The following is a 72,089-nucleotide window of genomic DNA, read 5'->3' on the forward strand; positions in this document are numbered from 1 at the left end:
TGATATTGTAGTGTATTAGGGGGGCATCCGGGACGCGAACCCGTATCTCTCGCACCGCGGGCGACAACGTTAACCCGTCGACTAAAGGGTCCGACCCGTTAGCCAAGGGCTAACGTGTCTACTTATACGTTACACTATATATATGTGCGTGTGTGTGTGTGTGTGTGTGTAATATTCAATAATAAACATTAAAAAGTCTAACATTATTACAATAATGTTTAATAAACATTAAAAAAAATTTAACTCAACACATCTGGGCTGTCACGGTATTAGATTTTCACTACACAATTATCGTGGCCAAAAGAATTCACAATAATGATATTATTGTGGCAGGATGAGGAAGAACTCAGGAGACGAAGGCGAGTCTGAACTTTATTCCTCAACTCCAAAACCAAACTGAAACAGGAACAACCTTGCACCAGAGCCCGGGAACGTAAACCACGCCTCCAGCTCACAACCCTGCTGTGTGGCGTTATTATGAAACCCATTGCTTTTCTGGGCAAGACACGCCCTGTGTAGCATTCAAGCACTAGGAGTGGCCAGGCGTCCAAGCGCTAGGATTGGCCAGGCGTCCATGCTTGCGCTAGGCACGCCCACGAGCCTACTCGCTATTAACATGAATTGAGGATTTGAGGTCTTTGACCACCTCCGACATTATAATGAGAATTTAACTGGATTATTATACGGCATCATTGGTGAGACAGTATTCATTCAATCGTGCTCTAAACATTGGAAAAGCGTGTTCAGTGAGTGTGGTTAGCTACTTACTGTGCTCGATAGATCGTAATGGCGCAAAAAAAACGATTATGTGTCTAGTCAGATTTCTTTAAGGGGGCGTTGATATACTAATGTGGCCAATCCTAGCGCTTGAATGCTGCACAGGGCGTGTCTTGCCCAGAAAAGCAGTGGGTTTCATAATAACGCTGCTGGCGTTGAGGCATAGCCCCTAGTGTCCGCCACATTATATCACAATATATAGGAAATCTGAGAAAAAAAATATTGCTATCAGACAAAGTCATCTTTAACTTATTTATTGTGCGTTTTGTCTCTTTTGTTTTTTGGGCAAAATACTTACATTCAAAATACGCGTATATAGGGAGGTGGAGAGAGAGAGTCTATAACCATAACTGTACAAAAGTGTATAAAAAGAACAATTACACTTTATGGATCGCGAAAAGACAACCAGATGAACTGATAAACAAAAAGAGCCGCAAGGCCTAACATCTGCCATCAATACAATGTCAACTGAAACAAAACCCCTTACGGGGAGCGGGGGACAGAGAGTTTGTGTGTGAGACCACCGGTTGACAACTCACCCCTCTGATATACTGTGATTTAATGTCCACTGCTCATGCCCTTACATCATTTGTTCCTCTTTCCATTTTCCATGACAGGATTTTGCTCGGCAGTAGTAGCAACACACTGTGGTAGTAGCTAGCTAGCTAGCTAGCGTAGCGGTTTGACCAAGTTTAAACCAGTCTGAGTCAGTGTCAAACCCCACAAAGGACACATGCACTCAGAATATACATGACCCCGGGTTATTTTTTACAACACAAACGAATTCATAATTAATTGCAAGGCAGGGAAATAAAATACGCGATTTAAACAAACTCAGCCACACTATCAGTCAATTTTCGAAGGTTATATTAGCAAAAGCGGGAAGAAAAAACGATCCATATAATTCAGTTCCGTTTATTAAGTAAATATACTCCACTTCGGGATTTCCCGGTTACCCAACAAACAAAACTCAAAACAAGGAAGTATTGCCAACCGCAGTTCAGTTCAGTTAACTCAAACAAAAATCCCCAAACCCCAAAAGCTTTAAGTCAAGAGGAAAAAAAGACAAAAAAACAAAACAGCCATGTCTTTTTTTTTTTTTCATGACTCACCGCCGACTCATGGTTACCTTGGTGAGTGATTATTAAACTGTTGTCAACTCTCCCGAGATGTTTAGCTGTCGGATCGTCGACGGATTCTTTGAGATGAAGGGAGGAGATGATTTTTCACGAAGACACACATGGGAATATATATAAAAACGTGGGTTTAACACGGCACAAAGGCCTGGGTAGGCTGACGAAGTGGCGGTCTAACGTCTCCCTAGAGTGCTCGCCGGCGTCAGTCGCCATGGTGATTTGTGCGACTCACCATAAAGGACCGGAAGGGAGCGGTCTTTCCGAAAGCGGGTAAATCAGGGCCATATCACTGGTCGACGGGACTGGTGGGTGTGTGGAAATGAGTGAAAACACGCTGACAGCCGGCCGGAAAATGTTTCTTATAATTTATAGCAATATTATACACAAATATACATACTACATCAATACATTAAATACATACACACATACGTAAATTTCAAGTTGTTTTATTTGTCAAATGCACAACAATACAGCATGGCAGGCATTGTTAGCAATGAAGTGCTTAGGCATCAGTTAAACCTAAAAAAAAAGCTAAAGAACATGATATAACAGTTTAAGTTCAATCCATCCATTATCTAAACTGCCTATCCTGCGCTCAGGGTCGCGGTGATGCTGGGGCCTATCCCAGCAGTCATTGGGTGGTAGGCAGGGAGTCACCCTGGACAGGCCGCCGGTCCATCACAGGGCCCACACACACACACACACACACACACACACACACACACACACACACACACACACACACACACACACACACACACAGCATTTCATACCTGTTGAAATTGTGAACAGTTTTCGATTTCTAAGTTTACACATCACAGACACCCTCACATGGTCTCTCAAAACCAATTCAAGATTCTTTATTTGTTACGTCTTAATAAGAAGGCACAGCCGAGACAGTATTTTCTGAGGCGTCTCAAGAGTTTTGATATGAGTACCGAGGAACTGTCATAAACTTCTATCGCAGTACCATGGAAAGAGTCTTGACAGGCTGTATCACAGTGTGGTTGGGCAACCTGACTGCTCACTGACTGCTCAGGACTGCAGACTGCTTCAAAGGTCTGTCAAGACAGCAGCAAAAATCATTGGCATGCATCGGCTCTGTGTCGATGCAGTTGCCCACTGGGGACTGGGGTTCGCGCCCCGGTCTCGTCAGATCCGACTATGGCCGGACTCGACGAAGCAGCGATCATTGGCAACGCTGTCTTCGGGAGGGGGGCGGAGTCGGCTTGTGTTCGTCACGTGAATGCGTCTCTGTGTGTGTCGGAAAAACAGTGGTTCGGCTTGGAGTCGCCTTGTCACGAAAGTGGCGAGGCGGTCTCCTTCGAGACTGCCGGCCGGAGAGATGCAGTTGGCGAACGCATACAGTGCGAGGGTGGGTGTTTGAATTAAAACAGGGGTCGATTGGCCACTAAATTGGGAGAAAAAAGGGAAAAATCAGAAATAAATTTATAAAAAAAAAAAAAAAAAAATCATTGGCATGGAACTACCACATAATATTTACACGATTCGCTGCAAAAGTAAAGCTCAAAACATCATTAAGAAAACATCATCAAGGATACAAGCCACCCAGCTCTCGTTCTGTTCTTGCTCCTTCCATCTAAAAAACGTTACCGGAGCATCAAATCAGACACCACCTGTCCCAGTAATAGTTTCTTTCCACAAGAAGTCAGAATGCTGAGCAGTGGACGCACCAGAGGAGGTTTCTATAAGACAACAGGTGAAGCAGTGCTTCACCAAAAAAACAAACAAAAAACATAACACATATCACATAAAACATCTCTTTTAGATGCCAACATTTCATTAGATTGACTATTTCCTCTGTGAATCAAGCAAAAGTGTTTTTGAGGAAAAAAAAGTGTTGTGGGTATTGTGCAACACAGCGCCCTCCTCATGTGACACAGGGGAGTGTTCCGCTTCACTAACCCAATGTAAGTGATTTTAAGTTGACGTAGTACCTTACACGTTGTTGATTGGACAGTTGTGGTTTATGACGCGTTTTAATGCCCACCCAGTGAAGCAGTGCTTCATCTAGTCTTTCCTCGACCTGAAAATGATTGACACCCGTCTAACCAATCAGAGAACACCAGTTCATTCTCCAATCTTCGTCACACCTTTTGGTATTCGAAGCGTAGTGAAAGATAAGATAAGAAAGATAAGAAAAAGATTAACCTAAGATAAATTAGTGACTGCTATAGTAATTTTTGGTGGTTCGTGTGTGTGTGTGTGTGTGTGTGTGTGTGTATATATATATATATATATATATATATATATATATATATATAGACTTGATTACTTGTAATGATGACGTCAGGGCGTCAGCTGGGGGCAACAGAAAGCCAGAAGCGGTAACGTTACATACGAATCACTTCCTCAGGCAAGCGTACATCATCTAACTAACGTTGGCGAACATGTCTTCATGCTGTGTTTTTGGGGGCCAGAATCGAAGAAGTAATAAACTAAACTTGAAAGTTTTATCGCATACCAGCTGCCACTCCCAGTCAAAAAGATCGGCGACAACTGTGGTTAAACGCGAGGAGACGAAAGGATTGGACTGAGGGGATCATCAACAATGCTCGGGTTTGTAGCGCACACTTCATATCCGGTAAGTAAGGTAACGTTAAACTATACTTTTGTCTGTTGTAGGTATGGATATGTGTCTAATGGTTTGTCATGCCCACCTAACATTAATGAGAAAGTGGGGACTAGGAGGACTAACGTTGGATGATTTCTCTCCCTATGAGATGTAGGTTACTTACCCAGCCATGCATGTGCAGTTCGTCGTCAAGATGTAGCTGTTTGTTCTATTCACAATACCCCAAGGCTGATACATGGTTGTCTTCTGGCCTTGCCGCTGGCTGGGCAGAGCTTCAGATCGCACAACACAAAACTCACTTGTTAAATATTTACCGTAAGCACACAGCCAAGACAACAAAGGAGTGGCTTCGGGACAAGTCTGTGAATGTCCTTGAGTGGCCCAGCCAGAGCCCAGACTTGAACTCCATTGAACATCTCTGGAAAGACCTGAAAATAGCTGTGCAGCGACGCTCCCCATCTAACCTTACAGAGCTTGAGAGGATCTGCAGAGAAGAATGGGAGAAATACCCCAAATATAGGTGTGCCAAGCTTGTAGCTTCATACCCAAGAAGACTCGAGGCTGTAATCGCTGCCAAGGGTGTCTCAACCAAGTACTGAGTAAAGGGTGTGAATACATGCAATATTTCAGTTTTTTATTTTTAATAAATTTGCAAACATTTCTACAAAACCTTTTTCGCTTTGTCCTTATGGGGTATTGTATGTAGATTTATGAGAAAAAAAGTAATTTAATCCATTTTGGAATAAGGCTGTAACATAACAAAATGTGGGGAAAGTGAAGGGGTGTAAATACTTTCCGGATGCACTGTACACTCAAATATGGTTACCAAGGCCAGATTAAAGTAACATGGGCCCCGGGGCTATGAGTTTTTCAAGTCCCCCCCCCCCCCACATCAACAATCACTTAAGACTGCAGTTTTATTTTATGACACAATGAGATTTTTGATGATGGATATACACTCACTGGCCACTTTATTCGGTACACCTTGCTAGTACCGGGTTGGACCCCCTTTTGCCTTCAGAACTGCCTTAATCCTTCGTGGCATAGATTCAACAAGGTACTGGAAACATTCCTCAGAGAGTTTGGTCCATATTGACATGATAGCATCACGCAGTTGCCGCAGATTTGTCGGCTGCACATCCATGATGCGAATCTCCCGGTCCATCACATCCCAAAGGTGCTCTATTGGATTGAGATCTGGTGACTGTGGAGGCCATTTGAGTACAGTGAACCAGTCTGAGATGATTCGAGCTTTATGACATGGCGCGTTATCCTGCTGGAAGTAGCCATCAGAAGATGGGAACACTGTGGTCATAAAGGGATGGACATGGTCAGCAACAATACTCAGGTAGGCTGTGGCGTTGACACGATGCTCAATTGGTACTAAGGGGCCCAAAGTGTGCCAAGAAAATATCTCCCACACCATTACACCACCACCACCAGCCTGAACCGTTGATACAAGGCAGGATGGATCCATGCTTTCATTTTGTTGACGGCAAATTCTGACCCTACCATCCGAATGTCGCAGTAGAAATCGAGACTTATCAGACCAGGCAACGTTTTTCCAATCTTCCATTGTCCAATTTTGGTGAGCCTGTGCGAATTGTAGCCTCAGTTTCCTGTTCTTAGCTTACAGGAGTGGCACCCGGTGTGGTCTTCTGCTGCTGTAGCCCATCTGCCTCAAGGTTCGACGTGTTGTGCATTCAGAGATGCTCTTCTGCATACCTCGGTTGTAATGAGTGGTTATTTGAGTTACTGTTGCCTTTCTGTCAGCTTGAACCAGTCTGGCCATTCTCCTCCGACCTCTGGCATCAACAAGGCATTTTCGCCCACAGAAATGCCGCTCACTGGATATTTTCTCTTTTTCGGACCATTCTCTGTAAACCCTAGAGATGGTTGTGCGTGAAAATCCCAGTAGATCAGCATTTTCTGAAATACTCAGACCAGCCCGTCTGGCACCAACAACCATGCCACGTTCAAAGTCACTTAAATAACCTTTCTTCCCCATTCTGATGCTCGGTTTGAACTGCAGCAGATCGTCTTGACCATGTCTACCTGCCTAAATGCATTGAGTTGCTGCCATGTGATTGGCTGATTAGAAATTTGCGTTAACGAGCAGTTGGACAGGTGTGCCTAATAAAGTGGCCGGTGAGTGTAATGTCTAAGTGAGTAAAGGCAAATAATAGAACAGTGTGGTAAATTCAGAAGATTACTTCACTTTACTGTAATGCAGCATTTAAAACCAGGAAAAGATAACACGTATGCCATATCACAAACTCTAAGGCAATATATCTATTCTTCCAGTACCGAGTGCTTGAACTTGAGCCAACATATAACGTTTGTCAGGGCGTCACTTGCATGTCTGGGCATCTGCACGCAGGGAACAGCGGATGGATCAGGCGACATTCAACCAATGATAAGGATGCACTGCATTGCCTAGGTGCAAGTTTCGAAAAAATAATTCATTCAATTTTAAATTGTTAGCCCACCACTAACATTTGAGTCTCGTCTCGTCAACGAAAGTAAAAATAGATTTAGTTTTTATTTTCGAAGATCAGTTTTCATGACGTCAACGTCATGGGAAAAAGGTCGTAAACGCATATTTTTTGTCAAACATTTCGTTAACGAAATTAACACTGCCATAAAGCACTTGTTGCAAATTAAACACACTGGTTTGGTGTTTGGAGATGGCGATAAAATAAACAAGTTTCCAGTGTGTGTGTAATAATGTGAGCAACATGAATTCATGATACATCCTGGCTGCATTAATCCATGCATTAAATCATCACGAGCCACGCATTAGTGAAGCCGTTTATTAAGTATATGATTATTTGTACCCTTACTATAAAGTATCACCAGCACATTAATGCTAATGCTAGGCAGCTAGGCTGGGACGGACGGTTATAAATACACTAGTTAGCCTAGCACTGGAGCTAATGTTAAGTAGCTTACAGCTCAAATTCATAACTATCTGGAATTGTGCATAATAATTGCTTTGCTAAAGTCGCTAAGACCTAGCTTGCTAGATACCTAACCTGTAGCGGCAGGTGGTGATTCCGCCTGTGTCCTGGACGTCGTTGTGGTTTCACTTGGGCAGTTTTCAGCCTCGGGTCTTGCAGCTCTGACATATCCAGTCAGTTTGGGGATTTTACTTAATAACTGTGACTCCCTCTGCTCTTTCTCTTTATTTTTTTCCTTTTTCTGAGCTTCACTTTCACATTTCTTGTTTCCAGGCATGTTTTTTTTTATCCAGACAGCAAGTTTCAAGCAGTATGCAAGTTGAGTGGTAACGTTATTGTTATATACAGTTGAAAAACAGCAGGTCATTCATTGGACAATAATGACAGCCTTGACAGGCACGTCATGCGTGTGATTGGTGGCATAATGTCACTGTCAGACCCGTCAATTAATGGGTCTGACATTGTGATTTGTCAGATATTAAGCACACACACCCCGCCCCCGAGGGCAGCCAGCGCCCCCCCCACACACACACACACATACACACATCAGTCGGGAGTACAGACACAGAAGACCCCGAGCCTCGTGGGCCCCCTCACGTCGTCGGGCCCCAGGGCTTGAGCCCCGGTAGGCCCTTGCATTAATACGGGCTTGGTACAAGTACAACTACATACTATAACCAGGTATACATGATATTCAGTGACTTTTTGGCTTTTAGCAGGTTATTGGGTTTTCTAGATTATATCTGAAATAAATCTGAATGGGCTTGTGTGGAGTAAATTGTTTGCATATTATTCTTGCAGAATTAATATCACCGTTTGAAAATTGCATTGAAAACTTTACTTCTTAGAGTTGCTCTCATGTGGCATATTATCTTACTGTTTTAAATTGTTATATTGTTTTTACCTGCTGTTCTCATCTCTTTTCAGTATTATTTGTTTTTTTTCCGTCAAAATTGTGGGTGATGGGAAGGATTGCAGATGGCAGGAAAAAAAAGGATAATCAGGGAACAGCCCCAAGGAAACAACAATCAATAAAAAGTGTTATAGTGGTGGATTTCTGGATGCAACGTTACTGATGGTAATGAGTCGTGAATGAGGACACAAGGACACACATTTTCCCTGGGGAGCTGTGAAATAGTAATGCATTAAGTGAGAGCTAATTTGTGAAAGAATCAGACAAGTAGTCACTTCACGGCTAGTGTATTTGAGTGAGTAAGTATGCCAAAATCCCGCCCCATTAAGGTCATGACCCTGAAACTGTTAGCAGAGATTAATAATATACCACTGGAAAGAAGAAAGGGCGTTGGTCAGTCCAGTAAACAGACCCCCAATTTTGAGCCTAATGGGAGCAGGTTTGGGATATATTTGACCTTTTTCACACCCATAAAATCATGAGACTGCTGGCTGAAATTGGGTCATACAGCAATGAAGAACCAGAAAAGCATAACAGTCAGAGGTTGGGAGACATTTACAAAGAAATCTGCGATTTTTCACCATTACTAATCAATGCTTGAAAAACGTTTGACTCATTTGAAATGTGATGAAGATGTGGTCATTCTGTTGAACAGACAATATTCCAGTAGAACAGTGTTGTGATGTAGTTGGATGTAGGAGGCAGAGAAAAATAGAACTACTGACACTGATTTTCTGGGACTACAAACAAGGTGTAGCAGGCATTGTGGCTGGTGTGCCATCAGCTCAGCAGTAAACAGTCCCCACCCTTATAAAAATCCCCGAACTAAAGCTAAAGCAGAAAGTCTAATGTATTGCAAACTACAACTGACTATATGGGACCACTGTTGTACAGTAATACTGATTGCCATGGCCACATCGTGATCACGTTTCAATCTTTTGAACCTGCTGGGGTTGTTTCCAACATTTATGTTTGCCGCTGCACCGAATAAAATTCATCAGTGACAGGATGTAGACAGGAAAGTGTCTCCAACCATGTTAAAGAGGCCTTTTAGTAACCTGACTCTGTGCTCCAGTTGGATAAAATCACTATTTATTAATGGAGAAAAATTGGGGATTTCGGCTGAACCGGGCAGTTTCTGTTAGGGTTTGTGGAAGACCCCAAGCACATGACACCAGACAGAGATGGGGTTAGCCGAAAACTGGCGTACTTTATTCCTTACGCGTACAAATAGCCAAACACAGGGAGGCAATGAGCAACAAGAAAAACGTAAAGTCCAAGGGGAAAAACTCGCGGGTAATCCAAAAACGGGAACACGGCAGGATACTAAATAGGATACTAAAACATAAACAAAGGGCTGGGGTGAGTTTGGAGAGAAAAGGACCGTTAGGGAAGAGTAGCTGCTACTGCGAGGAGGTTACAACACGAACTGACAACGGGCGCGTGGGAGGCCACCAAACTTAAGCCCAGCCCTGATGGCTAAGCCCGGCCCTGACGAGCCAATTGGCTGCCGGCGTGGGGTGGGCGGGCCACGGCGCGGGGTGGGCGAGCCGTAACAGTACCCCCCCTCCACGGGAGCCACCAGGCGACTTGCCCGGCTTGTCGGGATGGGAATGAAGGAACTCAGTGAGCAGCCCAGGGTCCAGGATGAGCTGGTGGGAGACCCAGCTACGTTCCTCCGGACCGTAGCCCTCCCAGTCCACCAAATACTGGAACCCCCGTCCTCGGCGCCGGACGTCCAGCAGCCAGCGGACCTTCCACTGGGGGTGCCCATCCACGATCTCAGGGGGAGGCCGAGCCGGGGTCGGAGGCATCAGAGGACTGTGGGAGACAGGCTTAACCCGAGACACATGAAACACGGGATGGGTCTTCAACGAAGCCGGAAGCTTCAGACTCACCGCCGCGGGGCTGAGAACCTTCCTGATCTCAAAGGGCCCGACAAACCGGGGGTTCAGCTTCTTTGCGGTGGACTGAAGCGGGAGATCCTTCGAGGACAGCCACACCCTTTGGCCTGGTTGGTACGTAGGTGCTGGGGACCGGCGTCGGTTGGCTCCCCAACTGGCGCGCTGAGCTGCCCGGAGCAGAGCAGCTCTGGTCACCTCCCAGACGCGACGACACCGGTTCAGATGGGCCTACACGGAGGGAACTGCCACTTCCGACTCCTGCGCAGCAAAGAGAGGTGGCTGGTAGCCCAGGGACACCTCAAAAGGTGAGAGGCCAGTGGCAGAGCTGACCAGGGAGTTGATGGCATACTCGTCCCAGGGGAGGAACCGGCTCCAGGAGCTGGGCTTCTTGGCGGCCAAGCACCGGAGGGCAGACTCCACGCTCTGGTTCATCCTCTCCGTCTGCCCGTTAGTCTGTGGGTGATAGCCAGAGGAGAGACTAACAGAGGCACCCAACCCCTTACAAAAGGCCCGCCATACCTGGGAGACGAACTGGGGCCCTCGGTCCGAGACGATGTCCAGGCGAAGGCCGTGGAGACGGAACACGTGGCTCGTCAGGAGGTCCGCTGTCTCAGAAGCCGATGGGAGTCTGGGGAGGGCCACCAGGTGCACTCCCTTACTGAAGCGGTCCACCACTGTCAGGATCACAGTGTTACCCTGGGAGGGAGGCAGTACGGAGACAAAATCCAACGCCACATGGGATCAGGGCCGGCTTGGAGTTAGGAGGGGCTGCAGCAGACCCACGGGTGCCTGGTGAGAGGCCTTGCTGCGAGCACAGACGGAGCAGGCCCTTACGAAGTCCCTGACGTCGGTCCTCATGGTGGGCCACCAGAAACGCTGAGCCAGAAAGGTGAAGGTGCGGTGGACACCAGGACGGCAAGCAAACTGACTGGCATGGCCCCACTGGAGAACCCGGGGCCGGACCGCGTCCGGGACGAATAGGCGGCGTGGAGGGACGTGGCTCGGGGTGGGATGGGAGCGCAACGCCTGCCTGACCACGGTCTCGATGCCCCAGATAACCACGCCAACCACCCTGGCCTCAGGAAGGATGGGAGTCGGCTCCTCTGTAGCTGGCTCCCTCCTCGGGTGTTGTCGGGACAGGGAGTCTGCCTTCGTGTTGCGGGACCCAGGGCGATAAGTCAGCGTGAAGTCAAACCGACTGAGGAAGCTTGCCCACCGTGCCTGCCGACCATTGAGGCGCTTGGTTGCCTGGATGAACGTCAAGTTCTTATGATCCATCCAGATGGTGAACGGCTGTTCCGCCCCCTCCAGCCAATGGCGCCACTCCTCCAGAGCAGCCACCACTGCCAGCAGCTCCCGGTTCCCGACAATGTAGTTCTCCTCGGCGAGGAGGAACCGGTGAGAGAAGAAGGCGCATGGGTGGACCTTCTGGTCAGACGCTGACCGCTGGGAGAGAACAGCCCCCAACCCGGTGTCCGAAGCGTCCACCTCTATGATGAACTGCCTCTTGGGGTCGGGGTGGAGCAGGACCGGGGCGCTGGTGAACCTCTCCTTGAGGGACTGGAACGCAGAGCGGGCAGCTGGGGACCAGATGAACGGCTGGGAGGGGGAGGTCAGCCTGGTGAGAGGTTCTGCCACGCGGCTGTAGTTCTGGATGAACCTCCGATAGAAGTTCACAAACCCGAGGAAGCTCTGTAATTCCTTCCGTGACGTGGGATAGGGCCAGTCCACTACAGCCTGGATCTTGCGGGGGTCGGCCCGGGTCTGTCCCCTCTCAACGATGAAGCCCAGGTAGTCAACGGAAAGGGAATGGAACCGGAACTTCTCTGCCTTTACGAAGAGCCGGTTCCGGAGTAGACGTTCGAGTTCCTCGAGGGTCCTGGAGAAGATGAGGATGTCATCGAGGTAGACCACCACAAACTCGTCGAGCATGTCGCGGAGAATGTCATTCATGAGAGCCTGGAATACCGCCGGGGCGTTGGTGAGGCCGAACGGCATGACCAGGTACTCATAATGACCCCGGGGCGTCTTAAAGGCTGTCTTCCACTCGTCCCCCTTCCGGATCCGGACCAGATGATAGGCACACCGGAGGTCCAGTTTAGTGAAGACTGTAGCCTGGGTGAGGGGCTCAAGGGTGGAACTCATGAGAGGAAGGGGGTACTTGTTTTTGACGGTTATCTCATTGAGTTGGCAATAATCAATGCAGGGTCGGAGGCCCCCGTCCTTCTTCTTCACGAAAAAGAATCCAGCTCCCACCTGGGAGGACGAGGGCCGAATGAGCCCCGCTGCCAAGGACTCGGAGATGTACTCGTCCATCGCAGCCTTCTCGGGGATGGTCCGACTGTACAGACGACTGCTGGGAAGGGGTGCCCCAGAGTGGAGGTTGATAGCACAGTCATAAGGCCGATGAGGAGGAAGAGATTGGGCCCGGGTCTTGCTGAAAACCTCACCTAACTCATGGTACTCAGGGGGAACAGAGGAGAAGTCGGGAGGCGGGGCACTAAGGGCACGTCGGGGGGATGGGGCGGGAGCAGCCTGGTGACATTGCGCATGACAGGAGGAGCTCCACTCCATGATGGCTCCGGTGGCCCAGGCGATGTGTGGTTCATGCTGCACGAACCAGGGGCGCCCTAGGATCACAGGGACTAACGGGGACTGGATGATGTAGAACCGAAGTCTCTCCACATGGTTACCTGCTATGGTGAGAGAGACAGGGTGGGTGCGTTGGGTGACGCTGGCCAGGCAGCGCTCGTCCAGCGCGAAGGCCTCCATGGGCTTCTCCAGCGTCTCTAGCGGGATGTTAGCCTGGGCATCAAACTCTGAGTCCAGGAAACACTCATCAGCCCCCGAGTCGAGGAGTGCACCCACCGTGAGCCGCTGGTCAGCCCAGGCCAGGGTAACGCTAACTAGATGGTTCTGTGGGGCAGGACGGCGGGAACAGGAAAGGCGGCTCACTAGGATCTCCCGGGGCCCCAGTGAGCCTAGTCTTTTGGCCGAGTGGGGCAGCCGCTGATCGGATGTCCCTTCTAGCCACAGTAGCAGCATTGACCGGCCTTGAACCGGGCCTCCCGCTCGGCCGGACTAAGGCGCGTGCGCCCCAGCTGCATAGGTTCCTCCCCCGTCGTGGTCTGGGGCGCGGGGGGAGAAACGGCCACAAGGAAAGTGGGGCGAGCAGGAGTAGGGGTCCTGTTAGGAGTGCTGGATGACTGGGGAATGGACGGGGATCCACGCAGGGCTAGCTCGCGCCTCCTCTCCCGGAGGCGTCCGTCAATGCGGATGGCGAGCTTGATCAGGTCCTCGAGGGAGGTGGGCTCCTCCCGGGTGGCTAGCTGGTCCTTGACAGCCTCGCTGAGACCTCTCTGGAAGGTGACCTGAAGTGACTGGTCGTTCCAGCCGCTCTCAGCTGCGGCCAGCCTGAACTCCACCGAGTAGTCTGTGACACTGCCACTGCCGTGCTGGATACTGCTCAGCCGAGCACCAGGGTCCTGGCCACCGACTGGATGGTGGAAAACCTTCCGTAGTTCCGCCTCAAAGGCCTCGTAGGTGAGGCAGAAACTGGCCTTCATGGACCAGGAAGCAGTGGCCCACTGAGCTGCTCGGCCTGTGAGCAGGTTGGTCACGTAAGCGACCCGGGCAGCATCAGACGTGAACATGCTGGGTTGGTGCAGGAAGACCAGCTCACACTGCATGATGAATGTGGCACAGGTCTCAAAGTCGCCATCAAATGGTCGTGGGCTGGAGAGGCAGGGCTCCCGGGGAACTGGGTTGAGCCCCACAGGGTTAACCAGGGCCGCGGGCCCAGGGGGCGGGTTACCCACGACTCCAGGGGCAGGCTGGCCCGGCGGCTGGATGGTGAGAGCCGCCGTGATGGTTTGCAACTGCCGCAGGATCTCTGCTTGTTGGCTCGCCAACGCCGCCTGCTGGCTCGTTAGGTTACCCACACAGGCCTGGAGGGGCTGGACCCGAGTCTGAAGATCTCTCACTGCGGCGGAGGCCGCCTCTAGCTGCTGGGTGTGGGAGTTAGTCAGTTGGATCTGTCCGATGAGAGCCGCTCGAAGCGGACTGGCCGGTACGCTCTCTGTGTCGGCTGGGGTCGTCATGGTCAGTTCGTACTGTTAGGGTTTGTGGAAGACCCCAAGCGCACGACACCAGACAGAGATGGGGTTAGCCGAAAACTGGCGTACTTTATTCCTTACGCGTACAAATAGTCAAACACAGGGAGGCAATGAGCGACAAGAAAAACGGAAAGTCCAAGGGGAAAAACTCGCGGGTAATCCAAAAACGGGAACACGGCATGATACTAAATAGGATACTAAAACATAAACCAAGGGCTGGGGTGAGTTCGGAGAGAAAGGGACCGTTAGGGAAGAGTAGCTGCTACTGCGAGGAGGTTACAACACGAACTGACAACGAGCGCGTGGGAGGCCACCAAACTTAAGCTCAGCCCTGATGGCTAAGCCCGGCCCTGACGAGCTGATTGGCTGCCGGCGTGGGGTGGGTGGGCCACGGCGCGGGGTGGGCGAGCCGTAACAGTTTCAGGCTTTTCTTGCCATGTTCAGCAACTTTTTGAGTATTTTTTGCAAATGAACAGTGACGATTTTTAAAATAAGGAATTTCCACCTGAAATGTAGATAAATTGAAGCATGGACGGATTAATGCATGGGCCGATGGGGCCCGGGCCCCAGGGCCCCGCCCTTCTGGGGCCCCCCAAGATTAGCGAAATTACGTCCTCTGAAATCCGCCCAAGGATTACCCCTTCTATAAATAATCATTACAGGAGGTAATGTCGATTACCAGGGTTTATATAAGACATGATTTCACTAGAATTCTCAATCATGGTGGCAAAATATTTTTTTCCAATTGTATGCCAAAAATATTCCTGTATTATTTCAAATATGGATTCATTAGCACCAATGTACAATTAAATGTTATAGGCTACACATACAAACGAAAACAAAAATCATTAAAAAATTAAAATAAATTGCATCATGGGCCAATAGATTTGCTCTTGACGATCATGATCCAAGTTCAAGTACGTAGCTACGTCATTGTAGGCTATACAAAAAACAAAAATGGAGAAGAGGCGTTATGCTAGTGGGTTCCTTAAAAGAAAAACAAAACAGGAAAAAGTTGAAAGACAGGCGTCCGAGTTGCAAAAGATCCCAAAATTGGATAGTTTTTTTTAAAAAGAAAGAAACTCAAACTCCGGATAAGGATGAACAAGAAGTGCTACTACCGCCAAGCGTTAGCAACTGTGATGAAGCTAGCAACATTAGGCCTACTGAAGATGAGCTAACGTTAACAGCAACCGCCATGAATGGACAGCAGCAGTAGCAGCAGCAGTAGCAGCAGCAGCAGCAGCAGCAGCAGCAGCAGCAGCAGCAGCAGCAGCAGCAGCAGCAGCAGCAGCAGCAGCAGCAGCAGCAGCAGCAGCAGCAGCAGCAGCAGCAGCAGCAGCAGCAGCAGCAGCAGCATTTGGATAAAAGTGGCTGCTCATCAGCAGGCGAGCTAACTGTCGCCACGTTCGGGGGGTTACTGCAGCAAGAGCAACCGCCAAGCCCAACCGTGGAGAAAAACGGTGATGAGCAGCATGACGACAATCACAAACAATATATCAGCGATCCTGGGGAGTGGGGTGAGAAGATTAGTGAACATTTAATGTGTTGTTTGCTTCAGAAGGGTCCAACAGCTTGTCAGAATAGAAGCAAGACATATCCTGCATCTGCTCGGGAAATCAATGGAAAGTTAAGATCACTTTCTAATGAACTGTTTTTATGTCGTTTGCCCAACGGGGAAGAGGTGGCTCGTGAATGGCTGATTTACTCTCCATCAAATGGACGCGTTTTTTGTTTTGCCTGCAAATTATTTCTAACGAAAAAGAATGCGTTTGTCGATGGATTCTGCGACTGGAAGCACCCAGAGCGTGTTAGAGAGCACGAGAAAAGCCCGGACCATCGGAACAGTATGGTGGCTTTATCGGTCAAGGGGAACTGGGACTGTCGATTCTGCTCTTGTTCAGCAGTTCGAGTCAGAATGTCACTATTGGAAGGAGGTCCTGCGACGAGTGTATCAGTGATTAAATATCTGGCCGAGCGTGGATTGGCATTTCGTGGCAGAGATGAATTATTGGGCTCTGAACACAATGGTAACTATTTGGGTGTTCTTGAGCTAATGGCCCAGTACGGTCCGTTTTTAGCCCAGCATATCAGGAAATATGGTCAAAAGGGTAGGGGAAACACCTCTTATCTAAGCTCAACAATTTGTGAAGAGATTATCGATTTGATGGGGGAAAAAACGAGAAGTGTTATAGCTGCAGAACTCAAGCAGGCCAAATATTTTTCCGTAATTGTGGATTCAACGCCCAATATATCCCATGTTGATCAACTGACCTTTGTTTTTAGATTTGTAAGCACTGATGGAAAATTCGTTGAACGATTTATAGCATTTGAGCCCATAGAAAACCACACCGGCGCAAGTCTCGTGTGCCATCAATGATCGCCGACTTGGGTTTGGAGCTGGAAAATTGTCGTAGGCAATCATATGACAACGCTAGTAACATGTCTGGGCGCTACAATGGTTGTCAGGCCCATTTGAGACAACGCAACCCTCTTATTCACTACATCCCTTGCGCTGCCCACTCCCTGAATTTAGTAGGGGTTAACAGTGTTGAGAACAGCTGCCCAACCGCTAGTAATTTTTTTTGGAGTTTTACAGCCACTGTATAATTTCTGTTCCGCGTCTACCTACCGTTGGAACAAAGTTTTTCATGGTGACAGTGACAGCCGCTCCCTAACGCTGAAAACATTATCGGATACTAGGTGGAGCTGTCGAGCCGATTCAACGAAAGCACTTTGCCAGAGTTATGTCCCGATCAGAGAAGCCTTGATGGCGTTATTTGAGGACGCGAATCAATCAGCTGATACTCGAAGGGATGCTGCTTCATTGCATGGTAAACTGGGCGAACTTGACACTGTTTTTATGGCTAAATTTTGGAACACTGTTTTGCAACGATTTAAAATGACAAGTGTTCAATTGCAAAAGAATGACACTGACTTAAAGACAGCAGTCGGATTAGGGGCCGTGCGTATAGTCCCCGGGTCCTATATTCCCCGTTTTCCCCTAAAAAGGTCCTATAATCCCGGTTGCAATAGACACCGGGGAACATAGAACCCTCTTTTGGAAAAAGGGTCCTATATTCCCCGCTGTTTCCAGGGGAACATAGGACCTTTTTCCAAATAAAGGGTCCTATATTCCCCGCTATTGCCAATCGAGGAACAAACGGGGAACTTAGAACCCTTTTTGCAAATTATTTCCTTAACGGGTCCAAAATAATAAAAACTGGGGTCATGGCTGAGTTGTAGGCTACGACAATCTATTCCTCCGCTGATTAAATTAGGCCGTATTACCATTGTTGGCTGTTGTATATCGCAGGCCACCTTGAGTGCGTATCCAAATTCGGCCTATAGAGGAGGCTGTAATTTGCTTTATTGTTATTTCTTACCAATATTTACTGCAGTAGGCCTAGTTAGTTGGCTCTCCGGCTCAGCATGGACAGTCGGCAATCAACGCAAGTTTGTCTTGCAGTAGGCCCGCCTACCAGTATAACCTAGCCATTTCCATCTTCGCTCAGAGTTCAACTTGCACAGCACTGGACACTTCAGCCACTTTATTGTTACTTTGCAGTTCGTTTTCCATATTAAATCACTTGGCAGACTTTCTTTCAAAAAGACTTTAATGATGAACTTTTTAGGCAGAGAACTTAGACCAGGACTTGGAATTTAGGACCAGCACAAAGTATCCATCAACGGGGGCCGCCTACCTTACACAACAGGCTAATTGCCTAATAATAATAATATGTGCTTTTCAAAAAACTAAAGGCTTGTGGAGGTGCTAAACCAAAAACATGAATCAAAGACGAACATCAAAGGATGTAAGGTAACACTCACCAAATGGTAAAAAAATAACAGAGGCAGTCCTCTATTTCACCATTTTATTGTTTGGAATCAGTCATTAAGGTTTCTGAAGAAGACCACCCGGCCAAGTTAATGACTGATGCCAAACAATGAAATGGTAAAATAGAGAATTGTGTCTTTTTTTTTCATTTGATGAGTGCTACCTTACATCCTTTGATGTTCTTCTTTAATAATAATAATAATAGTAATAATATCAATAATAATAATAATAAATAATAATAATAATAACAGCCTAATAATAATAATAATAATAATGATAATAATAATAATAGCCTAATTATAAAAGAGGCCTGATAACAAATAACAATTACAGGCATAATACTATCAATAGTAACACTGATAATAGGCTATTAATAACAAAATGCTTCTAGTAAAAGCTTGGCTGAAAAAGGGTTGGTCTATGGCAGAAGCCCCCCAGAAAAGGCATGGTCTAAAACAAAAATCTCCAAGGCCTAACTAGCCTAACGTTAAGGCTTTTTTCTTCTTCAAAAAAGCAAAATGAGTAGTCCTAGTCCATTAGGCTACTCAACAAAGAGGGGCTAAAACCCTGGATTTGACGTTGCCGACGCTGCAGGACCCTTTGCGCATTATAGATCCTTCTGATTGGGACTGTTGGCTCCCTCGCAACTTCTGCAATCACCCCCTGTCGGAATTCTGCACTGTGCACCATTTCTCCGTCAGGGGGATGCACGTGTTCCCCAACATCGTGCACAATAATGTTAGCATCCACGTCCTCCACTTCAAATCTATTTGTGATCAGTGGCACTCTACAGTTCCACCTCCAGCACCTCCATCTAATGGTGTCTTGATTGGTGCGGTGCTTCTGATATCTGAAGTTCTCATGTACCAACACTTTGCCCCCTCGATCACCATCCATAACTATCGCCATTGTTTGTCTTCTTGTAGGCTAGTAAGCACATGACAGTGAGTCCACGAGTTATCGCCGATAACAACCGATTGTTGCAAATTGTTGCAAGTTGGCGGGCGGTTTAGACATTGGTGAATTTTGATCATGTGGTTTAGAACGCCAGGAAACTTGCGTGCAGATGACCACACATCCACGACAAGTTTTAAATATTTCCAAACTCGAAATCATGTGTGCATTTGGCTATTTATAAATTATTTTTCGAGCAATATGTGTTTTGTGATTCAGCTTTAGCGTTGTTGATTAGCCTTTCATTCATATTTTGTCAAAAAGGCGTATTCATTAGCCTAGGCCTATGCCCTGTTATTTCTGTAGCATACAGCATCTTAGAATCTTAAGAGACCAGGCAGATATTTTATTGTTATTACCATGCTATATTAGCCTACTTTATAATTATAAATATTTCAATTATCCAATTTCTAGCATTTCTAATATAAGGCTATATTGTTATTATTATTATTATTATCATTACAATTATGATGCTTAAAGGGCCTTACTGAGCAGATGGTTTCTATCTAATATCTGTCAGATGCTTTTCCCAATAAGCTGGTGTGGTTATGATGGGAACGACGGCTTTCTAGGGAACATAGAAGAAGTGGTTCGGAATTGGCCTATTGTCGATATCAGCTAGCTTTCGCAGGAGTCTATCCCTGGTACAATGCGCCAAACTTCTGGGAGATGGACTGCTGAGGACGGAACACAACATCTATCCTCAGCTCCCAGCACTTCTCCCACAATGTGCTACTCATACGCTGAGTTGGCGGCACCCGGGATCGAACTCACGACCTTGCGATCCATAGGCGAGAGCTCTACCGACTGAGCTATGCCCGGGTACAATTGTCCAAGGAACATAGGCTTACTATATTACATTCAGACACAGACGAGCCAGCTCACCTACTCGGCGAGGCGCATTTTCCTCGATAAGTGACACATTTCACGCATAAATATCGGGGTGGGTTATGCGCCCAAATATAGGCTATAGCCTAATAAGTTGAAATTGGTTTAGTGTCGAAAGTTTCCACATACTTTAGCCAACCTGGACTTTGTGAATTCGTTTTTGTGATATAAAAATAGAAATCGTATGATTCATTGTCTTCTTAATAATCTGCCCTAAATAATGCATTATTGAAAATGCACTTTTTGCGCCAAACAGCGTCAAACCTGCTGACCGGGTTTGACGCTGTTTGGCCCCTACAGGCCACTATCGGTACAGCTGCTGCTTATCCAAATGACTTGGAAAAAGATTTGGCCGACGAACTTTTACAGTTCGTTTTTTTGTGAAAGATGAGCCTGGTCAACAATCCCCCACGCAACCGCTGCAGATGTTGATCAAACATGGGCTCAACTCGACCTTCCCAAACGTTTTTATCGCACTGAAACGGTTCCTGACTTTACCCGTCACGAATTGTTAAGGTGAACGTTCCTTAAAAAAACGAACTAAGATCAAAAGTGGGCCAAAAGAGGCTGAAAGCATTGTCAGTTATGGCTATCGAATCAGACCTATTGAGATCCATGGATTTTAACGATGTCGTCGAGGACTTTTCCAGGAGAAAGTCAAGGAGGAAGACTGCAGGCTGAGACAAGGAGATAATGCTTAAAGCCTGGCAAGACCACGGGGGTTTCTTACTCAATGCTGTGTCTGCTGATTTGGCGTTTGGAGATGTAACTTAAAGGCCGGCTCAGGCAGGCTAGGTAACCATCTTCGCCGTGAGACGATAATTGGGTTGTCTATCGGTCCTATATCGTGTTATCTTGTGCGCTCGTGTTTGCCGCAGTTACGGGCACAATTCGTTGCTGTTGCATCACGAAAAATCACTGTCACATCATGATTGGCTTGTTGATAAGTTTTTTATTTACTTTATTATTCACGCGTTTTCCGATATTGATACCAAAGCGTGTATTCCGATTCTTTTCGGTGCTTGTATAAATTGTTGGCACATGTGAGGTGTGTAAAATGCTTTTTATAATCTTGTAACCTTACTGGTTATGCAAAGCTAATTAATTCCAACTCAATATGGGCGCAGCCATATTTAATGTTTATGTCAGCAGCCTATACTGTAGTTTGTTACACGGCTTTGTTGAATACTCGATTCTGATTGGTCAATTACGACATTCAGCGGTGTGTTATTTCCTGATAGACACCGCTGCTAGGTATAACAGACCGTTGCTATGCGTAGAACGTAGAAATCTAACGTAATCTGGATGAATGAAAGCAATAGCCTACAATAATTTTTAAATCAATAAAAAAAAATGTGTTATAGTTTGTGGCAAATTATTGATTTATTTAGTAAGTAGCCGTGTAACAAGCGGGATAATGTACAGCAAGCCGGTTATTATTACGAAATAATAACCGGCTCCCTGTACATTATCCCTTACATATTCAATGCATTCTGGGAGGTAACGTTAACGTGACGTTTGCGCGACTTTGCAGTTAGTGCTGGTGACGGGTAAAATAATAATAACAACAATAACAATAATAATAATAACAATGTAACGTTTTGTAGGTCCTTTAATAATATCACATGCGTTGCGTTGTTTCCGGTGATTACTGTAAGTCACATGACTAATCAAAACTGCTTGGTGAAATTGCATTCAGACTCTCTGGTGTTGTTATAGGGGGGCCTCGTGAATTATTGTGCCCCGGGCCCCAGATTGGTTTAATCCGTCCCTGAATTGAAGTGATAATCAGAAAGGGAAAAAAACTATGTTGGGGGCCTGTTCCTGGGATGACTGACACAGTTCAACATGCACAGGAAAGACGACATGCAATGTGCGTCTTTCATCATTTTATATGCAACGGTTTTGTACACACCCTTTTTTTCTGGTATAGTCCAGCGCATCAGAAAGCACAGATTCATAATGACAGGTACATGTGCTCATAGGAAAGAGTGACACACAGACACACACACACATTGTCCGTTCCCGTACACTTTGGCTTTATTCAGCAAATCACACTTGCATATCGTCTAGACAGTTCAATCTAAATCACAGCTGAAATATGGAAATAAGCACTCACTCAGTGTGTTAGATAATAAAGTAGGTGGCATTGTATTTCCTTTTGGGGAAGGTGCTACAGTGGTTTAAATTGGCAAGCATGGGGGGAAAAAACTAGAGACTACATTTCCTGGAGAAAATGTGTGGGCAAGCAGAAAGTGGTTGTATTACTGTCAAACTTCTGCTAAAAGTTCTTCAATATAACTTGAATTAAGACTGGGATGTTTTGATTTTAAAGCAAAACCACCAAAAACAAATAAGCTTTTTACCGGAAAGAATATATTCGGTTCTCAGGGTTTTCACTAGGCATAAAATGTCCAACTATAGTAGCCAGCTGGGGATCCACTGGGGGGGCTGCTCCACAATATAAGAGGGGGGGGGGCTGCTGCTGCTGCTCAACAACGTGAGCTAAAGTTGTCTATCACACTTTTTAAGGCAGTATTCTTTTGTTTTTAATTTAAAGTAAAGATGGTGACAAATTTTTAAACATTTATTACACTGCCTTTCTCTAGATGAGAGGTCTCTATAACGTTTAGTAGGACTAGTAGGGCGAATAGCATAGACTTATTTTTACATTAGTTAAAATGTGTTTAATAATGAATAAAGTTACTATCTATCTATCTATCTATCTATCTATCTATCTATCTATCTATCTATCTATCTATCTATCTGTCTGTCTGTCTGTCTGTCTGTCTGTCTATCTATCTATTTATAAAGTTGAATGGACATAAATAGTCTTAATTAAACAAAGACAAAAATATTACATAGGGTATTGTAATATGGATGCCGTTATTAAGTTAAATTTTAAGGTGAGCAAATATTTTTGATCATTTTGTATAAACTGACCAACATGTTCCCCAAAGAAGGAAGACAGAGTCCTCTGAGTTGGGCTTGGTGGTGCTCTTTTCCTTTTGTGTTACGTATGCGTTTCTGTAATATGATAAGAGAATGAAGTTGTTAATACAGGCAGTGAGAGGGATGAAGCAGCAGGCCTCTATGGGCCTACATCAACATTTGAGTTGGATTGACACTCTTATTGTCATTCCCACCCAATAACCCCAGGAAAGAAGAATCTACTTCACACTTGGTCAGACTATATGAGCCCTAGGGGTGTGACTTCTAAAATGAACATGGCTGTTGAAACCGTGGAAGCCATCACATCCCTCCTTACATACTGTAATTGGAAATATAATGAGAGGTGTTTTCATAGATTAGTCTTAATTATAGACCACACAGTGTATGTATAATTCCGGGTGCATTTCCGAGTGGTTCGAGGTGATTTTCCCGCATAGTTTGCGCTATTACATACACAAGCATACATGGTTGGAATGCTTCTTATGTCAATAAAATGTATATATCAAACCTTGGAGTGCTATACCTCATTTTGTTCAGAAAAAGGGACTTTGCAGTCAATATAATCTCACAAGCAAGTGAACATATCTGAGAGCATGGTAGGTGAAATAAAGACACATGGGCTTTACCGTTTTGGGAGGCTTCAGTGGCATGACTGACATTAAAATTAATGTACACCATCAGCCAAAATATTAAAACCACTGACAGGTAAGTGAATAACATTGATTATCCAATTACAATGGCACCTGTCAAGGGGTGGGATATATTAGGCAGCAAATGAAAAGTCAGTTCTTGAAGTTGATGTGATGGAAGCAGGAAAAATGGGCAAGGATCTGAGTGATTGTGATGGCTAGACGGCTGGGTCAGCCCATCTCCAAAATGGCAGGGTTTGTGGGGTGTTCCTGGTATGCAGGGGTTAGTGGCCTGGTCTGATGAATCAGGTTTTCTTTTACAAACTTAGTAACTCTTGTCATCCCACAGATGGTCCAAAGGACCGAGTTATTGTTAAGCAGTCCTTGATAATTAATAGAGATTGCCTTTGCTGTTGGAGAACCTGAACTCCACTTGCAGATCAACTTTGTCAAGGACACATTGGCATACATATTCCCTATGTTGTATGTCAAGCCTGCCACAACAGCACAGGTTAACAAAAGAAAATATCCCATTTGCATTCAACCACTGGTATATAGCACATTGCAACAAATCACAATCATACTTAACCTCGTTCCTATGCCATATAATTGTACCCCTAAACTAAAGTGGTATTTTAGTCCCAATGACTTCTAAAAATGCTCCTTGTCTTCATAAAGGGCTTAGTCAGGTTAGCTTTAGTGATGCTCCTCTTCTGTAAATGTTTGAATAATGCATCAGTTGTGTGTGTTTGGTCTCAGAGTGCTAATGTCAGCGGGTATGCTCGCTTGTGTTCACTGTTCAACACACACACACACCCCTTTGAAGTAAAAGTACACATCCCCAGAGAGCATCGTGTTGTTATATGAAGCAGTTGTGCTCAGTTTCACTCCATGACCAATATGTCAACAATACTTCAAATATGCAAATTTATAATAAAACCATTACAAATGACAACTGTAGACCCAAGGAAACATATGTTTTAATGTACTGGAGCAGTATTTGATAAAGCTTTTAAACTGCTCTATAATTTTCCATGTTTAAGTTTGACTCATAGACAGTTCCACATGATTACCTTTCAATAGTAAAATCTCATTGTATTTAAAACTTGGAACCTCGAAGTATGACCTTAGAGCCATTCTAGCATTAATAAAGTTTCTCTTTCTTACTGTGGACTATGTTATAAATCAATATTTGCAATATGACAGACAAAAACGACTGATAGTCATGTGCACTGGATGTGGGGATTACTTACACTGACTGTCAAACTTGATCAAATCAATTAACTGCACACATTTCACTGGTATCCTTAACTGATAACCAGCAATTGGGATTTATGATGTTTTACAATCGGTTTGTCCCGAGGACACCTTAAGATAATTTTCCTTGGCTTGCTTTTTTTTCCTGCTATCTGCACTCTCATTTGTCCCTTCCCCTCACTTCCCCCGACCTCAGCACAACAAGTAACTTGACAGCCTACTAAAGCTTGTGTTACTTCCTTTGTAGTCCCCATTGGGGAATAATTAGCTGTTATTTTCATCATTGCTGCAGTTTTAGTTATTTTGCTGCATAAATAAGAAATGCTAGATGTCTGTGGCAGGCATCGAGGTTTGTTTTCCTTCACCGGTCCTCCTATCATCGCTCCCTCTGCATTGCATTTTAAGAGTGTCTGAGCTTGTTTTTTTGCAGGCAATGTAATTAGCATCGCTTTTGTTAATTAGGCTTCATGTTGAGCACCAGCTTATTTCGATTCAGCCATTCTTTAATTCTGCTAAGGTGAAATTGGCAGCATATGCTGTATTTCCCTCGTTGAGTGTCCCACGGAGTAAGTAGTTCTCTCATCCACAAAAATGGTGGCCTGTTATCTCCTTGGTGCATATGAAATGATTTTTCGTGGGTCGTCCTCTGTGTGGAGTTTGCATGTTCTCCCCGTGTCTGCGTGGGTTTTCTCCGGGTGCCGGTTTCCTCCCACAGTCCAAAAACATGCAGGTCAGGTGAATCAGCAATACGAAATTGTCCCTAGGTGTGTGTGTGTGTGTGTGTCGGCCCTGTGATGGCCTGGCGGCCTGTCCAGGGTGTCTCCCCACCTGCCGCCAAATGACTGCTGGGATAGGCTCCAGCATCCCCGCAACCCTGAGCAAGATAAACGGTTTTGGATGAATGGATGGATGAATATCACATAAAGCAAAGGTCCCAAAGCAGCCACCCTGAGGCACACCACTTTCTTTTTTTCTTTTTTGGATTCCCCCACCCCTTTTTCTCCCCAATTGTATCTGAACAATTACCCCACTCTTCCGAGCCTCTTTGTGTCTCCACCCCCCTCTGTTGATCTGGGAGGGCTGCAGACTAGACTACTCCACGCTTCTTTTCACCTGACAGTGAGGGTTCTGCCAAGGAGGCCTAGCGCGTGAAAGGAGCCTGCTATTCCCCCCAGTTTCCCCTCCCCCCGAACAGGCGCTCCAACCGACCAGAGGAGGCGCTAGTGCAGCGACCAGGACACATGCCCACATCTGGCTTCCCACCCGCAGACACGGCCAATTGTGTGGGGATTCGAATCTGCAATCCCCATGAGCACACCACTTTCTAACTGAAAAGGAGAGGATGATGGACCGTTGACATGACAGCTTTATATATCAAAGTTGTTTGCATCATACCAACATTTTACTTCCATACTCCTACTACAAATTTCTAGTGGTTAAATATGTAAAAAAAAAAAAAATACAAGGAAACAACCCTACCCCTAGATATATAAGATACAGTTAAAAAAAAAACTAAACCTAATATCTCAAACTAAGCCCTTGTGCTGTGTATGTTTCTTTCATTTTGTGGGGGGGTTCCCCCTTTTTCTCTCTAATTGTACTTGGCCAATTATCATATTTTCCGAGCCGTCCTAGTCGCTGCTCCACCCCCTCTGCTGATCCGGGGGAGGGCTGCAGACTACCACATGCCTCCTCCAATACATATGGAGTCGCCAGCCACTTCTTTTCACCTGACAGTGAGGAGTTTCGTCAGGGGGATGTAGCGCGTGGGGGATCACACTATCACCCCAGTTCCCATTCCCCCCTGAACAGGTGCCCCGACCGACCAGAGGAGGCGCTAGCGCAGCAATCAGGACACATACCCACATCCGGCTTCCCACCCGCAGACACGGCCAATTGACCTTTCACAAAGTCCCACCCCCCTTAGTTACTGTTGCTATGCCCGTCAAGCATTTCAGAGCTATCCAGGAAGTATCCGGAAAACACCAAAACATGAAGGAAGAAATCAGCGCATTGTGTGGGTAAAAGTAACAGTCATAATACATTAACTGTATTAGCTATCAATAATAGCTAGTAACAAGCTTAGCTTGGAGCAGACAGGTATTTTTGTTGATTCTGGATGGATTAAGCTGGCCATGGGGTCTGCTATACTGCCAAATCTATTGCCGACATTGCGCTTCTTGCGTTCTGGGTTTCGGGAAGGGAAAGAAAATTACACCCCCTCCAAACGTTTCAGATATCTAGTATCTGATTTGCAGATCCCATAGGCACACCGTTTCAGCATTTTGCTGTGTGTTTGAAAGCTTGACGGACCGTTGCTAAGGTAGGATTGGACAAGCACCGTTCTGGGGCGGTACTTTGCGAAAGGTCAATTGTGTCTGTAGGGATGCCCGACCAAGCCAAAGATAAAACGGGGATTTGAACAGGCAATCCCAGTGTTGGTAGGCAACGGAATAGACCGCTACGCTACCTGGCGTGGTATATTCCTTTGACAGCATGTTTAAATTGCTGTGGCCGGCTGACTGACGACAGTATGACTGGGATTATAAGGATGTATGTTTTTTTTTCTGAATTGTTATGTGTACCCATGGATTACCTCCTCGGGGGTGACCTGTGACAGCCGAGACTGTCACTGTAGGAGTGACCAGGCTGTTGTGAGATAAAGGTCAATTTTTTTTGGGGGGGGGGGCTTTAATAAGGGACTTCGCTGCCTTGTGAGGCAACCACTGACCCCTGAGGTCCACAACTGCACACAGTATGATGTAAACACCCAAACATGCTTTAACACACACATATCCAACACACACACATATACAGGGGTTGAAAAGCCATGTTGCAGAGGCCAACACCAAACATATCTCTTGACCTCAGGGGCCAAATCAATGCCCACAGCTCAGTAGGTAACACATACACACAGAAAAGAAATACAACCGCGCACACATACGCACAAGTTCATATTAAACTTTAATAAAAATAGACCTTATACCACATACCAGTAGCCGAGGCCAACAGGGAGACAGCAGGGATCTCTTGGCCATTTGATGTGCCTGTCACTTTTAACTCCATTGCACCTCCACGTCATGGAGTGCACGGTTGCTTTTTATCATTTCTGGAATGTTTTGACTTACCATGCTTCTCACATGGTATCATTACTGTAAATGATACTCGCAGATGAAATACCACCCAGGTGCCTTTTGAGTTTACCTTTACAACACGTCAACTTTTGTGCAGAAAGCTCAAATCATTTGGAGTGTGTCGCACAAAACCGTAGAGGTGTTTCCCAACCCAGTCCTCAAGGACCCCCTATCCTGCAGATTTTCTTTGCAACCCTGAATAGGCACCTGTTTGTAGTTATTCAACCAATCAGCAATGAATTATGTCAGATTTTGCACACCCTGCATAATTAAGTGCTGTGAGATGATTGGTTGAGTAAGTACAAGCAGGGCTACCTATACAGGGTTACAATGGAAATCTGCAGGATAGGGGGTCCTTGAAGACTGGGTTGGAAAACACTGCATAGAGGATACACAAACATAATCTGTTTTCAGCTGTGAATGTGAAAAACACGCTCCAATTTACTGCTGAAATGATGAGATGTGCAAACATGATTCATCTTTGCAGTTTTTTTTATCTGGAAACCACAAATGATGTATAGTCACGCTTCTAGGTGTTTGCATTATTATGCATTTGTATGCACTAAACTGAATGGTCTCAATTGTTGATTTGAAATATGAGCCAGTTTCTTCTTGTTCCAAGGGAATTTGCCAGTGTGTATTTCATTTGCATCCAGGCAGGGACAGACAGAGGCACAGGGCTCAGAATTCGAGACACACAAAGTCTGTGAGGGAAGTCCCCGGGGGCCAGGAAGATGAGCAATGTGTGTAAAGCAACTCAAAAAGAAGCCTAATTGGAGTGGTTAAGAATAATATTTTCCAAAGAACAACAGAGCAATGCAAAGAAGTAACCCCGATATATCCCTAAAGTTAAAAAAAAATTACATAGTCCACAGTAACAAAATACATATTTTAAAACTCCTGTAAGAAGTTCACAGCAGAGGATTTCACTGTTCAATGTCGATTTAATCAAGGATAACCAAACAATTACAATTAAATTATGTATTGAAAGCAACTGCGGTTTGCTATATTTCTGCTCCTGTTTGCTTATTTTTCCAGTAAACACATTTGGAGTGGGTTTTTACTATCAGAAAAAGGGATTATGTGTTGCTTGCTCAGGAACACTTAAGCAGTACTGGGCACAGTCAAGAAAAAAAGGCAGAAATCAAACTCGCAACCCTTAAAGGCACTATGCAAAACTAAGTTTTTGCGTTGGGTCATGTGTGTGTGTGTGTGTGTATGTGTGTGTGTGTGTCCACAGCTAATCTTGCTGACTACTGGACCTCAATCCATCTGTTGAGCTGGGGTGCGCAATCTTCTTGTTGCATATGGAGGATAAGCAAAGCTTGACTGTTTTCTCTTTAACCTTTAACGTTAGGCATATTTATTCAGGCAAATACAGCAGGTCTTAGCTCTCTACTACCGACTCTTACAACACACTCCGTCGCACACATACAACACACACTGTCGCACACCGAGAACGTGGCGACGTCACATCCAAATGTACCGTAATACAATGCGTAAGGGCGCCATCAAATAACAACACTTAACACCCCCCCTCGCTCTTAGCTCATTTGATTACCTGGAAAACAAAACAACAACAAAATAAAGCTTCTTCTTTACCTTGACAATGAGAACACACTTTTTGCACTTCTAAGTGCCAAACATGTCTTGAGCAAACCTCTTTAACTTTAGCTTGGTGGCCGGCTTTACATCAGCGATCATTTGCTCAGTAGGACAGTATTCCAAGATAACCTTTCCATTATGTTTTTCTATTGTATACACACAGTGACCAGTGGGATTCTGTCAAACATGTATGTAACATAGCATTCCAGTTTCTGCCTGACTGCTTTAGACCATAGAGAGACTCATGCAACTTGCATAGTAGCTTATCACACATTTCTGACTTTTTCGCATAACTTTCTGGTTGCTCTATATAGATTTCACAGTCAATTGGTGCATGCAAATAGGCTGTCTTAACGTCCATCTGGTGTAAGACTAGGTTCCCTGCGCTGCCTTCTGCATGACCACTCTTACACTTGTCATATCAGCTGTGGGTGAGAATGTCTCCTCGTAGTCAGTTCCTGGTTACTGACTGTAGCCATTTGCTACGAATCTCGCCTTGTATTTATCCCCACCAGAATGGCACAGCAGAGAGTGGTTGACGAACTCTCTATGATATGAGCAGATGCTTACTGATAGAAAGCGAGTTACCAGATGAGCTATGGAACTACGCTATGCAGACAGCAGCTTATGTGAGGAACAGGTGCTACAGCAGGCACACAAAGAAAACGCTGTATGAGCTGTTCACAGGCAAGAAACCAAACATATCCAAACTGCAGAAATTTGGATCAATCTGTTTTGCTTACAAGCAAGAGAAAGAGAAGCTAGACTCTAGGTGCGAGCAAGGTGTTTTCATTGGCTACGATAAAAACAGCCCAGCTTATCTACTGTACTATCCAGACACAGAGAGGGTTGAAAAGCACAGGTTGGTGAAGTTCACAACCAAGACAGCCAAAGAAAAGGAAACACAAACACCTGTGTCATACATAGAATATGGTGATAGGAATGTACATCCAAAGGTCAATGACAGTGAAGAAAATGTTGTTGATGAAAATGTGGAAAATGTACCAGGTCAGGGTGTTCAGAGTGGAGTTTCTGGAAATTTACCTGAACAGACTTAACACACACAGCCGGGCAAAGTCACCGAGACTAATCAGAAGAAACCCACCGCGAACCAAGAGGAGACCAGCTTATCTACAGGAATTCAAGACTGAGGATACAGAGGACAAACTGCAAACATGTGTGGACTCTTGTTATACAGCAGTATGCAACATTCCTCAAACCTACCAGGACGCCATGGCGTCAACCAAATCAAGGCAGTGGAAAAATGCCATGAACGAGGAGGTGCGATCACTGGAGGAGAACAAGACCTTCAGCCTCACCCAGTTGCCACCAGGTAAACAGGCAGTGGGGGGTAGATGGGTCTATACACTCAAGCGTGACATTGATGGATCTGATAAGTACAAGGCGAGATTCGTAGCAAAAGGCTACAGTCAGAAGCCAGGAGCTGACTACGAGGAGACATTCTCACCCACAGCTGATGTAATGAAAAAGCCAGCCACCAAGCTAAAGCTAAAGAGGTTTGCTCAAGACATGTTTGGCACTTAGAAGTGCAAAGAGTGTGTTCTCATTGTCAAGGTAAAGAAGAAGCCTTATTTTGTTGATGTTTTATTTTCCAGGTAATCCAATGAGCTAAGAGCGAGTGGGGGTGTTAAGTGTTGTTGTTTGATGCCGCCCTTACTCCTTGTATTATGGTACATTCGGATGTGACGTCGCCACGTTCTCGGTGTGCGACAGTGTGTGTTGTATGAGTCGGTAGTAGAGAGCGAAGACCTGCTGTGTTTGCATAAATAAATATGCCTAACATTAAAGGCTAGAGAGAAAACAGTCGGGCTTTGCTTATCCTCCATACGCAAAGAAGAAGATTGCGCACCCCAGCCCAACAACTTTAATGCCAATATTAGCTTTGTCGCTAAAGTTTACTGTTAGCATAATTTCTGTCTTCTCGTGTTTTTATTGAAATGTCATGTCTTGTCATTCTGTATTGGTTGAGGTGTTTCCATGTTAACGCATAATTTTTGGTGTTACATGAGGACGGTATTTTGTTTGTAAAGCTCATTTTGTTGAACTTATCTGTTCTGCAGCTTTTACGGTGTTTCAAGAAGAGACGTGTAAGGGAAGAGACACTAATTTAAGTTCAAAATAAGGATAAGGGCTGAACATAAATAAAGGCTTCTGGAAACATCAGCATGCTTTACCACTGTCCGGCTGGGGTTCTCTACACTGTCCGTTCATATACTACCTGGCGTGTCAGCCTAATAATTTTTGTGCACGCGTTTAGTCTCGAACCAGCTGGGTGCCAGCCGTACCAGCTGTATTGTTGTTGTAATGTGGCTTCAAAAGTCCTCTGGATGATCACAATGACTATTTTACTAAATGGTACCGAAATCATGTATGGGGAAAGCTGAACTGCTGAATAATACATTCAGAAAACCCAGCGCAAGCATCCTAATAATGCATCTACACATATGCAAGAACATGCATGCGCACGCACACACACACACACACGCACGCACGCACGCACACAGACACAGACACACACACACACACACACACACACACGAGGTCTCTGGTCTTTTTAACGGTGTCTTTTAGAATTCCTGTGCACTAGTTGCTAGGCAACCATGGGAGTTTCTAAAAGGCATGACCACTGCAGAGGGGAGGCAGCTTGGGATGAAGTATGGAAACTGATACGGTGTTAAAATAAATAAATGAAAACATTCAGTCTTATCTTAGACTGAGGCCATGTGGCAGGGAGGATTACATAACCTTGTCCTAAAGTTGGTAGAATCCTTTTTTTCTACCAGTATGCCCTGACTCCTGCCTTCTCGTATGAGCCGAATGCTGTTGGCACATATGAGCCGCAGGTGTACAGGGATACAAATCACTCTGCGTGCAGTTTGTCAGGTGAAATACTCATGTGGGCATCTGACAAATTCCGCAGCGCTGTGTTATCCTGCCAAACATGGAAAGAGCAAAATGATAAGCCGGATTAAACCAAAATAGAAAGGCATCCGCAGTCTTTCACATAATAAGCTAAGTCATAGCAGATTTATGTAAACATGTCTGCATTTCTATGAATAGCCAGCTCCTGCCACGCTAGCTCTGAAACATACAGGAAAAAGAGCTTTTCCTTTTCCTTCATTTCCTTGTCTTTTTACCTTGCGTGATGTCTGATTATGTCTGCAACTGGATTTAGAGAGGTCACATGTGTGTAGAAATCCATGGAAAGTAGTGGTAGTGACATGACCATTGAGGGAGATGTGGAAAAATAGATGCCACTAAAACTTCCCCTAAGCTTTGATAAAACTGGTGTCCTTTTCATTTGCCCTGGACATACCTGTAGGCAAATTCAGCTCACTCCCGATCCTTAAACTCTGAATATCAAGCAACCATCTCATAATTCAGAGGCCTGGTTTGTGTTTAAATCTTAGGCAAGATAAGTTGTTTTAAGCATTGGGCAAGACAAAGAAAAGCAGGGTTAGACATATTTCACTGTCCTGAGATGATTTCAGAAAACTGGAATGCTTTTATATTTGTTTCCAAATGTTACATGTTCGTTTTTTTATATAATCTTGCCTGATGTAACATGTACTTCTTCCATTCACAATCACCAATCAGCACTATATGGCTCAAAATTGGGGATCCATACTATGACAATTCAATGCCTGTCAATGGACCATGCAAGCACTGTTGTAGATACTATGCATGGTTGAGTACTTTCGTGATTTTTTAAACTTTATTTCATTATTTTTGAGTAACATACATATACAACAAAGTAAATTTAAACAAAAATATAAAAAACACAAAGGGGGGTACTACTCTCAATTTACAACCTTATCTGCAAAAAGATCTATAATATGTTCCTCTTTTACTATGTTGATTCCTTTCAGCTCTTTATTTTGTCGAATCTCTTGAGCCAAAGGCTCTATGAATATTGCAAAGAGGGCAGGGCTAAGGCAGCAGCCTTTATGAGTGCCTCTATACAGGTTAAAACTACCTATCAGGTGGCCATTGATCTTTATTCTGGCAGTTGGGCCTCTATATAGAGATTGTGTGCACCTAATGAATTGTTTATTAAAACCCAGCCTCTCTAGCACTCTATATAGAAAAGGCCAGCTAACTCGGTCAAAAGCCTTTTCTGCGTCGAGGCTGACCAGAGCTGCACTTACAAGTTTATGAGCCTGTTCTATAATGTGTAGGGTTCGTCTGATGTTATCCTGTGTTTGCTGGTCCTTTATGAACACTGTTTATCAAATCAGACAGAAAGTGTTCAATTCTTTTTGAGATTATCAATGTAAACAATTTATAAATTGGACGATAAGATTCACACCATTCTTTATTTTTACCTTCTTTTGGGATGACTGATATCACAGCCTCTTTCCAGGATGGTGGTGCCACAGCATTCTTGAGTGTCCAGTTTAAGGATTCTAGCAATACGGGGGGGGGGGGGGATCTTTGTTAAAGATTTTATACCATTCATTCAGAAACCCATCACTCCCAAGGCATTTATTTGTTTTCAGTTTACTAATCCATCCATTATCCAAACCACTTATCCTGCTCTCAGGGTCATGGGGATGATGCTGTCCAATTCTTTTTTTGTGATGGCGGTTATTTCGTCATTTTGTACTTTTCCTATAGAGGGGAGGTCTGACGTTAACAGGTATTGTTTAATGATATCTTCATCAACAGTCTTAGGTTGTGAGTTTAAGGTTCTATAGTAATCTTTTAAGATTTTATGAATTTCTTCTGGTTCATAGGTTATTTTATTAGTTAAAGGGTCTCTAATTTTATGTATGGAATTCATAATTTGTTGTGCCCTGAGCCGTCTTGTTAAAAAAAAAAAAAAACATGCTTTCGGGCCTGATTCATAAAAGGTGTGTTTTGTGAATCTCAATTTCTTTTCCCCTTCGTCATTTAAGATGCTCTCTACTTGGTTTTTAAGTTATCATATCTGGTTTGCCGGTCCCTTGTCTTTATCTTTGTTTCTCTAGTTTTCTCAATGTTTTCTCCAATTCCTCGCATTTATCTTATTATCTCTCTTTATCTTATTTAAGTGTGCCATTCTTGAAATTAGTCTCCCTCTCATAACATAGTTGAGTCTACTTGGCCATTCTTGTTATCTTTTATACTCTCTAATTTCTTTCTTGGTATCCTTTACTGCTGACTCATTGTTTAAAATACTGATATTTAGTCTCCATAGTGTCATGCTGGGGGCAGGAATGGAGGACCCATATGCATAGCTAAGAGAGACTGGGCTAGCACAATGCGTTAATAAAACAAAAAGAACTTACGGCTAGCAGGTAAGGCTCGAAACAGGACCTGGCACGTCCAGCAACCAAGAGTCCATATGTGTATGACGATCCGACAAGGAGCCAGGACAACCAGGGGGAATATACATGTAGGGGAGCGAATCAGGGAGATAGGGCGCAGATGTGCAGGACAGGGCAGGAACAGAACAGCCAATTGGAGAAAGGGGAACAGGTGAGTGAAGCAGGGGCAATCACGTAAATGGAGCAATCAGGTTTACCCAGGCAAACCAAAACACCAGTCAGGGGATGGGGAACAGGTGAGCCTTGATGGCCCAGACCACACAACCATGAAGAACCCCCCCCCACCCCCCAACGGATGGATTCCAGACGTCCCAAATGAGGGGACCAGGAGCACCAAGCAGAGTGGACGAAGGGGTCTGGGGGAGGGCTTCAGGATCAAGTGGTCTGGGAGTGGATAAATGGGGCCAGGCATCTCAGGCGGTTGGCCTGAGGGCTGGACCGATGGATGCAACCGATCTGGAGGGCGATCAAGATGCAGGAGTGAAGGGCAGAGCAGCTCTGGCGGACGGGTCAGCCACTTGGGAGGCCGGCAATGCGGACGGGACCGCCACTCGGGAGGCTGGCGACGCAGATGGGACAGAGGCGGGACTGCTGGGGGTACAGGCATCAGAGGAGGCGGGACAGCCACTCGGGGTGCAGGCGACGGAGGCTGTCGGAGCAGCCGCTTGGGGAACAGGCGTCGGAGGCGACGTGGCAGCCGCTCAGGGAGCAGGCGTTAGAGGCGGCACGACGGCTCAGGGAACAGGCTGGGCGTTGGCAGGGAACGGCCAACCACTCTGGAACCGGAAGGATCTCCGCAACGTGGTGCTGGGCAGCTGACACCCGGGGGACACTGGGCAGCTGACACTAGGGGGACGCTGGCCAGCTGACACTGACAGGTCAGCTGGGGTGGCCGGCAGCACAGGAACAGGTGGAAAGTGTCGGGCTGGTGTGGCCGGCGGCTGGTAGATGGACAAGGTGCTGGGGCAGCAGGCAGCCGGGGGACATGAGGCTGAGAAGCAGTCGCTACAGTCAGAGCCATCGGGGTGAGCCAGACCAGGAGCTGATGCAACTGACCTACAAGTGCACTCACCTGGCTAGTCACCGAGGTCTGAAGCTACACTTGAAGAGCATGGATCTCCTGGAGGCTGTGACAGATGGAGCTCAGTTGTTCTTCGTGCTGAGTGAGGCACCTGTCATGAGAGCTGAGAGTGGCTTCTAGCGTGGCCAAGTCGGCTGGGTCCATAGTTTTGTCTGATTGTACTGTCATGCCGGGGGCAGGAATGGAGGACCCAAGTGCACGACTCACAGACAGACTGGGCTAGAACAATGCTTTAACAAAACAAAAGGACTTACAGCCAGCAGGTACAGACTTGGTACAGGTACAGGGAAGGCCCAAAACAGGATGTGGCGCATCCAGCAACCAAGAGTCCATATGTGTATGTGTATCTGTGTGTGACGATCTGACAAGGAGCAAGGACAAACTGGGGGAATATATACGTAGGGGAGCCAATCAGGGGGATTGGGCGCAGGTGCACAGGACAGGGCAGGAACAGAACAGCCAATCAGAGAAAAGGGAACATGTGAGTGAAGCAGGGGCAATCAGGTAAATGGGCAATCGGGTAAAGGGGGCAATCAGGGTTACTCAGGCAAATGGGGTGAAGGTGAACTGAAACACCAATCAGGGGATGGGGAACAGATGAGCCTTGATGGCCCAGACCCCACAACCGTGACACATAGCATACTCTTTGGTCTGTCATTTAAGTGTATACAGTCTGATACATCTGCTATTCCTATTGAGCACTCCACCCTGTGTCTGTCTTTAATGTTCATCAGAAAATAATCTAATCTGGAGTGTACCCGATGAATGGCTGAATAGTGAGTAAAGTCTTTTTCCCCTGGATGGAGATTCCTCCAAACTTCATACATGCCTGTTTCTTTGATTTACATGTTGAGGTCTTTATATCTTTTTTTACTTGTATCCCTAGAGTAGTTTAGAATTGTGTCACAATCTCCGGCGCAGACTAAAATTCCTTAGCTTTCAGAAATTATTGTATCAAATAGGGATTTAAAAAAAATTCTATGGCTCTCTGGATGGGTGTATATATTGACAAATGTGACCAAAACGTCATCTATTCTTCCTTTGACTATTATATATTTGCCCTCTTTGTCTCCTTTTTCTTTAACTAATTCAAAGTTGAGAGTTGGAAATCAGCGTAGCCACTCCACTTTTGTGACTATTGTTACAGAAACTGAAAAAAGAGTTTAAGTACACAAACTTTTTCAACTTGTCATGTTCTTGTTTTGACATGTGTGTCTCTTGTAAGAATAGAACTTGTGTCCTATCCTTTTTCATTCTTGCCATCACTTTACTCCTCTTGACAGGATTACTCAGGGCATTCATGTTTAAGGAAGCAATTCTTAGGTTATGTGACCCTATCGTGCTTGTACCAGCTAATGAATTAATTAGTAGTCCCCCAGAACAAAATCAGAACTAAATTCACAACTATGTAACACAAAAATGAACAAACCTCCAAGCAATGAGGAGGCTCTTGCTCCTCAGCTGTGACCCCGTTGGTCGCTCGAGGGTGAAGCCTCTCATTAAGAGAGGGCCCAGTATTAAGGATGGCTGATGAGTCAAAAAGCAGTAACTCTACCATCTTATGAGTCCAATGTGTCTCGTATTGAAAATGAAACCCCCACTCCCAGACACACAGTGAACAATACACGGCCAAAATATAAAACTGTCATGACTATTTTAGAGTTTCTGAAATTGAAAAAGTCATACCGTTTCGTGTAATGCAAGTCCCCGTTCAAATTCGCTCAGAGCGCCTCCTCCGGAACTGCTGGAGTTTTTCCCTCGTGCTCTGGGTCATGGCCGGGTGTAGCAGGCCAGATTAACCCCCTGCCAAACTATACCCCTCTAGTCCAGATTATACCGCCCCCCCCAGGTTACAGAGGGTGCTATTTGAAAAAGCTAACAGTTGTATGTGCTCCTCCACAGGGAATCCGCGTCTCTTCAGCTCCTGGTGCACCTCCTGTACATTGCTATGTTCGAGCCCCTGTATCCCATTGGATCCGCATATTCATGTATGGTGTTTGAAAGTGAATCCCCCTCTCCTTTTGGGCTTTCTTTATCCCGTTGTATTCCCTGCACTTCTTGACTATCTCAGTTGCATAGGCATGGTCGAAGCAGAGAGACCCGTTGCCCCGTTGGATTTTATCCTTTTTCCAAGTGTAGTGCCTCCGGTGCAAACTAGGGGTAGCAGTAAAGGCGCTAACATCTAACTAGGTTCAGTGAGGGGTTTGCCTTATTACTGCAGGAAGGCACAATATGGCCATCCTCGCCGCACTTAAAACAATATCCTGGGTGGGGCTTCTTTGCGAGTTTTGACCTGCCTGGGCATAAGGGAGTTTCCTCAGCAGGGGCCTTGGTTTTAGCCTTTAATTTCTTACTTGGCTTAGCAGGGGTCTGGCTGGAACCACTACTCAGGGTTGCTTTCAGAGAAGCCATTTGTGCTTGTAACTTAGCAAGTTGCTTTTCTAGCTTACATACATTAATGGAAGATGCCCCATCTGCAGCAGTTGCTATGTCCATGTCATTAGTGGCATACTCCTCCACTGTAAGAGAATTTGCCTGGGCTTTGATTTTGGGAAGCCCCAAGTGCTGTTTCATTCGGTTGGACTTAGCAGCTTGCCGGTCCTCCTCGGTGCGTACCAGAAGTAGCAACTCAGAGAATGGGGGTGGGTCATTCTTCTTCTGCTCAAGCTGGAGGTTGGTAATTAAGTTATTACTCCAGCAACCTCTACAGAATTGTTTAAGCAGCTGGCGCTCTGAGTCACTAGCTGCAATGCCTCCTCTTTTAACAACTTTACTCAGGGCTGTCTGCATCGCTGTAAATAGCTAGAAGCCTTTTCACCCGAATTCTGATTCATGTTCAGGAATTTTGCAAAAAGCTCATCTCCGTCATCAACAATACCATATGCTGAGTCCAGTAGGCTAAGATTGTCATGGGGGTTTCCTTTTGGCCCAAGTTACTTAACGATGTTGGCAGCGCGCAGAAGAAGGCTCTCAACCATTTTCCTGACAGTAAGTTTGCCAGACACAGTGGCATCTGTGAGAAGGACATTATTGCGCCAGGTGTCATAATCAGACTCAGAATGTGGGCATGGGATTTTCCCTGAGAAAGGCCTAAGCTTGGCATGGCCATGATAATAGGAAGACATGTCACTGTTCTTAACGACATGCTCAACCACTACTTTCTGGGCATCAGGAGTGGTGAGCTGGTCAGGTGGTAAGTAGAGGACTTGTTTCTTAGGTAAGGGTGATGCCTCTGCCTCCAAAGTGAATGGGAGTGAGTCACAGTCATGAGTCGAATCAGCGCCTATTTTTATAGGAGTTTGACTTTTTTCAGCTGTTGCCTCAGCTTTGGCTGTATTGCTAGCGGGCTGCGGTTCCTGGCTAACTACTAATACATCTGGTTCAGTTGTGTCATGGTTTTTGGAGGACTTCTGAATTCTAGCCAGTTCGTCTAGGAGAAGAAGTCTGCTCCACTTAGTTTAGCAATATCCTGCAGTTCGGCTAAGTAAGAATGGGTTAAGCTTGAACTTTTGTAAGCAGCATACAGCTCAGACAGAAGCTGAATGTGATGGACAACATTTGGTGTACAGGTGGGTCTTTTGCAGGGCAAGGTATCCTGAAGAAACTGAATGGGTTCACCTGATGTGAATTCCACTATGGCTGTATCTTTAAACTGGGCTTCAGAACTGGTTACTTTAATTATCCTTTCAATAGAACCAAACTCTCCTAAGTACTCCATAACTCCATTGTCTACCTCATCACCAGTCAAGCCTCCAACTAGGACAGAATTAGGCACTTTAAAATTTTCAGACTGAATTACATCCATATTTTAGGCTTTGTTATTACCACAAAATAAACCTAGGTAAATGGTATCAGTGTTCACAGACAGAATGCAACAAAAGTGTCAAACTGCTCGACTTTCACATAACAAGGAGCTCAAAACCACTCCTGGCTGGCTCGCCAAGTTTTGTGTAGCGCCTTTGGTGCAAACTAGGGGTAGCAGTAAAGGCGCTAACATCTAACTAGGTTCGGTGAGGGGTTTGCCTTGACTAACTCACGAGAGGAGTTGATGTGTAGTCGAACAGTTGACAATTTTATTGTCACACAACAGCAAAATATACACAGCACTAACTTTTGCATAAAGATTTTAAATAAAACAAAATAGAGCTCTTTAAAGTAAATAAAATAATAAACCAAAGAAAACCTCATTCAAATCACAACCTCAATGAGTGTTAGCAGTTTGAGATGAAAGAAAAGTTCAGTTCCTTGTCCTTGAGTATATGTGTTGGTCCAAGAGTTCAGTTCCTGATCCGTGAGTGTGTTGGATATACTTCAGCTATGCCTATTTCTACCCTGGTAGAGGAAATAGACTAGTGTGTATGGGTTCTTATCTGGTGTCTGGATGAAAGATTCAGGCTTATCAGACGTTTCCTGGGACAGACCCTATGGTAGGCCACATCGCTTCTATGATCGTCCACAGTCTCACTGGGCTGGGCTCGCCATCACAATCTTCCAAATTCAATCTGGGAATTAAAAAAAACCAATTTACAGGAATAGTGCAGAACAGTAAGTGTTCCATTCTATATATCTGTTTTTAACATGAGATCTCATTAACTTCTTTTCCTTCAGAACATCTTACAATGTATAACCAATAACTAAGGATATACTGTCATCAATGCCATTCAATGAGATGAATTGGTTTACACCACAGCAATCGGCATTATACCACTAATACATGAAATAGTTAACATTAACAAATTAATTACTTGTATTTATCCACTCTTTTAAACTGTTACATATCCCTTTTTAACCTTTTTATACATCATTTTAATATGCTTTCCACTAACATGTATATGAACTGCAATCTACTACTACTACTACTTTCGGCTGATCCCGCTAGGGGTCGCCACAGCGGATCATCCGTTTCTATTTCTTCCTGTCTTCTGCGTCTTCCTCTGTCACACCAGCCACCTGCATGTCTTCCCTCACCACATCCATAAACCTCCTCTTTAGCCTTCCTCTTTTCCTCTTTCCTGGCAGCTCCATATTCAATATCCTTCTCCCAATATACCCAGCATCTCTCCTCCACACATGTCTAAACCATCTCAATCTTGCCTCTCTTGCTTTGTCTCCAAACCGTCCAACCTGAGCGGTCCCTCTAATATAATCGTTCCTAATCCTGTCCTTCTTCATTACTCCCAGTGAAAATCTTAGCATCTTCAATTCTGCCACCTCCAGCTCTGCCTCCTGTCTTTTCGTCAGTGCCACTGTCTCCAAACCATATAACATAGCTAATCTCACAACCATCTTGTAAACCTTCCCTTTAACTCTTGCTGGTACCCTTCTGTCGCAAATCACTCCTGACACTCTTCTCCATCCACTCCACCCTGCCTCCACTCTCTTCTGCACTCCCCGTTAAATTGGACAGTTGACCCCAAGTATTTAAACTCAAATGCCTTTTTCAACTTCACTCCTTGCATCCTGACCATTCCACTGTGCTCCCTCTCATTCACACATAGGTATTCCGTCTTGCTCCTACTGACTTTCATTCCTCTTCTCTCCCGTGCATACCTCCACCTCTCCAGGCTCTCCTCAACCTGCACCCTACTCTCGCTACAGATCACAATGTCATCCGCGAACATCATCGTCCATGGAGACTCCTGCCTGATCTCGTCCATCAACTGTCCATCACCATTGCAAACAAGAAAGGGCTAAGAGCCGATCCTTGATGTAATTCCACCTCCACCTTGAACCCATCTGTCATTCCAACCGCACACCTCACCATTGTCACACTTCCCTCATACATATCCTGCACCACTCCTACATACTTCTCTGCAACTCCTGACTTCCTCATACAATACCACACCTCCTCTCTTGGCATCCTGTCGTATGCTTTCTCTAAATCTACAAAGACACAATACAACTCTTTCTGGTCTTCTCTATATGTCTCAATCAACATTCTCAAAGCAAACATCACATCTGTGGTGCTCTTTCGTGGCATGAAACCATACTGCTGCTCGCTGATCGTCACCTCTCCTCTTAACCTAGCTTATATTACTCTTTCCCGTATCTTCATGCTGTGGCTGATCAACTTTATACCTCTGTAGTTGCTACAGTTCTGCACATTGCCCTTGTTCTTGAAAATCGGTACCAGTATGCTTCTTCTCCACTCCTCAGGCATCCTCTCACTTTCCAAGACTGTGTTAAACAATCTAGTTAAAAACTCCACTGCCATCTCTCCTAAACATCTCCATGCCTCCACAGGTATGTCATCAGGACCAACTGCCTTTCCACTCTTCATAGCTGCCCTCACTTCCTCCTTGCTAATCCACTGAACTTCCTGATTCACTATCCCCACATCATCCTTCTCTCTCTCATTTTCTTCATTAATCAGCCCCTCAAAGTACTCCTTCCACCTTCTTAGCACACTCCTCGCTTGTCAGCACATTTCCATCTCTATCCTTGATCGCCCTAACTTGCTGCACATCCTTTAAAGCTCGGTCCCTCTGTCTAGCCAATCGGTACAAGTCCTTTTCTCCTTCCTTAGTGTGTAACCTGACATACAACTCACCATACGCCTTTTCCTTTGCCTTTGCCACCTCTCTCTTTGCTTTACGCTGCATCTCCTTGTACTCCTGTTTACTTTCTTCATCTCTCTTACTATCCCACTTCTTCTTTGCCAACCTTTTCCTCTGTATACTTTGCTGTACTTCCTCATTCCACCACCAAGTCTCCTTGCCTTCCTTCCTCTGTCCTGATGACACACCAAGTACCTTCCTAGCTTTCTCCCTCACTATTTCTGCAGTGGTTGCCCAGCCATCTGGCAACTCTTCACTACCACCCAGTGCCTGTCTTAACTCCTGCCTGAACTCCACACAACAGTCTTCCTTCTTCAATTTCAACCGTTTGATCTTCGGCTGTCTTCACTCGCTTCCTCATCTTGGTCTCCAAAGTCATCCTACAGACCACCATCCGATGCTGCCTAGCTACGTTCTCCCATCACCACCTTGCAGTCTCCGATCCCTTTTAGATCGCGCCTTCTACATAAGATATAGTCCACCTGTGTGCACTTTCCTCCACTCTTGTACATCACCCTGTGTTCCTCCCTCTTCTTGAAATAAGTATTCACCACAGCCATTTCCATCTTTTTCGCAAAATCGACCACCATCTGTCCTTCCACATTTCTCTTCTTGACTCCATACCTTCCCATCACCTCCTCATCACCTCTGTTCCCTTCACCAACAGGTCCATTGAAGTCCCCTCCAATCACACTCTCTCCTCCTTGGGTACCCTCTCCACCACGTCGTCCAACTCACTCCAGAATTCTTCTTTTTCGTCCATCTCACACCCAACTTGCGGGGCATATGCGCTGATAACATTCAGCAATACACCTTCGATTTCCAGCTTCATACTCATCACTCTGTCTGACACTCTCTTCACCTCCAGCACGCTCTTGACATACTCTTCCTTCAGATTTACCCCTACCCCTACCCCATTTCTCCTCCCATTCACACCATGGTAGAAGAGTTTGAACCCACCTCCGATACTCCTGGCCTTACTCCCCTTCCACCTGGTCTCTTGTGCACACAGTATGCCTAACTTTCTTCTTTCCATCATGTCAGCCAGCTCTGTCCCTTTACCAGTCATAGTGCCAACATTCAAAGTTCCGACTCTCACCTCCACACGCCTACCTTCCCTCCTCTCTAGCTGCCTCTGGACATGCCTTCCCCCTCTCCTTCTCCTTTGCCCGACAGTAGCATAGCTTCCACCGGCACCTTGCTGGTTAACAGTATCGGCGGCGGTCGTTGGTAACCTGGGCCTTGACCGATCCGGTATGGAAATCTTATTTATGATCCGCATATTTGACACAGCCAATTGTGTCTTTAGGGACGACTGACCAAGCCGGAGGTAACACGGGGGTTCGAATTGGCGGTCCCTGTGTTGGTAGGCAACGGAATAGACCGCTATGCTACCCAGACACCTCAGGATAATGAATATTAATAATTTAATTTCGTTTATGGTCTACCACAGTAGCTCCCAGAGGACAGTTTGTCACTGTGTTCATTTAAATATTGCGATATTTCTGTGCAAGAAGACTTAATACTTTAGCAGTTATACAAAAAGATTTTGTTGGTTGCAAAACAAAACAGAAAGCTAGTGCTTTCTCATTCCTTCATCATTCACTGCTGTCCTTTGTTCACCAACACTGTGCATTGCACTGATTCTTAGTAAGACAGTTCAGGATTCACATATCTCTGGTTGTTTGCCTGTGAGACAGTCTCCAATAAATCTGTCCTTGTAATTCATTTCCTCCAGAGTGTTTCCACACTGTGTCAACTGTAAGATCACACACCTAACGGATTTGCATTGCAGATGCAAACTGTAGGAGAATATCGAATGGAATCTCACATCAATAAGAAAATAGGAGGGTTACAGTTCTACAGAGCTGCTTCGTGGCTTCGAAAAAGGCGCTTATTGAAAAATAGGAGAAAAAGATGTGATCTAAACATACAATAGTTTCTGTTTATGAACATATATGATTGTTTTGTTTCTGTTTCTGTTAGTGAACATATAATATGAACATATATTATTATGTATCGTGTAGAAAGAGTGAAAACAATGACCCATCTTCCAAATACCAATCAAGACCCATAAGTATGTTTTAGCTGAAAAAGACCATTAAAAAAACCACAAAAAAAAACAACAACAATTTTGTGATCTGGTAGGTAGCAAATCAATCCATAATCATCTTATTACGATATACTCTTTGGTGGCTGACATCCAAACAAAATAAGAAAGAAGGTGTGGTGGGAAAGAAATATGGTTTCCAATCTGTAGTGTGAAAAACCTCTGAGCATGCACCAAAAACAGTCTTGCAACAAAAAACAAAAGGCTAAGATCTCCCAACGAACTCCAGCATATATAAATCACTTGATACTCTCATTGATATATCTGCTACTACAGCTGTGTCCATCTACTGCCTGCACTTGACATGATATACACTCACAGCTGTAATATGTCTGTTATACTGATATATGTATAGTACGTATATAATGTTTGGAGTTGTGTTATTTGGTTGAATTCCACATGGGGCATTGTTAGACTAGTTCTTTCAAATGCTTTCCAATGGCTGTAATGATACCGATGCATCATAAGTTACTGATAATTATTAAGATGTATTTTATTTTATGGGTTTAAAGTGCTTAATAGAAAATGTATTGTGCACGGAGGCGGGATACATTGGCTAGCGTGCCCAGGACTGAAGTCATGCAGACTAGCTGCTCCTCCATGAATTGTGGATCAGCGTCCTCCACGTTATCACAACAATCAGGGAAAGGGTGTGTTCAGAGTGTATTTCAGTCAGGGAAATGCCTGGGGGGGGGGGGGGGCTACCTGCCCTGCCCAGCAATGTTTCTGGGCCTTTTTTGTCTCTCTTGTTTTACTTTTTTTTTTGTACCTGTAAATGTGTATGTGTAAATTTATGTGTTAAAACATTTATTTTTGGCAGATCTACATCTTTTTCTTTTCTCACTATGTATATGTATGGATAAAACAAAACAATCTTTAACATCAGACCCACTTGAAATGAACATCACCTTTAAAAACTTATATAAATCAGAATGCACAGGACAAAAGCAGGACCAGTCACTCTTTCTTGACCACTTAAGATTTCAGACCCTGTCAGAGGATGAAACGAGAATACTTGATGGTCCACAAAAAAGATCTTTTAGGCGCCATAGTCAGCATCAACAGTGGAAAAGTACCCAGTTCCGACGGAATACCAATAGGGTTCTATAAAAAAAATTAAGGATAAACTTTTGGTACCTCTCCTGGATATGTTTGTGGAATCATATAACAGAGGAATGCTTCCTTCCTCATTGCGAATGCCCTGTGCTGTACCAAACTTTGTATCCTTGCAATTTACCCAGATCTTTCAGTAACAAGTGAACAAACACTAGTAACTTGCTTTGGCCTTTTCAGGCCAGAAAAATGATTGCATTATACTGCAAGAGTACAACTCCTCCATCAGTAAATAGATGGATAAAAGAACTGTCAACTTGTTTTGGTCTGGAGAAACTGACATATATTACTTAAGGGAAACAGAAGGTCTTTGCTCATATTTGGACCCCTTTCATGGAATATTTGGAAAATGCACATACAAACACCACCTGAAATGGAGGATGGTAACAAAGGGATAGACGTGTATGTATGTCTGTATGTATGTATGTATGTATATATATTATAGCTAATTAGGGGGGCAGCCCATCGGCCAGTCGACTAAAGGGTCCGACCCATTAGCCAAGGGCTAACATGTCATGCACGTTTCACGACCCCCCTATTTCCTCCTGGTAGAGGAAATAGGCTAGTGTGTATGGGTTCTTATCTGGTGTCTGGATGAATGATTCAGGCTTGTCAGACGTTTCCTGGGACAGATCCTACGGTAGGCCACCGCTTCTATGATCGTCCACAGTGTCACTGGGCTGGGCTCACCATCACAATCTTCCAAATTCTATCTGGTAGTTAAAAAAAACCAATCGGAGTTCCAAATACTTAAAACTCGACAGACCTTCATTTCGTAAGCTCACAGATGATATTCTGATTATACATAACACTTTTCAGAATCAAAATATGTCAATACTCTAACTTTCTGAGGGTATGTATAATAAAACTCAGTCATCGGTTCAAGAGCGCAATTTCCAGGATGTTCACAAAAAGAAGAGAAAAGAAAATGATGACTGCGTGTAGCAGTCTCTACCCTAGCGAGTTGCATAGTGCGCCCCTTAAGGAGCGGCATGTCACTACACCTCTAAATCAATGACTATTAGTAGCCCTATATGTCATATGGGTTACATATATATATATACACACTCACCGGCCACTTTATTAGACACAACTGTCCAACTGCTCGTTAACACAAATTTCTAATCAGCCAATCACATGGCAGCAACTCAATGCATTTAGGCATGTAGACATGGTCAAGACAATCTGCTGCAGTTCAAACCGAGCATCAGAATGGGGAAGAAAGGTGATTTAAGTGACTTTGAACGTGGCATGGTTGTTGGTGCCAGACGGGCTGGTCTACTGGGATTTTCACGCACAACCATCTCTAGGGTTTACAGAGAATGGTCCGAAAAAGAGAAAATATCCAGTGAGCGGCAGTCTGTGGGCAAAAATGCCTTGTTGATGCCAGAGGTCACAGGAGAATGGCCAGACTGGTTCGAGCTGACAGAAAGGCAACAGTAACTCAAATAACCACTCATTACAACCGAGGTATGCAGAAGAGCATCTCTGAACGCACAACACGTCGAACCTTGAGGCAGATAGGCTACAGCAGCAGAAGACAACAACGGGTGCCACTCCTGTCAGCTAAGAACAGGAAACTGAGGTTACAATTCGCACAGGCTCACCAAAATTGGACAATAGAAGATTGGAAAAACGTTGCCTGGTCTGATGAGTCTCGATTTCTGCTGCGACATTCGGATGGTAGGGTCAGAATTTGGCGTCAACAACATGAAAGCATGGATCCATCCTGCCTTGTATCAACGGTTCAGGCTGGTGGTGGTGTAATGGTGTGGGGAATATTTTCTTGGCACACTTTGGGCCCCTTAGTACCAATTGAGCATCGTGTCAACGCCACAGCCTACCTGAGTATTGTTGCTGACCATGTCCATCCCTTTATGACCACAGTGTTCCCATCTTCTGATGGCTATTTCCAGCAGGATAACGCGCCATGTCATAAAGCTCGAATCATCTCAGACTGGTTTCTTGAACATGAAAATGAGTTCACTGTACTCAAATGGCCTCCACAGTCACCAGATCTCAATCCAATAGAGCACCTTTGGGATGTGGTTGACCGGGAGATTCGCATCATGGATGTGCAGCCGACAAATCTGCAGCAACTGCATGATGCTATCATGTCAATATGGACCAAACTCTCTGAGGAATGTTTCCAGTACCTTGTTGAATCTATGCCACGAAGGATTAAGGCAGATCTGAAGGCAAAAGGGGGTCCAACCCGGTACTAGCAAGGTGTACCTAATAAAGTGGCCAGTGAGTGTATATATACTATATAATCCAGTGAGTCAAGTAAATTCTTTGACAGCTGATGATTTCTTATGGCATGAAACAGGCTTGTACTGTCTCATAAAGAATTTACTTGACTCACTAGACTATTTTGCTCATTTGTTGAGCACTTTCCCTACTGTTCAGTGTTTCTTTTTAAAAAAGTTTTATATATATATTCTTTTTTTTTTAATAGCTCAAAGTTGTTAAATGGCAGAACAAGCTTGTTTTGTGCTCAATGCACTCAGGGGCGTCAATTCACCAGAAGCCAAGGTATGGCAAAGTCAGATGACGTCACATCTGAAATCACGTGACATCAAATCAAGTCCTTCAAATTCTCATTCCATCTCAACCATGTGGCTCTGTGCCGGTAGTTAGGTACAACCATTTATTTCATTTATACAATCGCGTCACAATAATACAGTCAGAGCCTTGACTGATGATGAATGAAGATGGCTACTAAAATTTAAAAATGGTCACCGGTAAATGGACAAAACCCCACTGGAGAAAACCACACAGTCAACAATTTATTTTTCCAAGATATCAATGTTTCAAAATTGCTTTGGAATAAGGCCTGTGGTTATACAGCTGTGCCACTGGGAATTCCAACCACGTAGCTTGACTTTCTGATGGGGGGGGCAGTTGCCAAAAAATAGATATAGTGAGCGAAAATACATGGCCTGCATGAACATTCTATTGTGCTCCTCTGCCTCTTCTGTTACAATTAAGATGTCCAATAACGCGCGCAGATTGTTTTAACATTTTAGCTACACTTTGGTTACATTAGGCATGCTAATGGCAATTATTATGGAAGTATTTTCCTTTGTGGTTGCACGCGCAATTAGGCTACAATATTATTGTTTGCATTAAATAAAGAACAGTGTAATGTTAGTTTATTGCATCCTCTTGAACACTCTTGTAACATTTTATAGGCAAATAATAGGCTACGTTTTACTTATCAACCTACATTAATTACACAAATAAAAACAAAAGGCCTACTAAAGCTATCCAATTAATTGATTCCGCGAGTTTCTTAAAACATCGTAAACATAACTTCCTATCAATATGGAACTGCCGTAGCCTATGATCCTATAATCATAAAGAAATGCAAACAAGAAATGTTCAAATAAAACATGGTAATAAAGCTCGGTCAAAAGGTATGTTGCTATTCGCAAAGCCCATTCTCCTTCACCAACTAAAATTACTACACCAGTAATAAACAAAATATTCTCAGTAATAATGTATAATTATTACATTATAATAACCAAATTAAAGATGTCCATTTTCAGGATTATGGCTCGCTCTTGGCTGTTTAAAAACTTTCAAGACAACGCAGATACTGTCTACAATCAGGGGTGTTGCAAAATGGGGGGGGTGTGGGGGGCAGCCACAGTTTCGCCCGCTCGATTTATTTTACCAGGACAGGAGAGAGATTCACGCATTGGAAATTTAAAAAAAAACACAAAGAAACAAAAATTAAGACTTTCTCATTATTTCATTTCATTTTTTACTGGTCCCTTCTTTTGGGGGAAGCTTGGCTTCTATGAATAATCGTCCTGTTACGTTCCCCGTTAAAGGTCCAGGGAATGAGGGGAAGTAACAAAGAAAATAAAAGTATCCCGGGGGGGATAAGAAAGGTGGGAGGCGGAACCAGGTGTAAAAACAGATTTATTAACGAAAAGACCCTTTAGTCAAACTATAAGATAAACAGGCAACTAAAGATGCTGGCTCTTAACTAACCAGGCTTTAACAAAGACTCAGATCAAACCAAACCGAAACAAGGACACTAATAAGCTTCACCCTCCTTCTCAAGGAGTATATACACAAGAGTTTGCTCTCTGGTTGGCAACAGTGGCCCACTAGCCGTCTCTCTCCACACACTGCTACCAACAATGGCCCACTGGCACTGTTGGGTGTCTCTCTCCAAGTTATATACCCAGCCGATGAGGAATTGGGGTCACCTGGGCTCAATCAGCAGCTCCACGGGAGGCGGGGCATCACCTGGAGAGGGAAAACTACAGACACACGGCACTAGGGCCGTAACACCCCCTCCCATAAGTACAAACCCTAGGTTTGTATATATGAGAGGGTAATCACATACACAACAGACGGCATTGGGGCCGTAACACACCCTCTCATAAATACAAACCCTAGGTTTGTCTACAAGAGGGTAACTGCAACACACGGTACTGGGGCCGTAACACGTCCATTCAGTTAGATTCAAAAAACTTTATTTCTCGCTGACGGTAAACTAACAACTAACAACAAATATGTCCACGACCAACAGCCATGATAAAACTGGCTTACCACAGTCACCTGGCCTCTTTGAACACAGTTTTGTGTACCTTATGTTTATAACATAGTATAAGCAAGCACCGGAATACATGAATTGTAAACATTTGGCATTGACACATTTTAGAACTTACTTGCGAAAGAGTCAACAATCTTATGCAGAATAGATGTTTTGGACGAGTTGCAGTTTGCGCCTCTGGGCGCTAGGGGGGCAGTGACCCCACTTGCCCCAGCAAAACTACGCCCATGATTCCAACATAGACCCAGGTTATGATACCTAGAGGGAAATTCCTAGGTGGGATTACAGACATTAAAGCATGTAAGAGTATTACATCTTAGGGTTATATCAGAAGTTGCAAGTATTTGTGCAATATAACTCGACGCATTATAGTTATATACCACTGTATTTTTTCTTGCCACATTTATTCAAATCGGTGAAGAATTATACCTTGCAGAGCACTCACAAGCTCCATTAAATAGACCAAAACCACAACATTTGACCCATACAACAGTCACATATTGAAATACTTTCATTTTTTTCATCTGGCGCCATGCACTGAACCATATCCATGCTATCACAATTTCAGAAGAGTCATCATGCTCTTGAAATGGGACACTTAACGGCACCAGTTCACTTACATCTTCAGACAGGCTTCGCTAATAACACCCACAACCAGCATACAGAAATAAAACTAAATCACAGAAAACCAAACCAACTAATTAGGCTACTTCTTACGCACAGTGGTCCAAATTAGCAACACATAGGCTAGTAGTAGCATACACACTGCTAGGCACGGCAGCCGACACAGAGCAACACAGCAGTATAATAACAAACCATTTTTTCATCTTACCTGTTCGTAGCAATTCTAATAAAGCATTGAAACGTCATCCACCGAATAACCTGACATGGCAACAGTTCAATAATCCAATCTTTGCCAAATGAACATGGCTGAACAGTTCACAAGTCATCTCCGCCAACTGAACTTGATCAAGGCAACAGTTAAAACAAGTGAGACTATTACTGTTGTCACAACGAGGTCATTCTGTTTCCATAACGAAGCGTTGCCCGACTCATTTGGGATGTTAAGAAGCTCTCCCTTTGAGAGTTTTCGTTTAATTTCGAAGTCATCCATTGCGTATGCTAGTTATTAGCTAGCTACACGGTACACACGCTCTTCTTCCTCTCGGTTTCTGGCGCCCGCGTCAGTTAGCAACACACGTGACACACGCGCAGAGAGAGAGGGGGGGGGGGAGGGAGAGAGAGAGAGAGAGAGAGAGAGAGAGAGAGAGAGAGAGAGAGAGAGAGAGAGAGAGAGAGAGAGCTCCTCACACTATTGAGTCAGTGACGACCGGAAGACAGGAGTTGAGCCGAGTGAGGTGCCGATTCACTCGATTTTATTCTACTTCGTTAAATGAATGATTTTGCTACAGTAATCATTTAAAACACTGAGAAATGTGGAACTGAAATACATTCTTTCACACTGACCAGGCAGCCAAGCCATACCCAACTGAACGCCGTGGTGCGGTGTTTCGCACCTGTTTAATTTCAGGGTAGGGGGATGGGCCAAGCTACGGTTAGAACATTGATGCATTTGAACTGTCCGGTGGGGACAGAGTAGGGTACATTTAAACAAAAATATGGTAGATAGAGAAAATCAGTGGCATAAAGACTAAGTATGGACATGAACAAAATGTTACATACACAATTAAATGGGCACACATTAAAAAAAACGCAAAGAAAGGGTTATACACAGATATGAACAGTTCAGTTTGGGTTCAATTACACTTAGTTACAAATTAGATGTTTTCTTCTATGTCTACAGCTGCTAGCCAGTTCGTTCCTGCTGTTTAGATTTGCCAAGTGGGGAGGAAAATAATAAAGTATTTTTCCATGAGGCACAAGTTGCATTTTTTTGGTGTTCGTAGAATATACTCTGCTCTTGGCAAGCACCTTCCACCGTATGGTATAGTCAATTCCTTTGTCTGCCAAGGACCAAAAGTGGCGGCTTAGGGCTGTTGCATTCCGTAAGTGGTTATTTCTCAAGCTGCACATGTGGGTGTTGTACCTGGCTTTAAAAGTGCGCTCGGTCAAACCTATGTAATTGTCCACTTTCCCATTGTCCATTCTGGTTACCGATGCCTGGTACACAACACTCTCTTCTTGGCATTTCCCATTAAGGGGGCATGATGTCTTATCTTGACAGTTGCAGCTGGGGGTGATCGTGGTGGGGGTTACTTTTTTGGCCATGGTGCTTGCATTGTGGGTGTTATAACCTGGTTTATACTTGGCATGCAGCTATAGATGAATTTGACTGTATTTCTGTTGAGGATCTTTCTGAATGGGTGACCTGGTGCAAAGCATTAATCCAAAGGGTTGAGGAACATCCTGCCGATGTTAGAGGCTACGTTGTGGCTGGGGGGGGGGGGGTGAACCAAGTGATGTTGCTCTTTCTGCTTCACTTATTTGGTTGTTGGCTGTCCAGAATAGGTGGTGGGTTGTATTTAAGTTTGAAGTTAGAGGCTAAGGACGTTTACTGTAACCATGTAGGCAGCTTATGAGTGCATTGCACACGAAACAAACTTGTTCTGCCATTTAACAACTTTGAGCTATAAAAAAATGTATCTTTACTCCTGAATTATTGAGCTTTTTTCTACATTGAAGGTTTCACTCCAACATCCTGTGGACATATATATATATATCAACACTATATATACGTATATATATTCCACTCTTTGATTTTATATATATACTATATCAAATCAAATCAATTTTATTTGTATAGCCCAATATCACAAATTACAAATTTGCCTCAGTGGGCTTATATATATATATATATATATATCGCGTACATCATTGTATAATGTAAATACTTCCAAATGTAAACTCTGCCCTTTTTTCCCTTTTTAATTTCCATTTTATTTTATTTTGTTTTGTTTTCATGGGTAGTTGCATCAAAGTTAAATGTTTAGTTATTCAATGTATGTTCACTCTATACTATTTAAACCTCAACTATATTGGAAGATAAAAACAACAATACTGTAAGACCAATTTCTCATAACAGCTAGCAGAGCCTGAGACATTGCATCTTTTCATTACTCTTCTCATAGTGAAGGATGGCTTAAAGTTTGCACAGCAGCCCTAAATTGCCATTTATTTAAACTCTTGCAGCATCTGTCTTCTTAATTCTTGGATTGGCTAAGGTTTTGCTGTGTGAGATGCTGAGACACAAGCACAGATCTGAATACGTCCGTTACTTCTTTCACGTATTTCTCAAAAAATATATGAATCTGTACTATCTTGAGACTTTATAGTATTACTTACCTAGAGGGAGCTCTAGGCTCCAGGTGTTTTACCTGTCCGGGTAGTCTATATAAAGAAGAAAAAGATGGGCGTGTTTGTTCTCTCATTTTGTTTGCTGAAGCTGCCAAAGACAAGTAAAGCTAAAGAAAAGCTACTTCTGGAGTCCTGAGTCCTCACTGATGTTTTTTGATTTATCTGGAGATAAATCAGCAACCTGGCCAGTGTGCACTGATTGAGAGATTGATTGCTTGATTGTTTGAGACTCCAGCAGGACAAAAGACCTGCTGAAGGGGGGAAGACACATGCAGGCGAGACGGCAACAATTGGAATGCTGCCACCATTTGATTCAAAAGTGCAAGCATGGGAGGAATATTGTGAAATTATGGAACATTTCTTTATTGCAAATGACATTGATGATGAAGATAAGAAGAAATCCATATTGCTCAGTGTGGTGGGTGCACAAACCTAGAGTTTGATGAGAAACCCAAGTCCAACAAAGCCTGGAGGTAAGGCCTTTGCACATTTGGTAACTTTATTAAAAAGCCACTTTAACCCCAAACCAAGTGAACTCATCCAGAGATTCAAGTTTGACTCCCACATATAAGAAGCCAATTGAATCTATTGCTGACTGTGTTGCTGAATTAAGGAAACTAGAATAAGATTGTAATTATGGAGAGACACTGGCTCAAATGTTATGAGACAAGCTGGTATGTGTGTAGCGCTATCTATCCCTTTTAACTGTCAAGGACAACGCTCCTGAGTTCTCTATACAACTCGGTATCCAATAAACTATTGAAGTACTATGTTAACTTTGCTTCTTATGTGTTTAAAGTATGTTCTAAAGGCTATAATTGTCTTACAGTGTCATCTGGTAACTCGAACTAAAAAGTTGACTACCCCTTTAAGGCACTTAAATATGGCATATGACCCCTTTAAGGCAATCTAACATGGTCTAGACATCTCTGGGTGTCACTAGGTTACTTATATTAAAACGGTGGACTAGCCATTTAAGGTTCTAAACATGTCACTTACCATAGCCTAGACACCACAGGAATAAACACACATGAATAATCCACACTCACACAGGTACATAGAATTATATATACAAATGTATTATGAGTAATAATTATTAGAATGAATGAAAGTAATAAGGCTCCATGGCTAACAAGCATCTGCATTCATATACACACAAATTAATCAGCCTAACACATTAGCATACAGCTCAACAACCCTATAACTAAGCCGGCAATAAAATAAAAGAAAGTCAACCCCCAGTTGCAGGCCTGTTTCTTTATCGAGTACGTTGGGACCCTAAACAGCCCTCTTCGCTCCCCTTGGAAGCCCGCACATCCAGCTTGTACTCACAATGAATGCTCCTCTTCGTCTCAGCGCAGCAACGAACGTCAGGCCGGCAGCCATCCTAGCTAACTGACTAGTTAGCCGTTAGCACCATCTCACGGTCGAACCGTGCGCTCGCCTCAGCAGCACAACACGGCAACAGACGACTCCTTCTGCATTCCTCGATGGTCGCATGAACACAACACTACACTGTAACTGATAACATTACTTCGCTAAACTAGAAGACGGCCCGACTCACTGCGGTGCAAGCCCCTCGCCGTATCCAGTCCATTCGCCCGTCTTGCTGTGCTAGTAAAATAGCATATAACAACTCGACATCAAACTGCTCCGTTTCTCGCACAAGGGACGAGTGACCGACTTTCTCCCAGTCCAGTCTGCTCGCGCTGACGTTTTCCGCTGCCCTCTCAACCAATCACATTCAAGGTAAGGTATTCTCTCCACAGCCAACCAATCACAACAATGGTAAGTTTCAACGCTAAAAGTAAATGCATTTCACATTGGTAAACAACTGTTTTGCAGAACAATATCAACAATATAATATATTCATATTCAAAAGGTACACAAAATAACAAACATAGGCCAAACTCTTATCTAATAGTGCAATATAATATATCTAAGGCCTATAATTTAACCACAGGGTTACACCCTCCCCCTACTGAACGTGTGAATGCGCTCATTCACCTAAATCTAACTAGTAAGGTCTCTGAACATCTGAGGGTATAAACTAAGTGTGGTGCACTAACTCTTTCCTATCCTGATAGTGACACCTCTGTGTACTATAGTTATAGGCGTATCTCTGGCTTTTCCTGGCTCATCATAGGTAAGTCTTACGACTGGCTTTACTAACCTCTTCGGCCAACCTACTGGTTGTCTTTGGGGACTAGCTTCCTCATCTACGCTGCTAGCTTGGCCCTCATCTATGTCAGACTCTGACTCTTGAGCTAACTCTTCTTCAGACTCATTCTCCCTCTCTTCTTCTTCTTCTTCTTCTTCACTTTGGTCTTCATCATTGTTGTCATCATTTGGGTCTTCGTCATTATTGTCTTCAGTTCTAGCACCAGGAGGTTCCTCTTCCTCCTGAGGGATAACTGCTTGTTCCCGTGCAGCTCTACGCTTGTTCAGGACATCTTCCAGGTAAGTGCTGTAGGGTCTTGGTATCGGTCTCTCGTACTCAGACTCTGTAGATGAGTCGGTCGAGCCCTCTTTACTATCCTCTTCTGCTGTACTGACTGTTTGAGACTGTTTGGTTTGTTGCTTCTTTCTTGTGTCGGCTCTTGTCTTTGGCTTTGGTGGTGGTCTGTGGTCGCTCTCTTCTCTTTGCATTCTGACTTGCTGCCCGATAGGTAAGAGATGACCTCGGTGCAATGTTCTGATTCCTCCGTTTCCATCCCCCTGCTTCACTCTGTAGACAGGTAAGTTTGGCATCTGACTCACAACCACATGAGGAATCTCTTTCCATTGGCTTTGGAGTTTGTGCTTACCTTTGAGTCCGAGATTCTTCACCAACACTCTGTCGCCGGGTTCCAGGGTTTGTGATCCCACCCCGCTGTCATAGGCTCTCTTGTTCCTCTGGTGTGTTTTGTCGGCTGTGGCAGAGGCCAGTTGGTATACCTTCTGCAGATCTTCTTTGAGTCTAGCCACATAGCGTGAGTGGTGACCGACATCATAGCCATCGGGAGACGTCCCGAAACACACATCCACGGCCAGCCTTGCCTCTCTCCCGTATAGTAAGTAGTATGGCGAGTAGCCGGTTGCATCAGACCTCCTGGCATTGTAGGCATGCACAACGTGGGGCACTTGCTCACTCCACCGCCTCCTCTTCTCTGGATTCAGTGTGCCTAGCATGGACAGCAGGGTACGGTTGAACCGTTCTGGTTGTGGATCTCCTTGTGGGTGGTAGGGAGAGGTCCTGGACTTTCGTATCCCCATCACTTTCAGCATTTCTCTGATTGTCTGGCTTTCGAAGCCTCAGCCTTGGTCTGAGTGGATCCTTGCTGGCAGACCATAGTTTACGAAGAACTTCTCGTTGAGAACTTTTGCGACTATGAGCACCTTCTGGTTCTTCGTTGGGTAGGCTTGTGCATAGCGGGTAAAGTGATCAGTGACCACTAGCACGTTGCCAATACCCTTGCAGTCTGGTTCTCAGCGTTTTGACATTTAACAGCGAAGTGGCCGCTTTCACCACACCGGTAACAGAAGTGTTCATCGGAGCCACTGCGAGGCCCTTGGGGCCTATGACGTACAGGGCGTGTCGTCTCCACTGTCATAACTGCTGCTTGGTTCTCTAGGGGACTGACTTGTCGGTGTGAGGGTTTATGCTGCAGCTGCTTGACTTGCTTCTTTAGGGCTGACACTTCAGGGTCCTGCCAGTGTTCCTGTTTGGGTCTGGCGACTTTAACCTCTTCAGCGACAGAGGGGCCCTTTGTTGACATGGTAGCGAACATTGACCTCAGCTCCTTGATCTCGGTTTTCAGGTTCTGGATCTCGGCCTGCTTGCTATCATCATGTTTGGCGTGGATAGTCTGCACTGAGGGGTTCAGTTTATGCCGAGAGGCTTCATACTCTTCCTCACTGCGGATTTCGCTGAGCAGATCCATGAAGTTGGGAGGCTTGTCCATCCTTTCTCTCAGTCTGAGCCGGATGAGCATCAGATCAGCCTCGATCCCGCCTCAAAGTAGCTGCTCTACACGGGCACGGTCAGCCCGGTCGGCTGGAAGTCCACCCTTCTGCACTACTTTGGTGAGGGAACTCTCCAGGCGTCTCAGGAACTCAGACAGCTTCTCTCTGGGTTTCTGCTGTAGTAAGCGGAAGGAGAAATGCAGATCTTCCCCTGACTCTGCTGTTCCGAACGCGCGCTCCAGCGCTTCCAGGCACATTGCAGGACTCATGTTGGGGTCGGACACTCGCACAGCTTTGACTGTCTCCAATGCTGGCCCTTTGAGGCTTTCCATGATCCGTCGCCTTTTCTCCTTGCCACTGCAGTCACTCTCTTCAACCATGAGTTGGGCTTGCTCTAGCCAGTTGTTACGGCCACGGGTGTGTCCGTATAGTTTTGTGTTGCCTCCTGTATCACTCTGACTCTACAGTCAGGTATCCGCCAGGTGCTCCTCATCACCTAATCAACCGGTCAACGAATCATCCAATTTTCATCAGCTGTGTAGTCTCCCATTTAAACCCCCACATGTCTTCAGTTCACCGGCCAGCTAGTTTAGTTTGTGTGATGTAGCTACTTTGTGTTTGTAACGTCTGGCCCGTTTTTGGTTTAGTTTGCATTTTGACTATTTTGAGTTATGTTTAGTTGTTTAGCTCTTTTGGGCAAGGGGATCAAGGTAAGATGCCCATGGGCAAACACCCCATCACGTAGCTTACCTCTGTTAGACACACTAGGTTAGCAGCGGTAGCAACTTTTTGTCTTTAGGTGCTGCTTTTCAGCACTGTCAAGGGTGGGTTACTTTTGTTAATAGTTTATTGTTTTAGCAACCGTTCGGTTCCCTTGTCCTGTCATTGTCAATAAATATATTTATTTTATTATATTTATACGTTTATGTCTCACTGTGTTGCACCCTCACCTCACCGTTACTCAGTACACTAATAGTTGCACCCTCTCCAGACCGAGGGTCGTAACACCAGTGATCAAATGGCTCTTCACCAGCTGGAGTGGGTAGGTTTCCTGAGAAGATCCGTAGTCGCCAGGAGCCACCACTGTCTGAGGAAGGCTTGGAGGTTTTATCGAGTAGGTCGCTGACCACTCGTAGGAGGGCTTCAGTGGCTGATAGGGGTTCAGCTGCGGGTGGAGTAGTGGCGACGAAAGCCTGCAGGTCCTCTTCTGTCTTCCCCTCAGCTCGCAGTAAGGCTCTCAATTTACTATTGAAGTCTTCAACTGTAGCTTCCGGCTCCCCTACCATGACGATGGGCCACGCCTCTTGTCCTTTGATAGGTAGCACTTCAGGGGGGACAGTCTCTGACCTGACGCTCTTTCGACACTCACACAGCACCATCAGCTTTCTTAGCTTCGTACTGAACCTCCTTCCTCTAACTCGTACTCTTCCCAAACACTTGATGGTTTCCATGGCTTCTTCAACTTTGGCAGTTTCGGTATCTTCAGGTGCTAGAACCATTACTGCATGGTCCTCTTGCAGGCCCTCACCTCTGCACCAGCTCTTTAGATCACTAACTAACTCCATGTTTGCTTGTTGTCTTGTATCTCTATGTAAACTTACTAATAAAGACTCAATTCTAATTTCTTTGCTCAGGAAACTGACTAATGACTAATTTAATGACTTGGACTTAAATGTACTGCTCTTACATACAGCTAAACACATAGAAAGATCCCAGCGGTGCCTCCAATTAAGTAGCGCTATCTATCCCTTTTAACTGTCAAGGACAACGCTCCTGAGTTCTCTATACAACTCGGTATCCAATAAACTATTGAAGTACTATGTTAACTTCGCTTCTTATGTGTTTAAAGTATGTTCTAAAGGCTATAATTGTCTTACAGTGTCATCTGGTAACTCCAACTAAAAAGTTGACTACCCCTTTAAGGCGCTTAAATATGGCATATGACCCCTTTAAGGCAATCTAACATGGTCTAGACATCTCTGGGTGTCACTAGGTTACTTATATTAAAACGGTGGACTAGCCATTTAAGGTTCTAAACATGTCACTTACCATAGCCTAGACACCACAGGAATAAACACACATGAATAATCCACACTCACACAGGTACATAGAATTATATATACAAATGTATTATGAGTAATAATTATTAGAATGAATGAAAGTAATAAGGCTCCATGGCTAACAAGCATCTGCATTCATATACGCACAAATTAATCAGACCAACACATTAGCATACAGCTCAACAACCCTATAACTAAGCCGGCAATAAAATAAAAGAAAGTCAACCCCCAGTTGCAGGCCTGTTTCTTTATCGGGTACGTTGGGACCCTAAACAGCCCTCTTCGCTCCCCTTGGAAGCCCACACATCCAGCTTGTACTCACAATGAATGCTCCTCTTCGTCTCAGCGCAGCAGCGAACGTCAGGCCGGCAGCCATCCTAGCTAACTGGCTAGTTAGCCGTTAGCACCATCTCACGGTCGAACCGTGCGCTCGCCTCGGCAGCATAACACGGCAACAGACGACTCCTTCTGCGTTCCTCGATGGTCGCATGAACACAACACTACACTGTAACTGATATCGTTACTTCGCTAAACTAGAAGACGGCCCGACTCACTGTGGGGCAAGCCCCTCGCCGCATCCAGTCCATTCGCCCGTCTTGCTGTGCTAGCAACGAACCCGACTGGCTAGCTCGCTCCGTAACGTCGCTGGGTCCACATATGGGACTGACGAGTAGTCAGTTTGTCTCCCCAATCCACACAAACAATTCCCGGGGTGGGTCTCGGTCAGACACCCACACACATCACTGTTAACTAAATTTCAATTACATTTCTCTCACCGTAAAATAGCATATAACAACTCGACATCAAACTGCTCCGTTGCTCACACAAGGGACGAGTGACCGACTTTCTCCCAGTCCAGTCTGCTCGCGCTGACGTTTTCCGCTGCCCTCTCAACCAATCAACTTCAAGGTAAGGTATTCTCTCCACAGCCAACCAATCACAACAATGGTAAGTTTCAACACTAAAGGTAAATGCATTTCACATCGGTAAACAACTGTTTTGCAGAGCAATATCAACAATATAATATATCCATCTTCAAAAGGTATACAAAATAACAAACATAGGCCAAACTCTTATCTAATAGTGCTACTACTACTACTACTACTTTCGGCTGCTCCCGTTAGGGGTCGCCACAGCGGATCATCCGTTTCCATTTCTTCCTGTCTTCTGCGTCTTCCTCTGTCACACCAGCCACCTGCATGTCTTCCCTCACCACATCCATAAACCTCCTCTTTGGCCTTCCTCTTCTCCTCTTCCCTGGCAGCCCCATATTCAGCATCCTTCTCCCAATATACTCAGCATCTCTCCTCCACACATGTCCAAACCATCTCAATCTTGCCTCTCTTGCTTTGTCTCCAAACCGTCCAACCTGAGCGGTCCCTCTAATATAATCATTCCTAATCCTGTCCTTCTTCGTTACTCCCAGTGAAAATCTTAGCATCTTCAACTCTGCCACCTCCAGCTCCGCCTCCTGTCTTTTCGTCAGTGTCACTGTCTCCAACCCATATAACATAGCTGGTCTCACAACCATCTTGTAAACTTTCCCTTTAACTCTTGCTGGTACCCTTCTGTCGCAAATCACTCCTGACACTCTTCTCTACCCACTCCACCCTGCCCGCACTCTCTTCTTCACCTCTCTACTGCACTCCCCGTTACTTTGGACAGTTGACCCCAAGTATGTAAACTCAAATGCCTTTGTCACCTCCACTCCTTGCATCCTGACCATTCCACTGTCCTCTCTCTCATTCACGCATAGGTATTCCGTCTTGCTCCTACTGACTTTCATTCCTCTTCTCTCCAGTGCATACCTCCACCTCTCCAGGCTCTCCTCAACCTGCACCCTACTCTCGCTACAGATCACAATGTCATCCGCGAACATCATCGTCCATGGAGACTCCTGCCTGATCTCGTCCGTCAACCTGTCCATCACCATTGCAAACAAGAAAGGGCGAAGAGCCGATCCTTGATGTAATCCCACCTCCACCTTGAACCCATCTGTCATTCCAACCACACACCTCACCATTGTCACACTTCCCTCATACGTATCCTGCACCACTCCTACATACTTCTCTGCAACTCCTGACTTCCTCATACAATACCACACCTCCTCTCTCGGCACTCTGTCATAAGCTTTCTCTAAATCTACAAAGACACAATGCAACTCTTTCTGGCCTTCTCTATACTTCTCAAACAACATTCTCAAAGCAAACATCGCATCTGTGGTGCTCTTTCGTGGCATGAAACCATACTGCTGCTCGCTGATCATCACCTCTCCTCTTAACCTAGCTTCTATTACTCTTTCCCAAATCTTCATGCTGTGGCTGATCAACTTTATACCTCTGTAGTTGTTACAGTTCTGCACATCGCCCTTGTTCTTGAAAATCGGTACCAGTATGCTTCTTCTCCACTCCTCAGGCATCCTCTCACTTTCCAGGATTGTGTTAAACAATCTAGTTAAAAACTCCACTGCCATCTCTCCTAAACATCTCCATGCCTCCACAGGTATGTCATCAGGACCAACTGCCTTTCCACTCTTCATCCTCTTCATAGCTGCCCTCACTTCCTCCTTGTTAATCCACTGAACTTCCTGATTCACTATCCCCACATCATCCAACCTTCTCTCTCTCTCATTTTCTTCATTCATCAGCCCCTCAAAGTACTCCTTCCTCCTTCTTAGCACACTCTCCTCGCTTGTCAGCACATTTCCATCTCTATCCTTGATCGCCCTAACTTGCTGCACATCCTTTGCAGCTCGGTCCCTCTGTCTAACCAATCGGTACAAGTCCTTTTCTCCTTCCTTAGTGTTAACCTGTCATACAACTCACCATACGCCTTTTCCTTTGCCTTTGCCACCTCTCTCTTTGCTTTACGCTGCATCTCCTTGTACTCCTGTCTACTTTCTTCATCTCTCTTACTATCCCACTTCTTCTTTGCCAACCTTTTCCTATGTATAATTTGCTGTACTTCCTCATTCCACCACCAAGTCTCCTTGTCTTCCTTCCTCTGTCCTGATGACACACCAAGTACCTTCCTAGCTGTCTCCCTCACTATTTCTGCAGTGGTTGTCCAGCCATCTGGCAACTCTTCACTACCACCCAGTGCCTGTCTTAACTCCTGCCTGAACTTCACACAACAGTCTTCCTTCTTCAACTTCCACCATTTGATCTTCGGCTGTGTCTTCACTCGCTTCCTCTTCTTGGTCTCCAAAGTCATCCTACAGACCACCATCCGATGCTGCCTAGCTACGTTCTCCCCTGTCACCACCTTGCAGTCTCCAATCCCTTTTAGATGGTGCCTTCTACATAAGATATAGTCCACCTGTGTGCACTTTCCTCCACTCTTGTACGTCACCCTGTGTTCCTCCTTCTTCTTGAAATATGTATTCACCACAGCCATTTCCATCCTTTTTGCAAAATCGACCACCATCTATCCTTCCACATTTCTCTGCTTGACTCCATACCTTCCCATCACCTCCTCATCACCTCTGTTCCCTTCACCAACATGTCCATTGAAGTCCGCTCCAATCACCACTCTCTCCTGCTTGGGTACCCTCTCCACCATGTCGTCCAACTCACTCCAGAATTCTTCTTTTTCATCCATCTCACACCCAACTTGCGGGGCATATGCGCTGATAACATTCAGCAATAAACCTTAAATTTCCAGCTTCATACTCATCACTCTGTCTGACACTCTCTTCACCTCCAGCACGCTCTTGACATACTCTTCCTTCAGAATGACCCCTACCCCATTACTCCTCCCATTCACACCATGGTAGAAGAGTTTGAACCCACCTCCGATACTCCTGGCCTTACTCCCCTTCCACCTGGTCTCTTGCACACACAGTATGCCTACCTTTCTTCTTTCCATCATGTCAGCCAGCTCTCTCCCTTTACCAGTCATAGTGCCAACATTCAAAGTTCCAACTCTCACCTTCACATGCCTACCCTTCCTCCTCTCTAGCTGCCTCTGGACATGCTTTCCCCCTCTCCCTCTCCTTCGCCCAACAGTAGCATAGTTTCCACCGACACCCTGCTGGTTAACAGTACCGGTGGCGGTCGTTGGTAACCCGGGCCTCGACCAATCCGGTATGTAAGTCTTATTTATGATCCGCATATTTGATTTGGCAAAGATTTTACGCCGGATGCCCTTCCTGACGCAACCCTCCCCATTTGTCCGGGCTTGGGACCGGCACTAAGGATGCACTGGCTTGTGCATCCTCAGTGGCTGGGTTCTTATCTGATAGTGCAATATAATATATCTAAGGCCTATAATTTAACCACAGGGTTACATTTGGAATAAATGATGACCAAATCCAGAGAAGATTATTGTCTGAAAATAATCTCACATTTGATAGTGCCCTGTCTCTAGCCCAAGCCATGGAGTCAGCAAACAAAAATTTCAGGACTTACAGACAAAAAAGCAGGAGCTATGTCATGTAATGCAGTGAGGAGTAATGGGTCAGAGAGCACTGGATAGAAGAGAGAGAGCTGTACAAGGGCTGGTGATGGCATTACAGACTGTTACCACTGCAAAGGGAAACATGCACCCAATGACTGTCATTTCAAAAAGGAAAAATGTCATGCATGTGGAATGACTGGACACATAGCCGCAGCATGTCACCATAAGAAAAGGACAAAAGCTGAGAAGAGGACTGACAGAAGACCCCGAGAGAGACGCTTCACACAGGAGGAACAGTGCACACTATCATTCTCACAGAGTGGCCGAGGGAGGCAGTCCCTCTGATGAGGAACAAGTGTTTTCATTATACAGTGTCCGAGGTGAAGATGTTGATGAGAGGGAGCCACCCTATAAAGTGTGCATGGGTGTAAATGGGGAACCGGTGACATTTGAGATTGATACTGGATACTGTTTCACCATACTAAATGAAAGTACTTTCAAAGAAAAAGTCAAAAATACTCCTAAATTAAAAATAATTTAAAAAAAAATCTGCTTTGATTTGAAAACATATACAAGAGAAACCTGTGCCGGGAAAGACTTACCTGAAAGTGAAATACCACCAGCAGGAAAAGACACTGCCCATCATAGTAGTTAACAACTCAGGTCCAAACTTATTGGGAATATGGTGGTTGAAACATGTTAAACTAGACTGGACAGAAATAAAGCACATTACAGACCACCCACAGTCACTGACCCTGCACCATGTGCTCTCAAGGCATGAGGGGGTGTAAGGGACCAAGCTGGTAGGCAAGAGGAATCACAGGTCGTTCAAAAAAAGAAGTTTTTATTTATCCAAAGCCATTCCCCTGTGATAACAAACAGCTCTGGGCCCATAAAAGAGGTCAACTAAACAGAGCTTAACTCGTATCATGCCAAAGTAAGAAACTGAACATAAACTGAACACAAGGGGGAACTGGCTGGTCAGACCATTTTGAAACAAAAGGAGTAACACACAAACTACACTACCAACTAAACTACAAATAACAAAAAATAGGACAATTTTTCAATAAGGTAACCCATTTAAATAGTAACCGAAGCAAAAGAACCAAAACCTAACATGTTCTAAAGAAACAAACAAAATATCTAAATAAAGAATAACACCCCCCCCCCATGACATGGCAGGTAGTTGGTAGAGCCCAATTGGCCACCCTGTATTTAACAGCTCTGCTCTGTGAAACACATCTTTTGCTAAGGCCTGACAAGATGTCCTCCAGCAATGGCAACCAGCAGTGGCACGGTTACTCAACAACCGAAAATTAAAACAAAATGAACTGCAAATGTGTGGCTGCGAGTGTGGCCATCACACACACACACACACACACACACACACACACACACACACACACACACACACACACACACACACACACACACACACACACACACCCCTTCAGAGTCCTCGCTGGGACAGCGAGAGAGATAGTCCACAGTGGCGTTGTCTTTGCCAAGAATGTGATGAACTGTGAACCAGAATAGCTGCATGGTAAGGTACCACCGGGTGATTTGTCCATTGGTGTCTTTCATCCTCTCCAGCCACTGTAGTGCTTTGTGGTCAGTCTCCAAGGTAAACTCCCTCCCCAGGAGGTAATATTTGAAGAGTCCAGGGCCCTCTTGACCGCCAAAGCTTCCTTCTCCCTTGTTGAATAGTGGACCTCCCTGGGGAATAGATTCTGACTGATGTAGGCCACAGGATGCTGGTCCTGTTTTGATCCCTGCAGAAGCACAGCTCCAACAACCCTTTCAGATGCATCAGTTTGCAAAACAAAATTCTTATCAAAATCTGGACTGAAGAACTGTGTTCTTACTCAAAGATGGCTGGATGTCCTAGAAAACTGCCACTGCTGTCCACTGGACCTGGTTGGGGCATCTTGAGCTGGTCCTGTCTATCAGCTGAGCAGCTCTAGCTGAGAAGTTTGGTATGAACTAATGGTAGAAGCCAGCTATCGCCAGGAAAGATCTAAGCTGCTTCCCGATTTGTGGGAGAGGACATGAGTCAATCGCATGGACTTTATGAACTTGTGGTTTAATTACTCCACCTCCAATGATGAAGCCCAGGTAATCAGTTTCCCCTCTGGCGAAGACACACTTGGCTGGATTGATTGTCAAGCCTGCAGAATGCAGGTGCTCCAGGACTTCCTTCAGTTGTCCCAAGTGATCCTCCCAGGTGGTGCTGTAAATGACAATATCGTCATGATATGCACAAGCAAAATCAGAAAGGCCACAGAGTACCTGGTCCATCAGTCTTTGAAAAGTTGCGGGGGCACCGTGCAGCCCACATGACAAGACCATAAACTGGTAGAGCCCCCAGGGAGTCCGGAAGGCCATCAGCTCCCAAGACTACTGGATCAGGGGCACTTGCAGAGGTCAGTGGTGGTCAGGTATTTTGCTTTACGCTTGGCACTCAATGAGATCATCAATCCGTGGAGTGGGATATGAGTCAAATGAGATGGAGTTCAAGTACCTGAAGTCAATACAAAAACCTTGTTCCATCCTTTTTAGGAACCAAAACCACTGGATTACACCGTTCACTTTTTGAAGGTTGAATTATTCCTAGGGGCAGCACGAGGTCCAGTTCCTTCTTTAATGACACAAGGAGGTTCTCTGATATCCTGTAACTCATACGTTTTACAGTTGCATCAGGTTTCAGCACAATAGCATGCTCCACAAAATTTGTGCGACCTGGGTACTCTTGAAATACTTCCAGATAAAACAATGGTTTCAGCTGAGACTGCTGGTCTTCGGAGAGATGGCTCAAATCCAGGTCTGAAGATAGTGGCGAGGGCAAGTATTGATCATCTACCTCCTCTTCCTCCTTCACTGCCCAGATCAGCAACACCTCTGATCCCTTCTCAGCCCTTGGAACCCACTCTTTGAGGAGGTTCACATGAAACACACGACAGGAACACTGGTGCCCTGGAGTTGAGACTTGATAGGTGGTGGACCTAAGTTTCCTCTGGACCTCAAAAGGCCCCTGCCATTTTCCCAGCAGTTTGCTGTCAGTGGTTGGCAGCATAACAAAGACCTTTTGACCGGGGTCAAAGCTTCTCTGTCGGGCTGACTGGTCATACCAGGTCTTCTGGTGCTGCTGGGCATCGCCCATGTGTGCCTGTGCCAATTCACTCATCTGCTGAAGTCTCTCTCTCATCTGAACAACATAGGAAATAACATGAACAGGCCCCTCCCTCCCCTAATCCTCCTCCCAGGCCTCCCTTAGTAAGGACAGGGGGCCCCTCACCTCATGACCATAGAGAAGTTCAAAAGGGTAGAAACCAGTGGAGACTTTGGGTACCTCCCTGTAGGCAAATAGGAGGTAGGGTAGCCACTGATCCCAGTCAGATCCAGTCTCATTTACAAACTTACGGAGCATTTGTTTGAGAGTCTGTTTAAAGCGCTCCATCAGTCCACCTGTTTGTGGATGGTAAGGGGTAGTGCACACAATCCTTATGCCCATCAGCTGTTAAACCTGTTTCAAGAGTGTAGACATGACTTTAGTGCCCTGGTCAGTCAAGATTTTACAAGGGAAACCCACTCTTGAAAAGAACTGAACCAAGGAAAAAGCCACAGTTTTTGCTTTGATAGACTTCAATGGGAAAACTTCTCTTACCATTGTTATGCCAATGACACCCAGCTGATATTGTCCTTTCCTCCCTCTGACACACAAGTAGAGACATGCATTGCTGCGTGCTTGACTGACATCTCGGAGTGGATGGCGACACACCACCTGGAGCTCAATCTGGACAAGACAGAGTTGATTTTCCTCCCGCAGAAAAGTTGCCTGCACCGAGACCTGGCCATCACCATTGACAACACCGTGGTGACGCCGACTTGGACTGCGAGGAATCTGGGTGTGATCCTGGATGACCAACTGTCGTTTGCTGCAAACGTTGCAACGGTTGCTCGCTTCTGCAGATTTCTTCTCTATAACATTAGAAAGATTCGCCCGTTCCTCACCGACGAGACGGCATAGGTACTGATCCAGGCTCTGGTCATCTCCCGGCTGGACTACGGCAACTCCTTCGTTGCCGGCCCCCTGGCATCGGCCATCAGACCTCTGGAGCTTGTTCAGAAAGCTGCAGCTCGTCTGGTGTTCAACTGCCCTAAGTTCTCCCACACAACTCCCCTTCTCATGTCCCTACACTGGCTCCCAGTAGCTGCTTGCATCCAGTTTAAAACTCTGGTGCTAACCTACAGGGCAGTGAAAGGAACAGCTCCTTCCTATCTCCAGGCCATGGTCAAGTCCTACACCCCCACCACACCACTTAGCTCTGTTGCCTCAGGACGCCTGCTTGACCCATCGCTCAGAGGCCCCTGCTGCCGATCGACCCTGTCACGGCTCTTTTCTGTCTTGGCCCCACAGTGGTGCAATGAACTCCCCACTGATGTCAGGACAGCGGAGTCGCTGCCCATCTTTTGGTGCAGGTTGAAAACTCACCTCTTCAAGAACTACTACCCTGTTACTTGCTCTTAGCACTTATTGTATTCACTCATTTAAAAAAAAATCTCTTTCTTGAGCTTTTATTTTAGCACTGGTTTTGCTCTTAGATGCTTGTTTTGAGAGAAGATACACTTATGACCTCTGATGAGTAGTAGTTCTCCTGTTTTCCTACGTTAAATGCACTTATTGTAAGTCGCTTTGGATAAAAGCATTGGCTAAATGACTGTGATGTAATGTTATGTAATGGTATAATCCTCCCTACAGCAACGCCGTGGCCTTTAATACTGGAAAACAAAATTTCAAGCTTTTGGATGAGTGCTTTACCCCAGACCATCAATTGAGAAAAATATTCAACAGGAACACAGTCAAAATTAGCTACAGCTGCATGCAAAATGTTCAGCAGGTTATTTCACCCCACAACACAAGCATCATGACCAAGGCACAGACCCCCTCACCGCAACCAAACACCTCCAACTGCAAATGCCGTGCTAAGGCATCGAGCCCTCTTGAAGGAAAATGCCAGACAGAGGGAGTCATCTACCAGGAGTCAGTGACAAGAAAAGACAACTGCAATGTGGACACTTACGTTGGATTAACAGAGGACCCTTTTAAAATTAGGTTTAATGCCCATATGAGTAGCTTCAGAAATGTAGAAAGAAATGCAATGGCCTTGACCCGACAAGAATATCGGTTACTCTGTTTCATGGAAAATTCTTGCAAAGAGCAATGCATATTCAATTACCGGCAAAAGATGTAACCTGTGCTTGGCAGAAAAGTATTTTATTATTTAGAGACCTTGAATAGTCGAAACTAATTGACCACCAGCTGTACACACTGAAAAAATATCTCCTTTGTAATTACAAGTAAGATGTCTTTCTTATCCCCCCCCCATTAGATGATAAAGATGTTACATTTATTAGATGTTGTACTTTTTTATATATTTTAACTGCCTGCCCTTCCAACTGTGCCCCAACACCACCTCAGTATATGATTTACATAAATTACCTCATTTGACGTTACCTTGTTATATTCTAAATGCATGCGATTTCAACAGTGCCTTGGTCATTTATATGGTTTTTCAAACCAAGCCCCAACCCCTTACCTCATTGGTTGTAATGTTTTCTACCCCACCATTGGTTGCTGTGCATCGTAACTACCTACTCCATTGGTTGTAATAGTTCAAATGTTTTCGCCTCTGATTGGTTGCTGTCCAACGAAATTAGGGACATGACGCGGGGCAATGTATACTGTGTGTCTTTCTTTGTTGAATCACATTAGCAGCTGACGAGTGCGCGACGCACGAAACAATCTTATATTAAAGAAGCTATGTATTAAAAAAAAATGTTCGTACATCCGTATTGATATTCTGCTCCTCATTATCTGAGCACTTCTGTCAACACCATTGACGCTTTCAACGGTGTGTGTGTGTATATATATATACAAATCCCAATTCCAATGAAGTTGGGACGTTGTGTAAAACGTAAATAAAAACAGAATACAATGATTTGCAAATCCTTTTCGACCTATATTCAATTGAATACACTACAAAGACAAGATATTTAATGTTCAAACTGATAAACTTTCTTGTTTTTTTGCAAATATTCACTCATTTTGAATTTGATGCCTGCAACACGTTCCAAAAAAGCTGGGACAGGGGCATGTTCACCACTGTGTTACATCATCTTTCCTTTTAAAAACACTCACTTCTTGCTTGATGTACGATGTACGGTTTCCGTTGTCATATTTTGCGCTTCATAATGTGCTACAAATTTTCAATGGGAGACAGGTGTGGACTGCAGCCAGGCCAGTCTAGTACTCGCACTCTTTTACTACAAAGCCACGCTGTTGTAACACAGATTGTGGCTTGGCATTGTCTTGCTGAAATAAGCAGGGACATCCCTGAAAAAGACGTCGCTTGGATGGCAGCACATGTTGCTCCAAAACCTGTATGTACCTTTCAGCATTAATAGTGCCTTCACAGATGTGCAAGTTACCCATGATGCCATGGGCACTAACACACCCCCATACCATCACAGATGCTGGCTTTTGAACTTTGCGCTGATAACAATCTGGATGGTCCTTTTCCTCTTTAGCCCGGAGGACACGACGTCGATGATTTCCAAAAACAATTTGAAATGTGGACTCGTCAGACCACAGCACACTTTTCCACTTTGCGTCAGTCCATCTCAGAGCTCGGGCCCAGACAAGCCGGCGGCATTTCTGGGTATTGTTGATATGTGGCTTTCGCTTTGCATGGTAGAGTTTTAACTTGCACTTGTAGATGTAGCGACGAAATTTGTTAACTGACAATGGTTTTTTGAAATGTTCCTGAGCCCACATGGTAATATCCTTTACAGAATGACGTCGGTTTTTAATGCAGTGCCACCTGAGGGGTCGAAGGTCACGGGCATTCAATGTTGGTTTTCGGCCTTGCCGCTTACGTACAGAGATTTCTCCGGATTCTCTGAATCTTTTCATGATATTATGGACAGTAGATGATGAAATCCCTAAATTCCTTGCAATTGTACGTTGAGAAAAGTCGTTCTTAAACTGTTGGACTATTTGCTCACGCAGTTGTTCACAAAGTAGTGAACCTCGCCCTATCCTTGCTTGTGAACGACTGAGCCTTTCAGGGATGTTCCTTTTAAACCCAATCATGACACTCACCTGTTTCCAATTAACCTGTTCACCTGTGGAATGTTCCAAACAGGTGTTTTTTGAGCATTCCTCAACTTTCCCAGTCTTTTGTTGCCCCTGTCCCAGCTTCTTTGGAATGTGTTGCAGGCATCAAATTCAAAATCAGTGAATATTTGCAAAAAAAATAAAGTTTATCAGTTTGAACATTAAATATCTTGTCTTTGTAGTGTATTCAATGAATATAGGTTGAAAAGGATTTGCAAATATTTGTATTCTGCTTTTATTCACGTTTTACACAGTGTCCCAATTTCACTGGAATTGGGGTTTATATATATATATATATATATATATATATATATATATATATATATATATATATATCTCCATCCATCCATTATCTGAACCGCTTATCCTGCTCTCTGGGTCGTGGGGATGCTGGAGCCTATTCCTATATATATACACTACCGTTCAAAAGTTTGGGATCACATTGAAATGTCCATATTTTTGAAGGAAAAGCACTGTACTGTTCAATGAAGATAACTTTAAACTAGTCTTAACTTTAAAGAAATACACTCTATACATTGCTAATGTGGTAAATGACTATTCTAGCTGCAAATGTCTGGTTTTTGGTGCAATATCTACATAGGTGTATAGAGGCCCATTTCAAGCAACTATCACTCCAGTGTTCTAATGGTACAATATGTTTGCTCATTGGCTCAGAAGGCTAATTGATGATTAGAAAACCCTTGTGCAATCATGTTCACACATCTGAAAACAGTTTAGCTTGTTACAGAAGCTACAAAACTGACCTTCCTTT

Source organism: Lampris incognitus, chromosome 10 (genome assembly GCF_029633865.1).
Source record: "Lampris incognitus isolate fLamInc1 chromosome 10, fLamInc1.hap2, whole genome shotgun sequence".
Taxonomy (NCBI): domain Eukaryota; kingdom Metazoa; phylum Chordata; class Actinopteri; order Lampriformes; family Lampridae; genus Lampris; species Lampris incognitus.